This window comes from Trichomycterus rosablanca, chromosome 18 (assembly GCF_030014385.1).
Source record: "Trichomycterus rosablanca isolate fTriRos1 chromosome 18, fTriRos1.hap1, whole genome shotgun sequence".
NCBI classification, from domain to species: Eukaryota; Metazoa; Chordata; class Actinopteri; order Siluriformes; family Trichomycteridae; genus Trichomycterus; species Trichomycterus rosablanca.
In genome coordinates, this window is record NC_086005.1 from 4,481,675 (window position 1) to 4,549,144 (window position 67,470).

Below are 67,470 nucleotides of genomic sequence, written 5' to 3' on the forward strand. Positions count from 1 at the left end.
GCCATGGGTCACCATGACAGTAAATAAAACCTCAGACAGCACAACTCTCTGCTTTTCTGACACACACAATCTCTCTCACACCCTAAGAGCAATACAGAGGATCCAATCACCCTGATAGGTTTTAATACCTGGAAAAAAAACCCACATGAAAACCCCACATGTGGAAAACATGTTGAATTCCACACAGTAAGTAACCTAGGCAAGGTTTAAGTCTAGGTCCCTAAGAGCCCTGGGCTCTGCAGCAACCTGTACTATTTACTGCACTTTTCTTACTGTCCTGAACTAAAGTAGCATGCTATATGTATACCAAAGGAATGAGTTTTAGTACTATTACTGGTTCTAAAGGTCAAATACTAATCTGAAAAAATACTCTGCTAAAAGGCAAAGTATGTTTTTTTTTTGTTTTAAACATATCGAACATTTTTTAAACATTATTCAGATTAACTCAGATTTTTTTTAACTTTATTTGGCTAATAGAAAAATGGTGTGAAGAAGCAATTTCCTCCTTTCAATTATTTCTGTTCTGATTCCTGATTAGCCTACCTCCTTTCATAATTCTAATAAGAATGCTGGACCAATTTTCTGAAGCTGTCAGATACTGAAAAAATACAAATAAAACAAAAACCTTATTTAATTCTAGAGTAACAGGTCTGTTTTGAATATAAATAATTCAATGTAGTGTTATGTTTTAAACGGCGGCTCGGTGGGTAGCACTGTCGCCTCACAGCAAGAAGTTCCTGGGTTCAATCCCTAGGCGGGGCGTTCTGGGTCCTTTTTGTGCAGAGTTTGCATGTTCTCCCTGTGTCTGCATGGGTTTCCTCCGGGAGCTCCGGTTTCCTCCCACAGTCCAAAAACATGCAGTCAGATTAATTGGAGACACTGAATTGCCCTGTAGAAGAATGGGTGTGTGTATGTGTGTGTGTGTGCGTGTGTCTGCCCTGGACTGGCGCTCCATCCAGGGTGTTACTGTGTGCCTTGCGCCCATTGAAAAGCTGGAATAGGCTCCAACACCCCCCTCACCCACCCCGCGACCATAATTGGATAAGACGTTAAGTGAGTGAGTAAGTGAGTTTTATGTTTTAAACAGTATACAACTTTGAAAATCATACTTAAGTACAATCAGATGCCGTCCTTAATGCGCAACATCAGTGACTATCCAACATAAAGCTTCTGTGGCTAAATGGAAGTGAATTTCTGAAGGCTTATTCCAAAATCTAATTGAAAGTTTGAAATGTTTAACAAACAATGCGACTTGAGGGAGTGTTTTTGAAGCTGTAATTTAAAAGTTTATTTGCTGAGAAATGTTGTGTTTCAGGCCTGTAAACATGAAGGGAGGCTCCGCCACTGAGTTAGCTAATAGTTATGCAACCCTGTATACAGTGTATCAAGCCAACAAACACTTCAAATCAAATATAACTGGATCGGACCACAGTGGGTGGGGAACTCCTGGAGTTCAGCCATGAGGACTACAGTATATCGAGCTGAAGCCCATACGGAAGCATCATATAGCGTCATGCAGGTGCCTTTCGGCTGGTGTGGGTGTTATTTCAGCGTTTAATAACAGCGTCTTTGGAAGAATTATTTCTGAGTGAGCGCTGAAGAGGCTCAGCTCAACACGTTGTCCACCCACTGCCTGTGTCAGAAACACTTACCAAACCAAACCCTCGGTGGTGTTTACATGATTCATTGTTTATATAACCAAACTCCCACTTTTACATGGACAGATATAGTGACCACACCTACGGCTTCTGAAAAAAACACTGTTTTGTGGGAGTGTAATAATGCTGATGAGGATGTTGACCTCTCCTGATGAAAGATGTACAGCCCTGGAAACATTTCTAGCTGGTCAGAGCTGGTTAGCTCTGGTCTGATGCTGTATAGTGCTGTATCAAGATCAACAGCAAAATTAAAACAAGTTAAATATACTGTGTTACACAACAAAACCAATTTTCATGTGACCACTACCACTAAGATGTTGATATGACATTGTAATATTAATATTATGATTTACATTTTAATCATATCAGTGATTTGCTGGTTATACAGCTCAGTGCAGACAAACCACCTTCTGCATGTTTTGAAAGGTTGATGTAAACAGAGGCATCCATCCCTTGCTGCCAAGCCAGTGGCATCACTAAGACTCAAACTCAAAGGTCAGGTCTTGACAAACCCGTCTTGCAACATTATATTTTGCTTCTTCAGCATGTCATAATAACAATGTTAATGCAAGTTATTTGTTTTTTATCATTGCGCTTTTCAGCTATTTGCTAGTCAAGCTAAGAATAGCTCACTGAAAAGAAAAAGTCCCAGTTTAAAAACTCTTAAAAAACTGTAGTATGCTGGAATTTCACTTCAACAGAAGACTTGAGACAGAGGACACAGACTTGACCGAATGGTCCAGTATCACGGTTTTAGAGAAAAGCAGGTTTGGCAGACAGAAAAGATGGTAAATCTAAAATATATAGAAGAACTTCCACATGAAGTAAATTGATGGTTATGAGTTGCAGGTGATTGTCAATCAAGAGAAACTGACACATCAATCATCTGTGCCTCCGTGCTCCCTCTGCAGGCCAAAATAGCAATGCATAAGGACATGACTCTTAACACAGGTTAGCTGTGGAACTACTTCGGAAACAAAGTTAGTAAATATACCAATAAAACCATAATGTTACTACTCACCTCTAATCTTTGCCTAGCATTAAGCTTAGCTAACTTACCTATCTTTAGCTCCAATAAACAATATTGTTATCTGCTAGTCTTCATCCTAACTTTATATAGAAGCATGTTAACTGATATTGTTAGATGTGCATAAAATGCAGTTACATCTGATATTCTATTGACTGGTGAACACAACGTTTTGGAGAAGTGGCTTTCTGAAAAAGCCAACGTTGTCAGAATGTAGTTTGTTTCATTTGTCAGCACTAACCCACAGGATAGATAGGTTCATCAAAGCAATGTGTCAAATGGAATCAAAGCAATGGACATGTTTACATTCTGTCAAGCAGTTTTTGAAATTAGCTTTTCAATGTATTGTACTTGCATGGCTCAGGTATAATGAGAGGTGGTGCTTGAGACTGTAAGGTAAGTCCCCAAAGTATGATGTTAATATTGACATAATCTTTATTTATGCTAAGAATTTAAGACAAGAGTGGTGGCTCTTGAGGTACAACCTAGGGATGGAAATTCTCCGGAACAAGCCCCCCACCATTGCAAAGTTTCTTTACTGTTGGGCACTTATGCAAGTCTCTTGTCTATAAATTGCTTGGATTGTATCATGTCATGATTGTAAGTCGCTTTGGCATATACAAAATTCCGGTCTTTAAAAGTGTAGGAAGTGTTTATTACATTGTAATAAGGAGAAATTATGTGTAAAACAATTGGAGTGCTAATGGGCTATTTTGTTTTGTATTAGGATTTTAACGTCACGTTTTACACACTTTGGTTACATTCATGACAGAAACGGTAGTTACTCGTTACACAATATTTTGTATCTCCAGTTCCCCTCACTTGCACGTCTTTGGACTGTGGGAGGAAACCGGAGCACCCGGAGGAAACACACGCAGACACGGGGAGAACATGCAAACTGCACACAGAAAGGACCCGGACCTCCCTACCTGGGGATCGAACCCCGGACCTTCTTGCTGTGAGGCGACGGTGCTACCCACTTAGCCACCGTGCTGCCACATTCATGCAATCATTACTTAGCTGTTGTCTTACCTGAACCCAAAAAAGTTAGATTCATTAAATGTCATTATTTTTGCCATTTTGACACATAAAATTAACATGCTTAATGACAGCTTGAATCTCCGATGTTATAGATTGGTGAACATAAAAGTGGCCTTCTGGAAGAGCCAATGTTGTAAGAATGTAGTTTGTTTCATTTGTCCACATTAACCCACAGGATAGATAGGTTCATCAAAGCAATGGACATGTTTACATTCTGTCATGCAGTTTTTACAATTTGCACAAGTCATGAACAATTACGTATCTACAGTTCACCTCACTTGCACTTGTCTTTGGACTGTGGGAGGAAACCGGAGCACTCGGAGGAAACCCACGCAGACACGGGGAGAACATGCAAACTGCACACAGAAAGGACCCGGACCTCCCTACCTGGGGATCGAACCCCGGACCTTCTTGCTGTGAGGCGACGGTGCTACCCACTGAGCAACCGTACTGCCCCCTGGGCTGTTTTGTAAACTGGACATGGAAACTGGACAAATGAACTGGACAAAATGTCTTATGAAAATGGACACTTGTGCCAAAAACAGCACCCATCTTCTTCTTCAAACTCCCACTTTAGTGTTTTGAACGATGATGGACGTCGAGTTGACCAATGAAATAGCGCCGAATGTGTTTACCGCTTTCTGATTGGTCAGCTCCGGCACCATGGGCGGGGCGTGGTTTCCCGGTCTGCTCTTAATGCTTCCCGCAGTTGCTCCTGTGGTCTGAAACTGAATACTTTCAGCTCCGAGTCTGAACAATGGGACTTACCGAACACCGCGTTTAAGTTTCAAAACGTATATAAAACACATCATTCAGCTGTTTTCTTTCTGTTAATCTAAGTGGGGATTTAAAACAAAGTGAAGAGTTCTTGTGCTTTTATTGGAGCTGCTGGGATTTTGTCTTTTATTCAGTTTAAAAGCTTCAATTGAGGATTTTCAGCCACTGCTGAATCAGTGTGGTGGTGAGTTTCTGTCTTTAAACTTCTATAATTACTGTTTAAAGGATGTTATATAATTCAGCATTACTTATTATGATGTGAACTGAGTTATAAAGTAGTTGTAGGAGTATTAATGTGTTTTACAGTGTGTTTATTGTGATGCATAATGTTCAGTAAAGGTGGACCATTAGGTTGCTTAGAGATTAACCCATGTGATACCAGAGGTCATACTAGGGAGTGTGATGTGCAGTTTAATTCCATTAAAAATCTCAAAAGTATTCAACTACAAACAGTTTCTAAAGTTAAATCATAAGTTGCTTTTTATTGTCTTTTTATTTTAATAGGGTATTTATTGCAATTGGTCACATGATCAGTGCCAATGACTTGGAAGCATGCACCTGAGAAGTTACCAGAAGCTGCATCTCAGCTTTATAAAATGAATTAAAACAGGTTAAAGTGCAAATACAACCACAATATCTGGCACATACATTAATTACAATATCCTACATTATTATGTAATATTTCTGGTAGTATTATATTTATAACATATCATTACATGAGGTGTAAACAGTAAACAGTCAAGTTGTGACCAATGGGACCAATCTCTTTACACATTAAATATTAGGTGTGTGCTTCGGAACACGATATACAATTAAATACACCCTGTTATAATGCAGATATAACCACCACATGCAGCACATATAATATTTAAAGGATCCTTGCAGGTAAACACGTACACTGCAGTATTTGCATACATTAACATGTTTAAAGCATGCACCCTATGTATGATGTGTGCTTTATATAAATCTGAAACACATAATATATCACATGTACATGTACACCAGACACATTTGGCATTTATTATCCTAAATGGGTCTTTTTAGCATCCTCAGAGGTAATCAGGACACTCAGTTGTAACTACTATAATAACAATATAATAATACTGTAAAGCATGCATCCAAACACAAGATGTATGCATGTAGACATCCTAGAAAATTAAACACGCTATTATACAAATAAAAAGCTTTATTAATGATATTTGATATATACTCAATTTATCAACAGGTATTTCATCCTCATTAAGGAAGTAAACAAGTAAACAGTCTCAGCTGGGATCATTTATAACACTGAATATGAATTCAGATGTTTTTACTTCCAGTATGTGATGTATGTACAGACATCCTATCAAATTAAAATAAGGATGTTATAATATGGATACAGCATACATATATGACATCAAATGACACTACAAAAGCTGTCTGTTTTATGCAGATATAGATTATATAAATGCTACAAATTAAAGAATAGTTTTCTCAAAGTCTACCCATATAACTGGGAATAAAAAGAGTTTGAGCCTTTGTTGGACTATGTACCAAAATTTACATTTACGTTTATCAGACACCTTTATCCAAAACTTACATTACAGTTACAGTATACAGTCTGAGCAATTGAGGGTTAAGGGCCTTGCTCAAGGGCCCAACAGCATCAATCTGGCAGTGGTGGGGCTTGAACCAGCGACCTTCTGGTTACTAGTCCAGTACAAGTACCACTAGGCTACAGCTTGCCCCTACAAATCTAATGTTATCACATTAAAAGGCATTTTTATAACCTACATAATGATTCATAATGAGTGCTAAGGTTTGGCGACCAAAGACCACACGTAGGGGAACACGTAGCCGTGAAGTCGTGAACTCTTTGTATCAGTAGTTTGTTTTGATAAGAGTTCAGCCATGTTGTTTTGAACTTGTTTTTGCTCATAAACCTGTTCTGCTGGTTTTGATTTCCAGCCACACCGGATAAATTAGTCAGTCAGTCATTACAGGAGGAGTGTTTCGCCTGCCTGCCTGCCACCTGTCCTTGTTGTTATCACTTCTTTTCCTTCTTGCTTTACTTGCAGCTTGTTAGTGTGTTTTATTACTGTCATATTACAGAGCTAATCACTGATAGAAAAGCAGAATTTTGGTAGATTAATGATGTTTGCACTGTTGATGTTGTAAGTCTTGCTTAACTCAACTGGAAATACAGATTAATGAATGTGGGCTCAGCAGGTATTTGGTTGTGAAATGGTTTTACTACACCAAGCACTGTGTTAAGGCGACTGTCGGGTTAATGATTAAGAGAAAAGTATTAGGAAGGGTGTGGGTCAGGTTTTAAGGAAATTGGCAACATGTTTAAGTGTAGCCTGTTCATACAGGGAGCCAAATGTGTATTAAAATTTGGTTTCTTTTTTAGTCTCAATTCCCTCAGCCTAATCTCTGTTTACAGCATAAGAAGCGTACACTCACTGGCCACTTTATTAGAAACACTTGCTTGTTAATTATCCAGTTAGATAATAATTAAAAGCATCCAGTAAACAGTGGCTTATTTAAACTAACAGGAAGGCTATGGTTACTGAAATTACCACTTCTTACAACCGTGCTGAGCAGAACCACATTTCAGAATTAACAGCAGGTCGAACATTAAGCTTCGAGGATTCCACCGCACAGCTGAAGATTGGAAAAAAAACTGAACCCAGCCTAGCTTGTGTCAACAACTTAGGATAGTGGTTGGCACACATTGGACTCCCGATACCAATCAAGCATTGTTTAAGTGCTTATCTGAGAAATGTTGCTGACCATGTGCATCCCTTTATGGTCGATATTTACCATCCTATAATGATTAGTGCTACATGTCACAGATCTAAATATAATACTGCATTCATATTCAAAGAATGTTTTGAACAGATTGTAGAATCTATACCACAGCAAATGCAAAGCTTTTTCTGTATTTAATTGAAACAGATAGATAGATAGATAGATAGATAGATAGATAGATAGATAGATAGATAGATAGATAGATAGATAGATAGATAGATAGATACTTTATCCCGAGGGAAATTATTGGCCTCTACTAGTTGAACAAGATAAAAAAAAAAGAACTAATACCAATACAAGTGAAGTAAGTAGGCTGTGACGAATGTACAACGTGTATATGTACAATATGCAGTATTCAAACAAGTGTGTGCAAATTGTGCATCTGGCATAATAATAATTATAGGAGCAGTAGTGTATATATTCTAATAAACAATATATACAGATATAGAAGTCTAAATAGAGAGATCAAGACAATAGGAGCAATAATATACATGTTATATACACCGATCAGGCATAACATTATGACCACTTCCTTGTTTCTACCCTTACTGTCCATATTATCAGCTCCACTTACCATATAGAAGCACTTTGTAGTTCTACAATTACTGACTGTACTCCATCTGTTTCTCTGCATGCTTTTTTAGCCTGTGTTGTGCTATTGTGGTATGAGTGGATCAGACACAGCAGCGCTGCAACACACACTAACACACCACCACCGTGTCAGTGTCACTGCAGTGCTGAGAATCATCCACCACCCAAATAATACCTGCTCTGTAGTGGTCCTGTGGGGGTCCTGACCATTGAAGAACAGGGTGAAAGCTGGCTAAAAGGGTATGTAGAGAAACAGATGGACTACATTAAGTAATTGTAGAACTACAAAGTGCTCCTATATGGTAAGTGGAGCTGATAAAATGGACAGTGAGTGTAGAAACAAGTAGGTGGTCATAATGTTATGCCAGATCGCTTTGCAACAGCAGCTAGAACATTACTGTAAAAAGTGAAGGTGTCTCGATCTGATACTGAGGCTCAGTGTTTGAACCAATAACAGCCTAAATGTTGGAATGTTATCAAGTCTGGATCAAATTTGAGATCTCTCTCTGTGTAATTCACCAACATACTTTACAGACATTACAGATTATCTGCATACCTATAGGTTACAAGTTATCACATCACCATCATATCTTTGACATTTTGCATAACTTTGTTTAAGTCAGTAAATAAAAACACACAAAGGTATTCCCTTAAATCCAAGCAGCCAGAAGCCTTCAGTTCCACAACAGTGTTAAAAGCATGTACAGGAAGCTCGGGCCATTAAGGGAACGGTGAAACTTAAAAGTGCCAGACAGCCCACGGTGCGTATTGACAGATGTAAATTTCTCCCCAGGACACAGAATGCCCCAGACGACGCCGTTCGCAGCCAAGTTTCCTCAAAACCCCTACGGTGGAGGTCACACCCGGTGCAAACCAGTAGAGGAGAGCTATGGAGGCCTGCATTATCACGACAATAACCTTGTGTCCGGATCACTCGAGGCTCTAATACAGCACCTTGTTCCCACTGTGGACTATTATCCTGATGTAAGCACTTATTTATTAGTTTCACACAGTAGTCGGTGTGTAATTCGTGGCTACTTAACACCTCCCACATTAACACTAGATGTCTTAACACGTCTTAACGACTCGATTTGTTTTGCTTTATTTCAGAGGTCATACATATTTACCTTCCTGCTAAGCTCACGTCTCCTCCTGCATCCGTACGAGCTCATGTCCAGAGTGTGTTACTTGTGTGTGGAGCACCACAGGGTGGGCGACCCACAGATCGATAAGGTATGTGGTAACATGTACCAGACTCGCATACACAAGCACGTCTGCTGCATAAATGTGATGTAAATATAATAACACTTACATAAATACAGTCTAGTCCACTAAATTAAATAAAAGCCCAGGATTTTTTGTTAATTTTTTACTCATTTCTAATTTCAAGTAAAATGACCTTTCTATGTCAGTATGTATGTATCATGTAGTATGTAGTATCAGCCATAACATTAAAACCACCTCCTTGTTTCTACACTCACTGTCCATTTTATCAGCTCCACTAACCATATAGAAGCACTTTGTAATTCTACAATTACTGACTGTAGTCCATCTGTTTCTCTCATACCCTTTTACCTTCTTTTCACCCTGTTCTTCAATGGTCAGGACCACCACAGAGTAGGTATTATTTGGGTTGTGGTTGTTCTCAGCACTGTTGGCTGGATATATTTTTGGTTGGTGGACTATTCTCAGTCTGTGTTTAAAAACTCCATCAGCGCTGCTGTGTCTGATCCACTCATACCAGCACAACACACACTAACACACCACCACAATGTCAGTGTCACTGCAGTGCTGAGAATGATCCACCACCTAAATAATACCTGCTCTGTGGTGGTCCTGTGGGGGTCCTGACTATTGAAGAACAGCATGAAAGGGGGCTAACAAAGTATGTAGAGAAACAGATGGATCTTTAAGTAATCTTGTTTGGGTCGTATCTACTGCTTGGTTGACATCAAGAATATTGGTGGATGGTTTTAAGAAAACAGCCTTTCTAACCTAGATGTCAACTTAAAGCTGGAGCTGAAACATCATCCATGGTAGTTGCATAATTATTGTTCTCTCAACAGTTTGGTAGAGGCTCACTGTGTGCACTAGAAACAAATATTCAATATTTGTTGTTGGTATAGTCTTATTATATTATATTTCTTGGTGAGACCATTAAAGGGTTAAGATAAAAACACTCATACTCGGAGCATAGAGGAAGATGTACAGATTCTTCACCGCCCCTCGCTGCAATGCTCATACCCTGACACACAATTCTATATCAAATCAATCTTGTGAGCTGTGAGTGCTTCTGTTGAGTATGTTCCTAGTCTTAGTCTGCACTATAGTTATAATTTAGTAAGGCCTTATGTGATATTCATTTAATTCCTTTCCCATTTACCAGGCCTACAAAACTATATTACACACACACACACACACACACGTCTATACACTAAATAAATGGTTTAAAGTGTGTCTGACCACTCTACTTAATTGAGATTATCAACGTTTCTTTTTTGAATAAAAATGTGGAACACTTTAAAACTCTCTCCTTCCCATCCGACAGAAGCGGATTCGTGACATCGCCCCGAAGATTGTGCAGCTCCTCACAGAATGGACGGAGACGTTTCCATACGACTTCAGAGACGAGCGGATGATGCGCAGCCTTAAGGAGATGACGCACCGGCTGGCCTTCGGGGATGAGGTCAGCACCAACTCTTTTATCTCTGCATATCTCGGACTGACCGGTAGCTCTGATATCACACTTATACCATCACTGAGCGTCAGCAGAGCTGCAGACATCATCGTCCTTTCATTCCGCTTCTGCGTATTCAAATTCAAGGTCTTTAATTGAACGGTTGCCAAGTAACATACCTACATACGTGCTGTATGTATATGCGTGCGTTCGAGCCTAGCGAGCAAGGTGAGATGTTCATCTTGTTGCGTCAACACTATTGTTAGGAGATTATGTTGGCAGGTTTTGTGAGGGTGTGGGAGAGGTATTCAGTCTTAAGCTGCTCTTGCTGACGAGAGTTGAAGACGCGCAAACTAAGTTACTACAGTGAATTATTGTTTTCATACATAATGAAAGTTCAGCGTTTCAATCCTGCTGTTATATCAGATCTTTAGCAACATCCTTTTCTCACATACAGTGTGTGTTTGCTGAAAACTATTCTTCTTCCTTACCAGTTTTTGTATACAAAACTGTGAATGCAAAGCAATAAGAAGGCAATTTGGCTATGCAAACTATCAAAGGGAGTAATTTTTGCCAGAAAAAAACTTCAGCAGTAAAATACCCTTAATTTCCCTCATGTCTGTCTATCTATCTATCTATCTATCTATCTATCTATCTATCTATCTATCTATCTATCTGTGTGTCTATCTATCTATCTATCTATCTATCTATCTATCTATCTATCTATCTATCTATCTATCTATCTATCTATCTATCTATCTGTTTGACTATCTGTCTATCTATATATCTGTCTGTCTATCTATCTATCTATCTATCTATCTATCTATCTATCTATCTATCTATCTATCTATCTATCTATCTATCTATCTATCTGTTTGACTATCTGTCTGTCTGTCTGTCTGTGTGTCTATCTATCTATCTATCTATCTATCTATCTATCTATCTATCTATCTATCTATCTATCTATCTATCTATCTATCTATCTATCTATCTATCTATCTATCTATCTATCTATGTGTATGTCTGTCTATCTGCTATGTCATTCGGCTATGTCTGAGTGGATGCAGTGGCTGAACAGACTAGCCATTCAAAGGTGCACTTGTCAGTGCGCTCTCATTGCCAGTCCCAAGCCCAGATAAAATAAGAGGGTTCAAATTGGCAAATCAGGTATGTGGACCAGATTGATCCACTGTGGCGACCTTGAATACAGGGGCAGCCGAAAGGCCCTACAGTAACTGTGCTGACTCTACAGCCAGATTATGAAAAGAAAATTGTATGGTGTGTTTTTAAGGATCATTTTTGTCCCAGTTTGTCTTTGATCTCACACTGATCTACTTACAAAATCTCAGTATAGAATCTGTACATCCCTAAAAATGTCTGTTAGATCAATACAAGATGTGTTAATGTGTTACTTAATAGAAACCCAGATTAATAATGAAGGAAACAGATGTAAGTTCACTCTTGCATAAAACTTCTGTATTACCATTTATCTACGTTCATGATGGCGATAGCCAAACAAGTAGTAGTAGGTTACAAGTATGTATAAATAATATGCACTGGTAGGTCTGGGATAAGGTTCATGTGAGTACATAAGGTTTGAACTAACGTCACTCCTGTGCTCTCTGTTCTCTTTTAGCTCTCTCGGAGGGCCATGCAGCGCCTGATCCAGCGGCTCTTACGCAAGCTGACCATTCTGGGACAGTATGAGGAGTTACTGGTGACGTCCAGCCCTGCTGTAACAGCTGTGTCTGACAAACCGAGTGCCCTGAAGCCTAAGCAGCACGTGGTCAGGAGGGAGGAGTGTATACTGAACGTGTGTGATGACCCATTCATCCTTGCTCAGCAGCTCACTCACATCGAAATGGTGAGTGGGTGCACGTAATGCCACGTAATGACTTTTTAAACATTCCTGAAAGCAAAATTGCTGATTTATGCTGTGGTCTATTTTCATGTTTGATTGATTTAGAAAACTTTCTGTACATGGAACACAATCCAGCACAAAAGTTCCATGCCAAATAAATACAACACTAAATATCTTAGGTTGGCACTAGCCCAATATTGCTGAGATCTGAGGATCCAGGGTTCAAATCTCACTGGTGCCATTGGCCAAATGGACATAACTGAATAATGTCAGGGGGTGGGGGATGGCCAAAATATCCCAATATCAGTTCCAAGCCTGGATAGGAATAGGAGATTTGTGCCAGGATAGGCATTCGGCATAAAAACTGTTCCAGATCTGCTGTGGCAGCGAGGAAAAAAATGTAAATATTTTAGTTGTGACCGTAAATTATTTAAATGGATGAGGAAGCAAAACGTTTTCAGGCCAAACAGTGAACGATGAACAGTACTGCAGAATTTATAAAAGTACTGGTTTGTTTGTGAAGTTATTTAAATATTTGTACAACACATAGTAGCATGAAAAAGTAAGTAAGTTTTATTTTGTAATACAACTACTGACCACAGCTGTAATAGCAAAGTTGGAAATGTGTCCCATGACATTAATATTGCAGTACTATACAGTATATACCGATCAGCCATAACATTAAAACCACCTCCTTGTTTCTACACTCTGTCCATGTTATCAGCTCCACTTACCATATAGAAGCACTTTGTAGTTCTACAATTACTGACTGTAGTCCATCTGGTTCTCCGCATGCTTTGTTAGCCCCCTTTCATGCTGTTCTTCAATGGTCAGGACCCCCCACAGGACCACCACAGAGCAGGTATTATTTAGGTGGTGGATCATTCTCAGCACTGCAGTGACACTGACATGGTGGTGGTGTGTTAGTGTGTGTTGTGCTGGTATGAGTGGATCAGACACAGCAGCGCTGATGGAGTTTTTAAACACCTCACTGTCACTGCTGGACTGAGAATAGTCCACCAACCAAAAATATCCAGCCAACAGCGCCCCGTGGGCAGCGTCCTGTGACCACTGATGAAGGTCTAGAAGATGACCGACTCAAACAGCAGCAATAGATGAGCGATCGTCTCTGACTTTACATCTACAAGGTGGACCAACTAGGTAGGAGTGTCTAATAGAGTGGACAGTGAGTGGACACGGTATTTAAAAACTCCAGCAGCGCTGCTGTGTCTGATCCACTCATACCAGCACAACACACACTAACACACCACCACCATGTCAGTGCAGTGCTGAGAATGATCCACCACCTAAATAATACCTGCTCTGTGGTGGTCCTGACCATTGAAGAACAGCATGAAAGGGGCTAACAAAGTATGTAGAGCAACAGATGGACTACAGTCAGTAATTGTAGAACTACAAAGTGCTTCTATATGGTAAGTGGAGCTGATAATATGGACAGTGAGTGTAGAAACAATGAGGTGGTTTTAATGTTATGGCTGATGTTATATATAATATACCCGGTGAGTGGAAGGGGGGGTCGACTCACTCTCCTTCGTTTCCAGGAATTTTCTGTAGTCTTCTGATGGTTGCCATGACAACCTTTTAATCTTTCTGTGGTCACTATTCATTTCCGGAGCTTTTTTTTCTTCTTAGCTCCACCCAGTCGCTCTTATGTTTCTTTATTAAGTCTCCTGCACTTGGATTCATCTAATTATCTTCTCAGCACGGGGCAACATCTAGCGCCTCACTGAGGTCATGTGAAATAAAAAGAGCGTTAATGAGATCGTTACAATGACGTTATTGTATTTAAGCAGGTAATAGTAAATAAATAAGCACTGGTGTTTTATCAGTGCTTAATGTTTTGCTGATTGCTGTGTTTGCAGGAGAAACTCAGCTATATCGGACCTGAAGAGTTTGTCCAGGCGTTTGCTCAGAAAAGACTTTCTGATAACCACAAGGTAGGCCTTTCACCCAGTTACTTTCACCTCTGATGGTGTAAATAAGCGTGTAATGGGTTGTATGTGACTCATTGAATCCTAAAAACTGCTTGAACCCTATGACCCAGCACGATCAGTGGCTAGATAAGCCAAACTAATTGACAAACGCTAATTGGGCTCAGTGGAAGAAAGCAAGAAGGTCCTGGGTTTGATTCCCAGGCGGAGTGGTCCAGGTCCTTTGCATGTTCTTTTGGGAGCTCCGGTTTCCTCCCACAGTCCAAAGACGTGCAAGTGAGGTGAATTGGAGATACAAAATTATCCATGACTGTGTTTGACATTATACTTAAACTGATTAATCTTGTATAACCAGTAATCTGTCCTGTCATGAATGTAACCACAGTGTGTAAAACATGACGTTAAAATCCTAATAACATAACACTAATTGTGTACATGCTTTTGAACTGGTGCGAGCTGTTTGTTCAGCCTAACACTGCGACTTCTTTCTGTATTCAGGGTTTCTTCAACAAAAGGAGAGTGAGTAACCTCGAGGCATACGTCGAGTGGTTCAACCGGCTCAGCTACCTGGTGGCCACAGAAATCTGCCTGGTAGGTGTATTAAGGACTGTTCGGGGAAAACACAACCCTTACGGGATGTCGATAAAGCATTTACTGTTAAACACGGTACTTTTAAAGTCAGTTGGTGGGACTTTAAGCAAAGTGCTTTCCAAAACGAGTTCACACCTGATTTGGGATTACCAGATTTTTTTATAGAAATCCCCTCCTGTTGTTTTTTTCCCTTGTAGTGTAACTAGATTCTCACTGCCCTCTGGTGTTTGTTTCTCTTTCAGCCAATGAAGAAAAAGCACAGAGCCCGTGTGTTGGAGTTCTTCGTGGATGTAGCGCGAGAATGCTTTAACATTGGCAACTTTAACTCTCTCATGGCTATTATCAGTAAGTCCAGGCCTGATGACATAGTTTTAAAATGTTCTAGATGATAATCAAGGTGTCATTAAGCACAATTGTGACATTAAACCCTCTGTTCTTTAATCTATCAGCTGGGATGAACATGTGTCCTGTGTCCAGGCTGAAGAAGACCTGGGGTAAAGTCAACACGGACAAGTTTGAAATCCTGGAGGTAAGACACATCCCAAAGAAACAAATCTTTATCTATAGCAACATTAATAACACTTCCACACAAACAGAGATTTAACAGAAGTTTGTTTATTTTATCATTTTAGCATCAAATGGATCCATCCAATAACTTCTACAGCTACCGCACTGCACTGAGAGGAGCTACTCAGAGATCAGCTACAGCTCACACCACCAGAGAAAAGGTATTTAATCTTAATAAAAATTTAATTTTTATGTTTTACCACCGATTTATCTTGGTCAGACTCAAGGTGGGACAGATTTTCTTGAAATCACTGGCTGCAATGCAGTTACAAGTGCCAGACAGGATGGACGCAAGTCCACTGCTGTACCTTAGACACCCTAACTTCTCAGACACAAACAAATGGCCGACAGCCCCACTGGGGATTTAAATCCTTGGATCCCAGCGGTAATGGGCTAATGTATGCCATGTAGCATTAAATAATATTAAACCCAGTATTTGAGTTAGAACAGAGATAAGGCCTGTCGAAATGGCATAGGGCTCAAAATTAAGAATTGCAGAATGGTCAAGGAACAGTAAATTAGTCTGCATTGTCTGTGAGAAGTGTGGCTCACTCTAGGTGTGAGTGTGGTGCCGTGTGATTCATTGTATCTCAGCCCAGTTTGTATGCCTGTCATCTACTACATTTACATTTACATTTTAGGAGACGCATTTAGCAGACGCTTTTATCCAAAGCGACTTACAGTTATGACTAAACACGTTTCGACTAAACTTGGTGGTGGCAGGGCTTGAACCGGCAACCTTCTGATTACTAGTCTAGTACCTTAACCACTGAGCTATCACTGCCCGGTGATACTAGGGTTTCCAAGTGGCACCAGAGACACCACAGGCCAGATCAGGATGTTAAATAAGGAAAAAACGAACAGACGGGAATTGAGCAGCAACTAACAACTCCTTTTTTGGTTTAGTTTTGTATACAACATTTATTTACAATGAACCAAATCTCAGTATGAAACGAATACAATTCATGATAAGGTTGTTTTATTTATTAAAACTTTAATGTTAATCTTGTTCCTGTATTTTCCTTCTAGATCGTTATTCCGTTCTTCAGCTTGTTCATTAAAGACATCTACTTCCTCAACGAGGGCTGTGCTAATCGACTACAAAATGGACAAATCAACTTTGAGGTACGTTTGACAAAACACACACACACACACAGCTTCTAGGGACGCAACTATCTGATTACAAGTGTCAGTAGCATGACTTGCTGGATAGAAGCTTTTTGTGTTTATATAATAATATGGTGACAGAAAGCAGGCAGTAGTTGCCGTGAGAACATCAGCATTATAATATGCATTTTTAGTAGCTGCAGTATTGCCATTTTGTGACAGAACCTGCTCTCCCCCCCTAATAACGAAACTTTTTGTTCTATTTTGATGATAGAAATTCTGGGAGTTGGCTAAACAAGTGAGCGAGTTTCTGGCCTGGAGACAGGTGACATGCCCATTTGAACGGGACAGAAAATGCCTGCAGTACCTCATCAGTGTCTCTGTCTTTACAGATGATGGTGAGTTTTGTTTTTTGATTGTTCTATTAAAGAAAGCACCACGTCATCATGAGTTCAGATTAAGTTCTCTTTAGCAGATGTATTTATTTATGGCAGTATTTACTTTTGTATAGAATTTCCTAAAAGAGACATGAGTTTAAGATATACTCGTGTAATAACAGTTTTGTGTATTGAGCATGTTCACTTGATGCTGTTTATTAATGCTGCTGATTGTTTTTGTGCTTCAGAGCTGCAGTTGGCCTCATATGAGAGCGAAGGACCAGAGAACAACTTGGAGAGAGATACACGCCGCTCTCTCAGGTAAGAACTTGCACTGGAATCACTGCATTTTCATCGCCTGGTTCCTCCTGGTCAGGGTTGTGGTGGGTGTGGTTTAAGGGGGAAACACTGACAGGTGTCTTTGACCTTTTATAAACATGTCACTAAATTTTACACTTACACAAAGATGGAAAACCAATAGAAATTATAGAATTATGTTCCATGTTCAATAGGTTATAAAGCAGCTATGATGTTTACATGACCAGTTAAATGATCAGGATAACGGCACAAGTCCAGTCATGATTGGATTATTAAGCTACATGTAAACACTGACTTTTTTTTCCAACTCTGAAGCTGCATTTTTGTTCCCCATTGTGAACATTTTATTGCATCGACCTGGACATCCTTACAATAAAAAAGCTAAACATGGTCCAGCAGCAAATTATTTGTTTGTTTTTTTTTGCTTCTTTTTGTTAGTTAGCTAATCATGTCTGTGCTGAGATTCGAACCAGACCTCAGAATCACAGATCTGTGCCACCTGAGCGTAATTAAAACTCTGATAAACAATAGTCTGAACAAAAGATTTGTGGTCTGATTACATGACTGAGAGTGAAATAACGTGGACATGCACTTGAAGCTACAGTATCAAGTTTTATCATTTGTTAGCACCATGTCTTGATTGTTTTATTGGAAATGTAACGTTTTTGGTAATATTGAATCCTTCTGTGTTGCAGATCGTCTCTCAGCAGGATGTGAGCGCTGATTTGAGGATCGGGCAGAAAACTAAATGAAGTAAAACACTGCACACGGATAAAGCTATTGTTTATATGAACTTGTATATATTTGTCTTCTGTTGAATGATATGAGGCTGGATTCTCATCTCAGATTTGTCTTTATGTTAAAGGAAATATTAATCTTGTGTACCTCATGTAAAGTGATTTGAATAAGCTCAGTAAATGTATTATAAGTATGCTTATATGAAGAGTGTGTCGCTGGATGACCTCTCCTGTTACCTTCTATAAGCTTTTCATTTTTGTACCTGCGAGATGTATTTCTACATTGGTGAATTGTGTCATGTAAAGGTTTTTGTATGTATTTGGTGATCTGATGTGTATAGTCATATTTGCTTATAAAAAAGATCTAACATAACCATGCTAGGAGTGTGTTTATTCAGTTTTTTTTTACTTGTGTTACCTTTAACGTGTGTAAAGGCAAAAAAGGGCCGCACAAGAATTCAGACACCTTGACATTTTGTGTACTTTATTATGGTTTCGGTTTCATTTTGAAAAGACATAATTGCCACCCATTGATCTTCATCTAATGACCCATAATGACGAAGTGAAAACATCTTTAAGTTCTAAAAAATGAATTAAAAATCAACAACTGATCTCTTATTCACAAAATAAAAATTAAAATAATTTGTTCAGGACTTTGTAGAATTTACTTTTGGAACAGAAATAACAGTTGCATGTCTTCTACAAGCCTTAGACACTTGGATTCTTAATGGCAAATCCTCTCGCACTCAGTTTGGATGGACGACAGCTGTGCATTTAGGTCAGGGCTCTGGCCACACAGACACAGGGAGAACATGAAAACTCCACACAGAAAAAACAGCCATGAAATCAAACTCATGTCTACTTTACTGTAAGGTCACTAAGCTACCCATTGTGCCATCGTGCTGTCCATGAGAGATTTTATCAAATTACCATATTTACCTACCATGTGTACACAGTAAACTATTCTAAAATCACAGAATAATGGATTATTTAGAAGAGTTTCACAAACATTTACTTGATATAACTTTCATTATTATACTTTTTTGATACTAAAAGGACAATCCAATTATTTTTTATTTATTTATTTTTTTTAAAGAAATGGAAAAGTGTGTTAGTAAGTAAGTACAAGTCAGCTTAAGTGTTTAGTAAAGAGGTGGTGAAGGTTTTATCGTTTTTTAAAGATAGCAAGATGTTTGGACAGACAGAGGAAGTTCGTTCCACCTTGATGCTCGTCTTCCTCTAGTCCTGGGTGGTGGATCAAGTCGAGCAAGATGCTTCCAACTTTGTGTAGTCAATTTTGTGAAAGCCATTTCTCCAGTTGTGTTTGGTGACGCTGTGCACACAGTGAGACAAAGACACAGTTTAAATAGAACTCTAGTGGCCTACACATAGCCACCGTTAGTGCCTTACCTTAGGAATACACTTTTGACAAAATGGGAACAAATTTTCACAAACGCACTTCAAAATCTTGTGTTATAACTATGAGTGACTGTCTATCACAAGTCAATCACAAGGCACCAGACATTCACTTACACATTTACTCCCAGCTAGCAGTCATTTTTAAAAGCCGCTCAGCCACATGAATCCAGAGATCTGGGTTTGGTCCTCGCCCTTGCTCACTACCTTGAGGTTTCTTGGGTACTTTTATGCAAGATCGAGTCTGTGATGCCTTGTGATAGGCTGTTATATTATGGGTGTCTGGGACAGGCCCAGATCCCCTCTGTGATCCTAAAAACTATGGAACGGTAACTAAAGATGAATGGACGAATGAATAGAATAGAATAGAATCTTTATTGTCACTATACACAAGTACAATGAAATTTCGAGTGGCATCTCTCCAATAGAGTAGCAGCAGTAGAAGAAAGAAAGACAGTAGTAGTAATCGCAAGTAATTAAAATTATTTACACAGAAAAATTATTTACCCTCTAAAAGATAAAAAATAAAAATCTTTGCACTCTTGTAAAGTGAATTTACATTTTTGCTTTAAATATTAAATATTAACTGTGTGTGTGTGCAAATGCTGCATAGTCCGTGTGTGACCCGTAGTCCTGTGTTTGTGTGTGTATGCTCAGTCTTTCCAGTTCTGTGGTGTGTGATGGAGGCCACAGCTCTAGAATAAATAAGCACTGGAGCATTTTCCATGTATTCATGCTTATGGATGCTTCTCTAGCACCACCTAGTGTCCAAATGGCTTCATACGGCTATGGAGTTGAACAGGTTAAGACTGCTTTATATTCATTTATTCATTCATTTATTGTCTGTTTTACCATCGCTTTATTATGGTCAGGGTCACGGTTGGTCTTATTCATTAGGCGAAAGGCATGAAACACCCTGGACAGAGTCCCTCACAGGGCACACATACACACACACCCACACTTACATTTTAGTAGCTCTAACTGGCCTGGCTGCATGTCTTTAGACTTTTGGGAGAAAACCGGAGCACCTGGAGGAAACCCACGCGGACACAGGGAGAACATGCAAACTCCACACAGAAATGACCCTGGGCGCCCTACTAGGGGAATCAAACCCAGGCTCTTCTTGCTGTGAGGTGACACCCAGTGCTCCATTGTGCCACCAGACTGCTCTACAGTGATTGGATATTTATGTATGAATATTCCAGTAGTAACAGTTGCTGGTCCATAATAGTTTGTTTGTTTATTAGGATTTAAACGTCATGTTTTACATTTTGGTTACATTCATGACAGGATTGGTAGCCACTCATTACACAAGGTTCATTAGTTCACACAAGGTTATATAGAACACAGTCATAGACAATTTAGTATCTCCAGTTTACCGCACTTGCATGTTTTTGGACTGTGGGAGGAAACTCCACACCGCCCCACCTGGGGATCGAACCCAGGACCTTCTTGCTGTGAGGCGACAGTGCTACCCACTGAGCCACCGTGCTGCCCTGATCCATAATAGTGTCATTAATTTAATAGTCACTTTCAAGCTGTGAGGTCATCATATTTATTCAAGTTTTCACTTTTTATTCATGACGTGTGCTTTTGAAACTGCTCTGTAAGATCCCACACTATGCGAGAGAACTCGCCTGTTTTGCTTTGCTGAAATCCTGTGATTGTTTGACATGCACTGCAGCAGATCCGAGGTCATGTGGAAGGAGATGCAATAATAGTTGTGGGCATGCAGAAGAGACCTTTCATTTTTATCTGGGTCTGGAGGGTTTTTAGATGTTTGGAGCAGAGCCCTGATACAGACACAAGAGGTTCTTGTTTGGGCAAAGCTCTGTTCTGAAATCTTTAGAGTCTAGTTGCTAGGGTGGAAGGGCTGGAAAATGTAGTACTCATAATGGGGTGATCGCTGTGAGATGATACTAAAGGCAGGCAGTACAATGGGGCCCAATCAGGAATCCCTGAAGCCAAATTAGTAAAACTGTGTGGAAGTTGGGTGCTCTCTGTTCTTTTTAGAAATACATTCAATATTTTTTTCAACAGCAGCCACCTTTTTAAATGCATTCTTATAGTTCAATCTGTCTAAATGAAACTGCTGCTGTAAATTTCCCCTTGTTTCACCCTGCCAGGAGCAGTTCTCCAATGTAGCCCTGGTATGTGAGGAGTTTGGTATGTTCTTTTAGTGTTTACTTGATTTCCACAGTTTTTTATTCACATTCTGAAAATGTACAGAATGCAGTTTGGCTACTGGACAAATGGATGAGGGCGGCACAGTGGCTCGGTGGGTAGCACTGTCGCCTCACAGTCAATCCCCAGGCGGGGCGGTCCGGGTCCTTTCTGTGTGGAGTTTGCATGTTCTCCCCGTGTCTGCGTGGGTTTCCTCCAGGAGCTCCGGTTTCCTCCCACGGTCCAAAAACATGCAGTCAGGTCAATTGAAGACACTGAATTGCCCTATGGGTGAATGGGTGTGTGTATGTGAGTGTGTCATGCAATGGACTGGCACCCCGTCCAGGGTGTTGCTGTGTGCCTTGCGCCCATTGAGAAGCTGGGATAGGCTCCAGCACCCCCCATGACCCTAATTGGATAAGTGGTTAAGACAGTGAGAGAGTGAGTAAATGGATGAGTATGTGGTGCCCTTTAATCCATTGGTGTCCTGTCCTAATGTGTATTTCTGCCTTGCACTTATTGTTTTAGCCTGGCACCTGATTCACCACGACCTTGATCAGGAAATAAATATGTGATATTCTTGGGTTTTGTAGGGTACCTTTGCTTGATTTTTTATTTTTAGGATACGTTTTTGAATTTTATAATTACTATTCAGGTAGCACAGTGGTGCAGCTGGTAGTGTAAGTGCTGCACAGCACCAGGGTTCTGGAGGCTGGTTTGATCCTTACCTCCCACCATCTGTGAGAGTGTTGGCATACTTTTTACATGGCTGTCTTCTGGGTCTTCTGTGGATACTGTAGCTTCCTCTCTTATAACCATATTGCAGTAGGTAGATTGTTTACTCTAATAAATAGGGAGGTAAATGGTGCCCTCTAATGGACTGATTCTCCAAGCAAAGCGTTTTCCTGCTTTGTGCCCTGCTTTTCTGAAGAGATGAACTCACTGTGACCCTGATGAGGAAAAGCAACTTTACTAAAGATACATGAACTATAACCAAAATCTTAATCATAATTATATGACCTACAGTTGGCACTCAGGTGGCACAGCAACTTATTACGCTAACCCACCACAGCTGAGGTTCAAATATCAGTGGTGCTATCAGTCAGCCGGACATGACGTGGTTGGCTATGTGTGTGTGTGTGTGGGGGGGTGCCTGAAAACCTACAGTGGGTTGGAGCTCTGTTCAGGATATTCCTGTCCTGTGCCCACTGTTTCCTGGGGGAACCAGACCTGCTGCGACCCTGACCAGGATAAAGTGTTTGATAAAAATGATGATGTGAACATATTGTGTATACAGTTATATTATAATTGTAGTTGATTAAACAGCAGTGAATAAACCTTTAAACTGTTTTATGCAATTAGGCAGTAGGACTGTGGCTGTCATGGCAGTGTGTTGACTAGTGCCAAAAATGTGCCAGCTCATTGATCATGCTGGTGCTGTGCAAGTTCAGTCTTTTCACTGATGTGGAAGTGTGTGAGTAGCATGTACACCGCAAATGAAACCCCATTTTCACGTCCACCTGTTACAAACTAAAGAAATCTTCTTTTCTGCAGTACTGCCACTCTTTTTAGACTCTGTGTTCTGTATTACTCTGGCTGAATTTAAAAAGTCTCTGGAGGGCTGGTTTGGTATCTGGAAGTATGTATCTACTCCCAGTTCTCAAAGATCTTTCAGTGCTTACATATCTTTTATGTTCCAGCAGGGTGGAGTTTGAACTTAGATTTCTGTCTAAGCTGGTAAAGCAAATATGGACATCAAAATGATGTTACACATACATTGGACACCTACTAACATTTCAACACTGGACATGGTTAACATTTACCTTCTTTTTTGCACAGTAAAGGTTTAGGTGGCATTTGTGCATGAACCTCCATTGTAGTGCCTGACAAAGGTTTGACGGTTGTTGACACATTTCTGTATGAGGGATCAGAGATCACAGGTGTTGAGCTTAAGCTTGCACCCTTGCCCTTTACTCACTGAAATTCCTCCAGATTCCTTAAATTGTTTACCAATATTATGCACTGTAGAGGGAAAATATGCAAATCCCTTTCAAGCATTTGTGCCCCGTCCAGGGTGTTACTGTGTGCCTTGCGCCCATTGAAAAAAGCTGGGATAGGCTCCAGCAAACCCCCCCGCCCCCGCGACCCTAATTGGATAAGCGGTTAAGAAAGTGAGTGAGTGAGTGTAAGTAAATATTATGTAGTATTAGTATTATTTGTAGTAGTTACATGAATAATATAATCTTTTACTTTATTTAAGTTGTTTTTAAATTATTCTTGTTTTGTTGTCATTATTATTTTTACTATTGTTATTTTTTCTAAACTATTGTTGTTTTGTTGTAATTATTATTATTATTATTATTATGGTTCTGTATTTAAAAGCGCCTACAGACCACGCATGCGCAGTGAAGAGCCTCGTTCTCCGTTGTGAAGCGCCTGCCTGCTCTTGAGTTTATACACAAGCGCACACGCACGCGCACTTGGGCGGGAGCGCGGAGAGAAATGAGAGAAATGGATTAAATTCTTTTATAAACTGATGGCGAGTATGAATGTAAATATTTTCTACTTAACAATAAACATACTACTCTACTGAACAGTATATACATAGTGCCTAAGGTTAGCTGCTGTGGCGTTCTTGTTTAGCACACTGTTTTGTACGGTAGTATACATTTAGTTCATTATGGTGGTATACATTTAGTTCATTATGGTGGTATACATTTAGTTCATTATGGTGGTATACATTTAGTTCATTATGGTCGTATACATTTAGTTCATTATGGTGATATGGTGATATGCATTTAGTTCATTATGGTGATATGGTGATATGCATTTAGTTTATTATGGTTATATGCATTTAGTTTATTATGGTTATATGCATTTAGTTTATAATGGTTATATTCATTTAGTTTATAATGATTATATTAATTTAGTTTATGGTTATATTCATTTAGTTTATGGTTATATGCATTTAGTTTATTATGGTTATATGCATTTAGTTTATTATGGTTATATGCATTTAGTTTATTATGGTGATATGCATTTAGTTTATAATGGTTATATGCATTTAGTTTATTATGGTGATATGCATTTAGTTTATTATGGTGATATGCATTTAGTTTATAATGGTTATATGCATTTAGTTTATTATGGTGATATGCATTTAGTTTATTATGGTTATATGCATTTAGTTTATTATGGTTATATGCATTTAGTTTATTATGGTTATATTCATTTAGTTTATAATGATTATATTCATTTAGTTTATGGTTATATTCATTTAGTTTATGGTTATATACATTTAGTTTATTATGGTGATATGCATTTAGTTTATAATAGTAATATGCATTTAGTTTATAATGGTTATATGCGCAGAGTTTATTACAGCAGTATGTATTTAGTTTTATCTTAAAGTATTCATTAATATTAGTGTACTTTTAGAGTAAGTAATTTTAATGTGATAGAACACATTTTGTTTATTATTATAGTATGCATTCTGATTATTATGATAGCACAGTATATATTTGTGCTGGTTAGTATGTTAGTATTATTCAGTATAATTTGCTCAGACTGTTTAGTATGCTGTTCAGTATATAGTATTTATTGATTTATTTGGTGCATGTGGTATCCCGTGTCTGACAGTGGCAGTAATGCACCGAGCCCGGGATCATTCCTCTCCTGTCCAGCTCCTCCACATCTTTATCCTCTCACTGGGTGTGTTGGTGTGTCATGGAGATGATGGATCCTGTCATGGAGCGTTTGATCTTTATTTTGTATTGGACAGGTGAGTTACAGCTTCACAGCAATAATAATAATAATAATAATAATAATAATAATAATAATCATTTTTAGGAAACATGCTGTAAGTGAACAACACTCATCTCATTCTTTTTACTTTTACCTATTTCTTCCTTTTTGCTTTGGTCATGGTCAATGTAAATGTAATATAAATGTAAATGGTTGCGGTGGATCCTACGCCACTTTAAACACTGGACAAACCTTACTCAGTCACTCTGTGCAATATGGCTGCACCTCTGCTACTAGCGCTGGTGCCTCAACCAGACAGCTGTGGTAATCATTTACAGTATTTAGCAGATGCTTTTATCCAAAGCAACTTGCAGTATTGCAGTAAGCAATTGAGGGTTAAGGGCCTTGCTCAAAGGCCTAACAGTGGTGGGGCTTGAACCAGCAACCCTCTGCTTACTAGTCCACTACCTTAACTACTAGGCTAGACTGCACAGGGGAACCACTATCCAACCTTACCTTCCTTTTGTGCCTGTTGAGTGCCCAAACATGAGAACTATAACTTATACCCATACCATTATGGTTTCCCCAGAATTCTAAAGGTGTAAATGGTATTGCTCCAAGGGCCTAAATTTTGTGATTCTTACATCAAGTTATGCATCTTCTCACATTCACCTTAAACAAACGCTGTGGTGTCACAGGTAATTTTAATTAAATCAGGTAATTAAAATAAAAGGAATTTATATGCGTGCAACTTACATGTTCCAGCACGACTGTCGTCCTGTGCATGATGCACAGTGTATAAAGACATGAAGAAAAGCTTGGTTTAAAGGACAGAGCCCTGACATCAGCCCCACTGAACAGCTTTGGAAAGAACTGGAACATCAATTGAGACTTTCTGACCCACTCCATTGCCCATCCATACAAATGCACTTTTGACTGAATGGGCACAAATTCCCACAGACATACTTCAAAGTCTTTTCAGAAGAGTGGCTGTTGCTTTAGCTAAAAAGATAATCACACAGAGATCTGTCGAACAAGCATGTGGTTTACAAGCTGTCCAAATGTTTTTGGCCATATAGTGTATGTCTACCATGAATTAAAAGTGCCTCAAACACAGTCAAGCAAGCTCTACAGCTCCGAAGGCTGCTGTGCAAGAGAAAAAGCCCCAGTCAATATTATGCAGAAATGCAGCTCATACAGTGTATTTTGTTCCCAGAGGTATGTGTTACAGTCATTAGGTCACAGACAAAGGAACAGATGCAGAAATAATCAACGTTCCCAGAGTGCTATAACATACATGTCCCTAAAATCTGCTTGGTATTCTACATTTGTTTTTAAAAGCCCCACCCAGTGTCTTCATGTAGTACTTTGGAGCCCTCCATATATGGGCCTATTTATTTTCCCATCAAAACAATCTGCTTTATTTCAGGTCCGGGAGTGTCGCGCTCAACTGGCAGGAGATTTACGAATTTGTGGAGCAGCTAACTAATCGTTTTGTAAGGTCAGCAGACTGATTCATACTTACTTTCTATAATATAATGAATCTAAATACTTCAGTGCTACCAGGCATTCATAAGGAAAGGTCTGAACAGCAATTGTTAACATGTGTGACACTAAATATAAGCCTAATAGATGATTACTATATTTAACCTTAGATGTTTCATGGTTGGTGTTAAGTCTAGAGCAGATTGCAGCTGCACAGATTTCATCTGTGTGAGGGCCTGAGAGCAAAAGCCTCAAACCCAATGCGACCACAGCAGTTATTTCAGTCTGCACACTAGTATATGGTTTTAAATGTGACTAAAGGAACTACAGTGGATTTAGACAGTATTTAGTCCCATTTACCTTATTTGATTTTAAATGGATGTAATTACCTTTTCACACACCAATCTCAGTCATTTAATCATTTAACCACCCAATGATAGTCAAGACATGCTTTTGGTTTAATTAAAAATCAAAAATGGAAATCACAAAAAGTACATTCAAAACCTTTGCTCTAGCACTTCAAATTGTTGTCAAGTGCTCTTTGCTTTTATTATCCTGGAGATATGTCTTGAACTCAATCCTGTTGCAAATTGAATCCATTGGACGTAGTTTGGAAAGGCACATACCTGAGTCTATAAAGTCCCACAATTTACAGTCTAAGGAAAAGGAACTGTCTGTGGATCTCTCAAAATAAATATGGGCAAGGCAGAGTCTAGGGTGAGGATATAAAACAAGATCTAATGCTTTGTGTGTTCCCAGGACCACAGTGGTCTGAACAGTTTTGAAAAGGAGAAATATTGGCACTACTATGAACCCTTGTAGAGTTGACCTTTCTGACAAGAATGGCTTGATTATGAAGGTGTGAAAGAACCCAGTGGTCACTGTGCATTGAAGTGGGAGAAATGTTGGACAACCATCTCTACAGCATTCCATAAATCAGGCTTTTATGGCAGAGTTGCTACACAGACTTGACAATATGAGGAAAAAGATTCTCTGATTATTGAGCTTGAAGAAGAACAGCCAGCACTGTGTCAGGCAAAAACAGGCACTGTTCATCATTAGGTTAATACCATCCGTATCGTGAAACATGGTGGTGGAGGCATCACGCTATAGAGGTAATTCTCCGCAGCAGGTATGGGGGGACTAGTAAGAGGTGAGAGGTGGATAAATGCAGTCTAATACAAGAACATCCTGGAAGAAAAAAACACCTCCAGTGCACATAATTGACAGTTCAATATGCAAATGTATCAATGCATGCAGCCAAAACAACAATGGAATGACTTTGGGCAAGTCTTTAAATGTCCTTGATTGGCCCAGACTTAGACTTCATCAAACATCTGGGGAGAGAATTTGGTAGTTCACAGATGCTTGCCATCCAATACAGCAAGATTGAGAGGATCTCCAGTGAAGAATGGGATAAACTGCCCAAATTAATTTGTAACCACTGCAGTAATTACAGTGTATCACAAAAGTGAGTACACCCCTCACATTTCTGCAAATATTTCATTATATCTTTTCATGGGACGACACTATAGAAATGAATCTTGGATATAACTTAGAGTAGTCAGTGTACAGCTTGTATAGCAGTGTAGATTTACTGTCTTCTGAAAATAACTCAACACACAGCCATTAATGTCTAAATAGCTGGCAACATAAGTTAGTACACCCCACAGTGAACATGTCCAAATTGTGCCCAAATGTGTCGTTGTCCCTCCCTGGTGTCATGTGTCAAGGTCCCAGGTGTAAATGGGGAGCAGGGCTGTTAAATTTGGTGTTTTGGGTACAATTCTCTCATACTGGCCACTGGATATTCAACATGGCACCTCATGGCAAAGAACTCTCTGAGGATGTGAGAAATAGAATTGTTGCTCTCCACAAAGATGGCCTGGGCTATAAGAAGATTGCTAACACCCTGAAACTGAGCTACAGCATGGTGGCCAAGGTCATACAGCGGTTTTCCAGGACAGGTTCCACTCGGAACAGGTTTCGCCAGGGTCGACCAAAGAAGTTGAGTCCACGTATTCGGCGTCATATCCAGAGGTTGGCTTTAAAAAATAGACACATGAGTGCTGCCAGCATTGCTGCAGAGGTTGAAGACGTGGGAGGTCAGCCTGTCAGTGCTCAGACCATACGCCGCACACTGCATCAACTCGGTCTGCATGGTCGTCATCCCAGAAGGAAGCTGACGCACAAGAAAGCCAGCAAACAGCTTGCTGAAGACAAGCAGTCCAAGAACATGGATTACTGGAATGCCCTGTGGTCTGACGAGACCAAGATAAACTTGTTTGGCTCAGATGGTGTCCAGCATGTGTGGCGGTGCCCTGGTGAGAAGTACCAAGACAACTGTATCTTGCCTACAGTCAAGCATGGTGGTGGTAGCATCATGGTCTTGGGCTGCATGAGTGTTGCTGGCACTGGGGAGCTGCAGTTCATTAAGGGAAACATGAATTCCAACATGTACTGTGACATTCTGAAACAGAGCATGATCCCCTCCCTTCGAAAACTGGGCCTCATGGCAGTTTTCCAACAGGATAACGACCCCAAACACAACCTCCAAGATGACAACTGCCTTGCTGAGGAAGCTGAAGGTAAAGGTGATGGACTAAACCCAATTGAGCACCTGTGGCGCATCCTCAAGTGGAAGGTGGAGGAGTTCAAGGTGTCTAACATCCACCAGCTCCGTGATGTCATCATGGAGGAGTGGAAGAGGATTCCAGTAGCAACCTGTGCAGCTCTGGTGAATTCCATGCCCAGGAGGGTTAAGGCAGTGCTGGATAATAATGGTGGTCACACAAAATATTGACACTTTGGGCACAATTTGGACATGTTCACTGTGGGGTGTACTCACTTATGTTGCCAGCCATTTAGACATTAATGGCTGTGTGTTGAGTTATTTTCAGAAGACAGTAAATCTACACTGCTATACAAGCTGTACACTGACTACTCTAAGTTATATCCAAGTTTTATTTCTATAGTGTTGTCCCATGAAAAGATATAATGAAATATTTGCAGAAATGTGAGGGGTGTACTCACTTTTGTGATACACTGTATATCCATTTAACAAAGATTAAAAAAGTAAAGGGGTCAGAATACGGTCTGAATCAACTGTAGATGTACTCAGTTTGAATGTTCTTACACATAGCAAGGTTTAGTACTGGGGTTTAGAATAAGCTTTGTTTATCCACTGAACAGTTGGCAACATTCGCATGATTTTGTTTTGCAGTCCAAAGATGAGAGTTTCGTTCATAGTGTTTTCCTCTAGTGCAGATGTGATTCTACCGCTCACTGAAGACAGGTATGTGCTCACCCATGTTCAACATTGTTTACACAGCACACACAATTGATTTTTTAGTGTCCCAAACCACATCTTATGTTCTGTACTGTGTAATGTGAACATGCACCATTGACAGCGAACTTATTAGACGTACAAATTATGGTTATTATTATGGTTTAGTATGACTTGGAAAGGATTTGGATAAATTAAACCCCTATTTCTAATCAAACTTAATGCCTGTTCCAAATTGTTTAGCTTTTTTTGCTCTTACTTGGAACTGCTTTTATGTAGAACAGCACTTTTCAAACTTGGCCCTGCAGTACCCCTGTTTTGCACATTTTAGTGTTCTCATTATTTCTGTTTCACCTGATTTAACTGAAGTGAGCTAAACTATGTGTAGGAGGAGAGAAAAGACTAAATGAATTGGTAGCTTAGTGGTTAAGGTACTGGACTAGTAATCACCTCTGCCAAGTTGTCACTGTTGGCCTCACTTTGCATAGTATCTGCCACAACTTTAAAATGATTTGGATAAAAGAATATGCTAAATGCTGTAAATGTAAAAGTCTAAAAAAGAAAGTAATATAGACACTGTATGTTACTTAACAGTTAGTACCAACACAAGAAACTTCATGCATCTTTTGTATTTGTAGGGCTGCAATAGACGAGGGTTTGGAGAGCTTAAGCAAGATCAGACCTGCTGGTGACACCTACATGCATGAGGGGTTTATTCAGGTAACAAACTATAAATACTGATATTGTGCTTACAGTCAGCTCCAGACATTTTACACACATTTTAAAGATGGGTAAAAAATTCTATTGAAAATGTTTTTGTGGTTAGTTAGCTTAATTTCACGGGGGCGGCACGGTGGCTTAGTGGGTAGCACTGTCGCCTCACAGCAAGAAGGTCCTGAGTTCGAACCCCAGGTGGGCCGGGTCCTTTCTGTGTGGAGTTTGCATGTTCTCCCCGTGTCTGCGTGGGTTTACTCCGGGTGCTCCGGTTTCCTACCACAGTCCAAAGACATGCAAGTCAGGTGAATTGAAGATACTAAATTGTCCAAGACTGTGTTTGATATAAACTTGTGAACTGATAAACCTTGTGTAATGAACTACTGTTCCTGTCATGAATGTAACCAAAGTGTAAAAACATGACGTTAAAATCCTAATAAACAAACAAACAAACAAGCTTAATTTCACACAAAATGAAAAATATTTAATGTAAAGATATTTATCAAAGTAACTGTATTTTAATGAAAAAATAAAATAGCAGTGGGGGCTAAAATGTGACCTAAATGCCTTTATTTTGCATTTTGTTTAATAAAGTTCTGCATTTTTACTTACTCTCCCAATCTAGTCACATCCAATTACCTGGTTGTATCTTTCCTCTACTGCTACAGACCGTGCCTGAGAAGGGCTGTACCTAACGTATGTCCCTTCTGACACGTATGCAGTAGCCAACCGCTTCTTTTCACCTGCACAGGGGAGGTTCATACAACGATCAGTATTACGTACTGAGAGTCACACACTGATCCCCATTATTCCCCGTCTCTGTGCATTTGCCTTGGACCAGCACATAGAGGATGTAGCAGTAATTAGGAATCCCTTTGGTCCACCCTCAGACACAGCCAATCATGTCTGTTTAGGTGTCTGATTGATAGCAGAGCTGAGATTCAAGATCTCCAGTGCCACACAAACTGAGCAAAAACAGCTTCAAGCCTAACAATGGCCATATTCACTGTTAGGTTAATAATTAACAAGGTGATACAACCGGAACTGTAACAAAGCTGAAAGAAAATGCAATAGATACATTTACAATTAAGCCCCACCTCTGTTCTATCAAACTACTGTGTTCTATGATTCTATGATACTGTCGTGTTTGTTATTCAGGCTCTGGAGCAAATGAAGGCTCAAGTCAAAAAAGCACCAAGCATCATAATTGCACTGACAGATGGGAAATTAGACCTGTACATACATACATTAACAGTGATGCAGGTAAAATCGAATGTATTTATTCTAATTATACTGTGTGCCAATTATTGAATTACTGAATTTAGTTTGTTTAATTTTGCCAACATGCCACGCTAAACTGTTTTAACTGTTCCTGTGTGTGTGCAGGCTGGTCTTGCGAGACAGTTTGGTGCCCGTGTGTACTGTGTAGGCGTGACTGACTTTGATGTCGAGCAAGTACGTAAAACATAATATTTGTATGTTTTGGTTGTAAATGTATTGTAATATATAATATATTTAATAATGTGAGTGGGCAGAAGCAGCTATAAGCAACCCTAAATATGCTTAGCTAAAAATGTATCATAATTGGCTTATTATTTGAAGTATCTGTACAAAACAACTGACAATTATTTAGTTGCATTAAATCCCTTGTAAAACTCTGTATAAGTGTAATATTCTTGACAGTTAATTTCACTCAAGACCATATTCAGAGCTGCCAAGCCACAATAAAGATCTTAGTCAAATGTTGGGCAACCACAAGCCTTCAGAACAGTTTTAATCTATGATCCATCCATCTTTATCGACACCTGACCATGAGCTTGTTAAACATCCTATATCAAAAACGAATGATGTTAAAATAGAGTGACCCCTATGTGATCTTTTCAGCTATAACAAAAGCCACTATTCTGAGAAGGCTTCTCACAAGACTCACAAGTATGTCTGTGGGAATTTGTGCCCATTCAGCACTGATGTTGATCAAGAAAGCCTTTAAACACATGACTCTATCTATCTATCCAGCCAACAATCCATTCTATGTGTGTATAACTTCTAAACTGAATTCTAACAGTTAAAACTAAAACTTATGCAATTGGATACATTATACATTTTACTCTATGGTCATTAACCTGTTCATCATAGTACAGGTCAATAAAACAGAACTCTCTAAATATCAAAGGTTTACAGTTAATGCATGTTTATAAAAATAATATAGAAATGCAGAGCAAGTAAATACAGAATAACATTCAATGTTTACATTCAATGACTTAAGTATTTGTGGATTATATCTGAAATCTTCTGTATATTGGGTAAAAATTTCAGCGTGAGCTTGATCGAGGTTGTTCCCGCCCATGGAGGAAATTGGATCTAGTGTAGTAATTAGATTGGAGCAGCTCTGCATTTCCTTGCTGATGTGCATTAGTGGAGAACAGAGCTGAAGCTTTTAGGTCGTAACAGATACATTAAATCAATCCTTTCAGTGTTCAGACTCTGTCCTGTGACAGCAGCAACATGAGGAGAACCTGTATAAAATATTTAACCATGTTAGTCAAATATGTGATTTTTTAAAGGATTACTTTTTCTATTCGGCTTATTCAGATGTTTACTGAATACATGGTTAAGAGTATATGGACACTCAAGCATCAATTCATGTGTGCTTGATGAACATCTCATTATCGTGCATCTTGCATATATCACAATATAGAGCTGACCTCTTCTGAGAAGCTTTCCAAATGGACTTTGGAACATGACTGAAACATGTCTTGCTTCAATTTGTAAATAAAAGCATGCATGAGTAAAGCTGGACTGATGGTGATGTTAGACAGCAGTCACAGGAGCATTTGCAGCATCCAGCATTGTATTTCAAATATTTATGACACTTGTGGCAGTGTTCTAATTCATCATGTTGTTTGAACTGATTAATATGGAGATTGGGACACAGCCAAAGATGCATGAGAGCTAACATGCTGTTTTTATTTGTTAAAGGATATAGAGTTATACTCAAACATAAACTGCAAAAAACTGTTTTTACTGTAGCCTGAAATATTCGTTTCATTTCACATTGTGGTCTGTAGTCTCACAGCCAGTCAGTTAATGGTAAGTTAATGGTAAGGCCAAAATGGAAGAAGAAGATGCAAACTTCTTATACCTGCACACTGTTGTAGACAGACGATTGGTTTCCACTGGCTAAATGACAGATTTTGTTGATTTTTGCTGCCAACAATTTTAAAAACTGACCTTTTTCCTATAAATTGCTATGCCTCTGTAATCTATATTTTTTAGACTAATATGACAGAAACAGTTACAAAATTATCGGCGATTGGTGACCCTACAAAGTTAGTGCTGTCCAGAGTGTGTTACTACATTCGTCGTGCAGCACGGTGGCTAAGTGGGTAGCACTGTCGCCTCACAGCAAAAAGGTCCTGGGTTCGATCCCCAGGTGAGGCGGTCCGGGTCCTTTCTGTGTGGAGTTTGCATGTTCTTCCCGTGTCTGCGTGGGTTTCCTCCCACAGTCCAAACATGCAGTCAGGTTAATTGGAGACACTAAATTGTCCATGACTGTGTTTGATATAACTTTGTGAACTGATGAATCTTGTGTGATGAGTAACTACCGTTCCTGTCATGAATGTAACCAAAGTGTAAAAAATCCTAATAAACAAACAAACTACATTCGTCCCAGTGATTATGGTAGAACTGGACCCACCATAATCCTAACCAGTAAAAACAATTTCATATCCAGTGGAATTTTTTACATTGTGTCTAAATCCATCATGTTAACTAGTGTTATTTATTTTTTGTCTTTTCTTTTTCAGCTTGTTGATATTGCAGACAGCAGAGATCAGGTGTTTCCTGTGGTGGAAGGATTTCAGGCGCTCAAGTCAATAGTCAATTCTGTGAGACAAAAATGTTTACAGTACTACCCATTAAGCTATGACGTGATTGTCTGTGCATGTGTCCATATAAATAATTATAATGAATGTTATTTACAGATTTTAAAGAAGTCCTGCATTGAAATTTTTAACATCGAGCCGTCCACTGTGTGTGTGAATGGTACGTTCTCAAGAAAAGAAAATCCATGTCTGAAGTTTAAAATTGCTTTCCCTTTGTTCAGTAAATTAAAACGTTCTCACATCTTCTATTACAGAATCATTTAATGTTGTGCTCAGAGGGCGTGGCTTCGGTCAGGGACAGAGCGTGGATTATGTTGTCTGCACATTCTCTGTCAATCAACAGGAAACATACAGTAAGCAAGGCTGCACTTCCTGTTAAAGATCCCAGCCATTGTGGACAGGAACATGACAGATTCAAATGTCTCGTTTAAGATCTAAACAGGAGGTCACGATTTTTCTTAAAATAGATTCTTCTATAATTTATCTTACTTTACTATCATTAATAAGATCACTGTTGTGTCATTACACCCCAGCAAACAGGATCTGTGTAGTCACAAATAGAGTTGATCAATGACTATATCTGTGAATCTGTGGCTCCAGAAGTATCTCTTTATGAATATTTCTGAAAACTCAATTTCTGGAAATGTTAGAACATTTTGTAAAGTGCAATTAAAACAAGAATCTGAACATTCATTTATCTGACAAAAGTACAAGAAATAATTCCCACTGCCTGCATCACACCTAGAAAAGAAAGGGACGAAAGTTTATACACTGTTACAAGCTTTGTTTTAAAGCATTTCACAATAAGCAGGTGAATTGGTAACAGGTAAGGTTATCATTTTGGTTAACAAAGGAGGATCTACCAGGCTCAATCTTTGTTAGCAACGATGGGTCATGGCTTACCACTTTGTGCCAAACTTTGTGAGAGAATTATCAAACAGCTGATCCGCATATGAACCCGCCTCATGCAGGTCAAAAGATGCAGTCGGTTACTGCACACGTGTCGGAGGGGGCGTGTGTCAGTCATTGCTCTCCTCGGGAGTGGAGGGGAAACGTAATGCATTTGGGTAATTAGATATGACTAGATTGGGAGGAAATTGGGGGAAAATACTTCATCTTCTGTACATAATATTATCATTTTTAACAGATTTAGGAAATCTGGAATCAGTGTGGAATGTGTGTGTTTGTTTGTTTATTAGGATTTTAACGTCATGTTTTACACTTTTGGTTACATTCATGACAGGAACGGTAGTTACTCACTACACAAGGTTCATCAGTTCACAAGGTTATATCGAACACAGTCTTGGACAATTTAGTGTCTCCAATTCACCTCACTTGCATGTCTTTGGACTGTGGGAGGAAACCGGAGCACCCGGAGTAAACCCACGCAGACACAGGGAGAACATGCAAACTCCACACAGAAAGGACCCGGACTGCCCACCTGGGGATCAAACCCAGGACCTTCTTGCTGTGAGGTGACAGTGCGTGGAATGTGTGTGAACTTCAAACCATCAGATAGCATAGCTTTAGAAAGCATCATGCTACTGTGATAAATATAGCCACATGGATTTGGGAGGACTACGAAGAAACGTTATCACTCAACACAGCTCCCCACTGCATCTCAAAATGCAACCTGAAACTTTTTATACAAACAAAAAGCCATACATCAGTTTCATGCCAAATACCTTTACTATATTTTGGGTAAGGGAAAATAACTGGAGTACTTGGAGGACATGCATGCATTCATTGGGAAAACATGCAAAACTTGTGATGCTTTGAAACACCCACTCTAGCAGCTGCACCACAGTGGCCGTCTGAATTTCAGTACTGTATACAAAGAGATGTAACAGTTGCCTGGAGGGATGTACTACTACTGCAGATTAGATTCTCGATGGCATTCTAAAAAACTCTACCATGTTTAGCCATGCCCAGAAACTGCTGTATGAATTACCGTATTGTTACCAGAGTTAATGCTATCACATTATTAAATATAGACACAGTGTCGCACTGTTTAACTGCAGTGATCTCACGCTGATGTCTCTTCCTCTTAGATGAGAGAGCGAGTGTGGTGAAGGACGATTATGTGCTGTGTCCTGGTCCACTGTTGACTGAAGTTGGACAGTGAGTAGCATTCTTCCAGTTCCAGTTTTAGCTCACAGCCCTCCAGAGCTCCAGCTGTTAGTAGCTGGCATGACAGAGGAATTAGAGATAAGTTCCTCCTGATTTCTGTTTGGGTTTCTGTTAAGGAACTGTGAGACTGCTGATAAGGATAGATTGCACTGAAGGGCAAAGTACAGTAAAAAAGTGTGTTTGAGTGTGTTACGTCACTGCATTTTTTCCTGCCATAACACACTGCCTGACATTTAAAAGCTCTGTGTGAACCTAGTAAGAGATTACAGCCAGTAAGCTGTCCTGTTTTAAGGGAACTAACAGCCTAGGTGAACGCAAACACCACTAAGACACAAAGCAGTGTCCTGTTTTTTCTATGTTATTTTCTTATAACAGTTTAGAGAGTGTTATCTCTCCTTATACGGCAACGGAAAATCTTTGTTTTTGATTAGCTGACCGGTGTCTAATAATACATTATTATTTATATAACAAAACAGCTCTAAAATAGACCTGGTCAAATGTTTAATGATGTTCTAATGGTTCAAAAGCACCAGATGGAACATCACACTTTTTAGTGTAACCATTATCATATACATAATTTATATTAGACCTGGAAGTCATTTGTTTTATGCCACAATTCTGCTTGGAAAATAAAAAATAAAGAAAGCCCTAATATTAAAGAAGAGAAAACACTTATTTATGTATTTATTCAATTAATTATTTAACTATTATTGCTAACCTAATGTCAATGTTTTGAAATTAAGCTTTTCTATGTTTTGTAGATTGTTTATATTTTTAATGATTTAATCCTTGTTGTTGCTGTTCAGTTTCTTAATGGAACTCTCCAGCCTTTTATTCCTTCCATGTGCTGTGCTTTCCAAACTACAGTTAAAATTTTTTATTCAATTCAGTTTAACAGGCAAAAATAAAATATAAACATGGATCTAATATCACTATTGTTTATGCTTGTTTTAATAATTAAACTCCTGCATGGGCATATACAGTGTGTATACAGTATGTGGTTTAGTATTTCCAGGATAGATGCGATGCAAAATCATAATGCTTGATTAAATGTTACGACATTATTTTGATAAACATTTATTATTAAATCTGTACCAATATCACCCAGCCAATTTCATGTGGCTTTTGTGGCAACAGAGCTCTGTGCTTTTGTTTTGTTTTTGTTTTTAAGCTCCTGTTTTGTTGTTCTGTTGTTGATTCCTTTCCCTATAATCACCAGTGTTTCATTTGCCCTCATTATTTTGTTTATTTTAACTCATGTGTTTGTCATTTTTAGTCCTGCCAGTGTTACTCAAATTTTTTTAATCAGTTGCGGCTTAGTTGTTGACCTTTTCACTTTACTAGTAGCCAGTTTGCTCATTAATTTTGCTGAGTTTATTTTGTATAATCACTTTTTAAATTCATGCCCAAGTATGGGAGCAGTCATATATCTGTCTACACGGCAGCCATATATCTGTCTAAATCCAGTCGTTCTGTCTCCACAGCTCTATTGAAGTGTTGATTAGTTTTAATAATGGCCATTCCTACATTTCAAGTCCCATCACGATACAAGCTACCACATGTGTGAGTATGCCTTTTTTACCTAATTCTCATCTGTTTTTATTTTATTCAGTTCATTATGTTTATAGCATATGATAAACATCACAGATCTGGTTCATTTCAGATTATTAACAGGACCTGTTTGCAGAATGCAGAAAGTATAAAAATGTACCATGAAGTTAGCAGCAGGAACTCTAAGCAATGATTGCTGGATGTGTGAGAAGTCTGTGTGTTTGTGCTTGATATTGCAGTCTAATGGGCTGGTGGTGCTTCTGGTTGTTCTGGTTCTGCTGCTGCTTGTGGCTCTGGCTCTGTTCTGGTGGTTCTGGCCGCTCTGCTGTACTGTGGTAAGCAGCATGTAGAATAAACACCCAAACCCTCAGTGACAGGACCAGATGAATGCTAGATAAGTATGAATCACAATGTTTTGGCTCTACAGGTCATTAAGGATCCTCCACCCTCTCGACCTCCTCCTCCTCGTCCAGTTCCTGTAAGTACTCTGAGATTAGGAGCAGGGTAATAATAGAAATTAATATAGCATGTTGTTTTTTGTTCTGCCTTGTGCCCAGCGTTTGTCACAGGCCCCAAGCCCACTGCGACTCTGATCAAGTGGTTAATGAAATAAATAAATAAACTGGTCCTCTATCACCATCTAGCGTCCAAAACCACGCTAGTGCTATAATGACCAGGAGTAACCAAGAACTAAACAAATTAAGATAAGATAAGATAAGATAAGATAAGATAGCCTTTTATTATCCCACAGGGGGAAATTTGTAGTGTTACAGCAGCTTTCAAGAATACAAAAAATAGAAAACTACAAAATGTTTACATGTATGTACACATATACTAAATAGTAAATAGTAATTAATTAATAGTTCCATTAGTTATAAGGATATATTGTTAAAATATTATTGAAATACATTATTTTTTGGTTTTTTATTCCTTCACCTCTTTGCTTTTGTGTTGATCTTTTTGTTTGCTTTGCGTTTGACAGGAACCAGAGGAGGATCCACTTCAGAAGAAAAAGTGGCCAACTGTGGATGCATCCTACTACGGAGGCAGAGGGGTTGGTGGCATAAAACGGATGGAGGTAATTCAGGAAAACACAGCTAATATTTAATCAGAATGTAGGGGAAATCACTGATAATAAAATGAGTGTCAGGTGAAGTTATAAGCTGCTCAGGTGGCGCAGTGGTAAAAACACCCACTGGAACCAGAGCTAGGATCTCGAATACATCGTATTGAATCTCAGCTCTGCCAGCCGATTGGCCTGTTGTTCAGAAATGGGTGGGATTAAGCCAGATAGGGTCTCTCTCTCATAACTAATGCAATTATGACCTCTGCTGGCTGCATAGAGATGAGAAAAGAGTGCTGTCAGGGTGTGTCTCTCTGTACACAGTGCTGAGCTGCACTGCACTCGTCAAAGTGTAGGTGATAAGATGCATACGGCATGCTGCCCACGTGTCGGAGAGGGCATGGGTTAGCTTCGTTCTCCTCAATCAAAGCAGGGATCGGCATTGGTGGAGAGAAAGCCAATCAGGCAATTGGACGCGCTAAAAAGGAAGAAAAAGGGGAGAAAATGCATTTAAAAAATGGACAGTTATTGATGATAAAAGTTTACGTTGTCAGTCTTGTTTAGATCTATTATTAGTAATAAAGTGCAATGTTTAGTCTGAACTTATTTGTTCAAGGGTATCATCAGTGCATTTTATTTCAAACTGCATCTCCAATGCACAACTCTGTTGTCATGTCTAATATGAAAAAGAATTAACTTTATTGAAAAGAATTAAAAGGGTGATTTTAGCAGCTTTTCACAAAACACTTTGTGGCAATAATTCATTTATTTTGGGTTGTAACATTGCAATAGGATTGTAAAAATGTGTGATTGTGGCTTCTGAGTGGAGGAACAGAAAACACTAACATTACTGTAAGCGATCTGTGGCCAGAAAATGGGAGCTAATTGGCAATAATTTCAGGATGAAAAGGATTTTTTACTCCCCTGTCAATTATGGTAAACCAATTATTTAGAAGAATTTAATTGTCATGCAGATAAGGGTGGTTAATGCCTCTTCCAAGTACAATGATTTACACACTCACATGGAACATAGTAAATTAATGTAGTAAGTAAAATAGTTCCTTTTTTTTTCTTTTTTATACTTACACTGTGGAAAACCTGGGACCCATTCGTCTACTTTAGTCTTTTTTCTACAATGGTTCAACATCCAACAGGTTTGCAAAGGAAAAAAAACTGCTTTCATATTAAGTGTTTACTCTTTTAATTTTGACCTATTGAATGGGGTTGTTTATTGAACAATGTAAGTTTAATCAGCTGTGTTGTGGTAGGAAAATGGGCATGTGGATTTTAAGTCAAGGACTGTTTAAGAAAAGTTAAATGAACTCTTTTTGATAGGTTCGTTGGGGTGACAAAGGTTCCACAGATGAAGGATCTCGACTGGAAAAAGCCAAAAACGCTGTGGTTACAATGCCAGAGGAAGTAGACGAGCCGATAATAAAAGTTCCTCGTAGACCACCACCTCCCCATCCTCCTCCTCCTCCAAACAAATGGTACACCCCGATTAAGGTGAGTCTTCCAGTGTATCTAAAATGCTATGATAACCTGACTTCAAATTACGGCATATTTGTCTAATAGTGATTATCTTGTACTGTAATAATCTGTTAACCTTTATGTCCAGGGCCGCTTTGATGCTTTAGTGGCTTTACTACGCCGCCAGTATGATCGTGTTGCTGTTATGCGACCCACAGCAAATGACAAGGTATGTTACTGTTATGTCTTCATGAGGCCCCAATAAAAGGGTACTTTGGTAACCGTGTTACATTAACTAAAGATACTAGGACTATCTTCAAGATATTGTCTACATATCTGTCATATAATTAGCCAATTTAATTTGTTTAATTTTCTAATAGACTCCTGGCAACTAACTTACTTTGTTTAAAATAAAGATTCTGAATGCTGGACTGCTGTAATCATGGAACAATCATGTTTACGTAACTGTTATAAGCCTGTTGGTTAACAGTTAAACATACACAGCTTTCCATCCCTAAACAGCTTTTAATGTTATGTTGTGTTGCAGGGGCGCTGCATCAAATTCACCAGGATTCAGAGCCAGTAGTGAAACCACTACTCTTTTTAAATGCATGTTTTTAAATTGGTACACGTTTGTATAAATTATGTTCTGTCATTAGAGAAAGTTTAAATTAGTTTATTTTATATTTTGTGTACATTTTAAAATTTTGTAATTTTTTAAACAATGCCAGTTTTTTATTTTGATTTGTTTGTGTGCAAGAGAAAGCTATAGCAATGCATACTCACACCATTACTAAGAAAAACAATAAGTATGCTTTTTTAGATGTGCAGAAGTTCCCTGTATACAACATGTAAACAAGAAAATCAACAAAGCATTCAAATGTTCAGGGATATTCAAACTCTTGCATTAGACTGTACATGTGGTAATAATTTGCTAAACATGCAGGACCACTGTGCTACTAGATTTTCTGTATGCAAAAGCTGGGCGGCACGGTGGCTCGGTGGGTAGCACTGTCGCCTCACAGCAAGGGTTTGATCCCCAGGTGGGGCGGACCAGGTCCTTTCTGTGTGGAGTTTGCATGTTCTCCCTGTGTCTGCGTGGGTTTCCTCCGGGAGCTCCGGTTTCCTCCCGCAGTCCTAAAACATGCAAGTGAGGTGAATTGAAGATACAAAATTGCCCATGACTGTGTTTGACGTTAAAACTTGTGAACTGATGAATATTGTGTAACGAGTAACTACCGTTCCTGTCATGAATGTAAAACATGGCATTAAAATCCTAATAAATAAATAAATGTAAAACATAGAAATGTTCAGGGATATTCAAACTCTTGCATTAGACTGTATATGTGGTAATAATTTATTAAACATGCAGGACCACTGTGTTACTAGATTTCTCTATGCAAAATTGAAAATGGAAAATGGACAAAACACAAATGTATTACAGTAGAATAGTGTTATAATTCTAATCTGATGTCACACTACAAAACAATTGCTAAATTTCTCTACTACTGTTAAATAAAGGATTTTCTGTGTGTATCTGTGGGTCTGGATCACTGATTATGCTTTTTTAAATGAAACGTATGCAAAATAAAAACTCTGATGATATGTTGAAATCTAACATGTTTTTATAAATACAAAGATGCTGTTGTTACCAAAATGATTAAAAATAGTGACATAATAATAATGTGGATGCTTTGCAGTGGTTTGTTGTTTACACAATATCTTTTCAAGTACTTTGATGTACAGTATAGCTATTAAATTACGATATTACTGTTTTTTTTATGTAAAATTAGTGTTTAAATGTTTGACATTAAAGTATTTAATTAATTTATAAAACTGCTAAGCTATGTCCAATGTATGATGTTACTACATGGACGTCGCAGGAATGTTGCGTCATATAAAACAGTCGATACGATGTAGACAGTAATGGGATAACTCGCTTGTGGACGCATGTATTCTCATATCAAAATGTAATTCTTTTACCTCAAGGTAAGTTATTTTGCATTTGTTTTACTGTTTATTAAAATAAATCTTTAGTTGCAAGGTACATAATTAACTTGGAACTAAAACTGTAACAGTATGCTGTTAGCTTTGAGGCTAACGCTAGCTGATAGTGTTTCCATAGCAGCCGTTTATACTTTTCAGTGGTACAGCACAGACTATATCAATAAATATTAATAGTTATTTTAAAAATGACAATTTATGCATTACATGCATTGTTACTATTTAATAGAAGTGCCCTTACACTCTTATATATCCAAAAATCTATCCATCTATCCATCCATCTAGATAGCTAGATAGATATTGATATATAGATATAGATAGATATTTAAGCACCTGCACATATCATTCTTAACTAATAATGCAGTTTATAAAGATAAATAAATGAATGAATGAATGAATGAATGATTGCTGCTTGTGTTTTCCCCCACAGTGCTTCTATATGCACGGTGCCACCAGATAAACCAAGATGCCTCCGAAAACAATGAAAAGTTCCCATTACATTGAGCTTGGCAGCTACCAGTACTGGCCAGTTCTAATACCCAGAGGGATCCGGCTGTACACTTATGAACAGATCCCTGTGTTTCTGAAGGAGAACCCCTACATTACAGATGGATACAGAGCTCACTTGCCTGCTAAGTTATGTCTAAAAAGGTAGGTCTTTTCTTACAGTACTATATCTTAGATCTAAAAAAAATACACCTTGGTAGAGATTCTGCTTATTGCAATTTTACTGATAAAATAAACCACCATTTTGAGCATTACATTTTAAGTTTTCAGCATTTAGCAGACGCTTACAGTACTCTGATTGTATAATGTCTTAACAACTGAGGGTTAAGGGCCTTGTTAGTTGATTGCTAGTCCAGTACCTTAACCACTAGGCCACAACTGATGAAAAAGCATTTATGCCATGTACTGATCCTTTATACTATGTGGATAACAGCCTGGAAAAGACCACCCCCTGATCACACTGATCAGTCAAAAAGAACTTACAATTCCCTAAGACCATAATTACACCTGATCTGCTTAGAAATACAGAATGCTTGTCCTTCTGACACACACACACACGTTTATTTAATAATATTTTATTAGGTTAGTTTTCATTTTCATCAACTGCTTTATCCTGGTCAGGATTGCAGCAGGTCCGGTTTAACCAGGAAACAATGGGCCCAAGGCTGGACACTGGACAGGGCATCAATCGCATGGCTTCAGACAGACCCCTTATTAGACATAGCCAATCATGTCTGTGTAGACACACAGCCAGATTAGAACCAGGGACTCAGCGGTGGGAAGGCTTGTTTAATAGACCACTGCACCACCCAAGCATCTTAGATTAGATTGTATTAGTAGTATTATTTTATAGCAGGTTTTTCTTTAATTTGTTATGACCCCATATATATATATATATACTGTAGCTGTATAGAGAATTTTAAAGCCATTAATGTGTGTGTGTTCTTTCTTGTTTATAGTATATTTATCTTGTCAAATGAGACGGTAAATATCTGGAGCCATCTGCTGGGCTTCGTGCTGTTCTTCTTGCTGGGGGTGAATGACATGTCTACAGTGCTGCCAGCCGCTGGTGCTTTGAGAGAGGACTATGTCATCTACTCCATAGGACTGTTTTGCTTTCAGGTTAATACACACACCCCCACACACAAGCTTTTTATGTAACAACTCTTACTATGATTTATTTAGCTCTCATTCATTCACTCAGCTAGACGCAATTTAGAGTAGCCAATCTACCTTTAGCATATTTTTGAGAAAAAAACCTGAGGAAAGCCACACTGACTAAAGACTTCTTGTCAATAACCTGTAGACTAACATGTCATTTTGGTTTTTAAAATGTAATGACTAATTGCATCCTGGGCAGCACAGTGGCTTGGTGGGTAGCACTGTTGCCTCACAGCAAGAAGGTCCTGGGTTCCATTCTTAGGTAGAGCAGTCCAGGTCCTTTCTGTGAGGAGTTTGCATGTTCTCTCCGTGTCTGTGTGGGTTTCCTCCCACAGTCCAGTTAAAATCCTAATAAATAATTTGCATTCTATTGTACACATTTTAAGTTTAGTATATCACTACATTGTGGTATCTTGTTTTAGGTGTGTATGTTGTGCTCTGTGGGATATCATCTTTTCTGCTGCCATCGCTCAGAGAAGACCAGCCGCCGCTGGTTGGCTCTGGACTACGCCGGGATCTCTGTGGGCATTCTTGGCTGCTACGTCCCCGGTGTCTTCTATGCCTTTTACTGTGACAGTGTAAGACCAGCATTAATCCTACTCAGTAGTAATGCTTTGTTGATTTATAGTTTATTAAAAAATAAATGGACAGCGTATAGCTACTACTTTAGCATGTTTAAAGTCAAAAGTAACTGGCAAAGTTAAATAATGTGTTCCCTTCTCATTAGCTTTATTAGCACTGTAACTCCAAACATTTTACCAGTTAACTAGGTTGGCTAAAATTGCTTGGGTACTATTCAATTCTTTGCTCTGACCGTCATTTCCCCTTTGGTTTTTGTCGTAGTTTTGGCGGCAGGTGTACCTGATTACAATTCTGGCTCTGATCCTGGCTGTGTTTTCAGCTCAGATTCACCCACTTTACCACTCACAGGAATGGAAGGTTCTGCGCTCTGCTATCTTTTGCTCAGTGGCGGCTTACGGCATCATTCCTGCTTGCCACTGGGTCTGGCTCAATGGTGGCTTCTATGCTGAGATTGTGCAGGTAAGAGTTTTTATTCTTGTGAAATAATATATGCACTGGTGAACTGAATTCACTGATTGTAACCTGTGTTAAAAAAGATGAAGATTCATTTTTGAGGATGTTTAAGGATGTTTAACTGTGGAGATGTGATGCAGGGTTAAAAAATCATGTTGAAATCTTTTTACAGGTGTTTTTTCCTCGAGTCATGGTCATGTACCTGATTGCTGCCTCAGCCTTCCTGTTCTACATTAGTAAAGTCCCTGAGCGCTACTTTCCAGGTAAACAATAAGCCTTAAGTTGAATAATATTATTATGTGACTGTCCTGTATATTTTAAATGTCAGGGTGATGGTAGTTCCTCTTAGTCTAATCTTTATGATTAGCATAAAGACTTAAGTGATTTTAATTAAACCAAATCGTTATGGGCAGATGATTTGAATGAGTTGAAGCATCTTCGAAGCAATGAGAGTTGCTCACAGGCAGCTGTGGTAAGTACCTACTGACGGTGGTCAAAAGAGGTACAAGCCACAGGCCACTGATAGGTCATTGGATGGTCTTGTGGCGACCAACAAAAAAGCTACTGTGGCTCAAGTTTTTAATACTGATGATGAAGTGAATGTGTGACAACACATAGTGCAACGAACCCCTCTGTGTATTGGGCCTCTCAAAATTCTCATTCCAACCAACTTCTGTCTATGGAAGGAACCTATAATGGGCCTATAATCAGATCTGGACATCAGAGCAATAGAAGAAGGTCCAGTACTCCAAAGAACCCTGTTATCTCTAAGATCAAGCACTTTTGTTCATTGCCACAAAACAAACCAGAATGTGCGGCAGGATGATCCACCTTGTAACGTACAGAAGTCGAAGGACGTGCTGGCAATAATCCTTGTACCAGATACCACAGAAGTCCTTCAGCTGCCTTGTGGAGTTTATTGTCTTGGTGAATGCCTTTTGACTGCTTCCTACTCACCACAAAAGTCAAATTTGTATAGCGCTTTTTACAATGAACATTGTCTCAAAGCAATTTTACAGAATCCAGAACCAACAGACCAAAAATCCCAGTTGAGCAAGCCGAAGGCGACAGTGGCAAGGAAAAGCACATCCAACTCCTGCACCCATTATTTGGTCTGTTTGGAACTGTTATGTGCCTCATTCCACTTATTTCAAAGTGATAATTGTGAGGAACTTTTATAGCTGCTACATGTTATTAATTATCAATCAACCTAATAGGACTCGCTGATCAGTGTTTGTATTTTCTTTAAATTCAAAATATAGCGTTTGGGGTTGATTGTTCACTCCAAATGCAATGCTTTGTAAAGCTATTTCTTTATATATGATATTATTTAATAGACAGACACAATAACTAATGACGTATGATTGCTGCAGGACAGCTAAACTACCTTGGAGCCAGTCACCAGCTGTGGCATGTGTTGGTGGTTCTCATGTTCTACTGGTGGCACCAGACTGCAGTCTTCATCACACACTACAGACACAGCCAGCCATGCCCGGGGTACAACAGCATCGGCTAGCTCTACTCTGCATTATTCCACAGTGTTTGGTGTTCTTTTAGTAGTTTCTTTTCTCAACACAGAGCAAGCTCTTCATATGGTGTGTTTGAACAGCGATGATAAACTTTGCATCACAGACTGGCTCTGGGTTTAGGATGCAAAACAGTGTTCCTGGCACCCGCCTCATGCAGGTGAAAAGAAGCAGTTGGCTACTTCACTCGTGTGGGAGGGGCGCTTGTTAGGTACAGCCCTCCTTGGTCGGAGGAGAGATATAACCTGGGTAACTGGATATGACTAGATTTGGAGAAAAAGGGGAAATGTATAAATACAAATTTTCCCAGGGCCGGTATGATTTTGATCAAAAGCACTTGAACATGTCTCGTATGTACAGCTGAATCAAGAACACACACTCTATGGTAAAGTTTTGGACATTGTTTATGCACAACAAATCATTTTGTGATCATTTAAAATGAACAAGCTCTTTCATGCAATCACATCATGCTATAAATACCTCATATTTGCCTAAAAACACAAAAACGTACCATACTGTGCATTAAATATTTCATGTAGGTCAGGATGCCAGAACAAAAATTTATACTCCAGCATTTTTAACCTTGTCTTTGTTGATTGTTCCTATAGAAAATGTGCAATTACTGCTTTAAATCATTTTAATGTGGCCAATTGGAGCTACTATAAATTGTGTGTGTGTGCCCTGTGATGGACTGGTGACCTGTCTGGGGTCCCCAATGAATCAGACCCCCAGCTACCCTAGTTTTGCACTATGGAGAAACCTGTTACGCCACCTGTCGATGGTATTAATACATGTTACAGATGTGTTATCAGTTTGGATAGAGGGAAAAAAAAACATCCAAGTATTTCTTTAGTTTTATTATTATGTGCTGTAATATTTGTGACGAACTTTTTTTCTACTGAGCCCCATAAAAAGCACTGGGGGACTGAATCTGGGAACTGTACATGCTGTTTATATTGTAGAATTGATTCATTTTTATGAATTATTGTACTGTAACTGCTGTGTTGGTATATTGTAGCTGGACATTTGGTTGGAAAATCTTTCATTTTGGAATGTTACACTGATATTTTGCATGATTCTGGGCATTTTGGGATTAAAACCACGTGTCTCCATACCGAGCTAATGAACAATGTGCACGTTTGATCAGACAAATCCAAACCTGTATTAATGTGGCTGCCTCTTTACTGCACTGCTGCCTTTTTTGTTTCACTTTACTTTTTAATGTTTTAAATTATGGACTTGACCTGTTTATATCAGAGTGCTGGTACAAATAAAGTAAATACTTTGTAAACACACAGTGAATCGTACGTTTTCTTGGTCTCTTAGCTTTACTGTTTATTTCACACAGAGGATTTTTTAGCTTAAGATAGCAAAAAAAGGATGTTGGGAATTTTCTCAGGACAATTTCAATATGTAGACACCATCAGCCATGCAGAATGAATGTAGATTTTTTTTTTCATACTTTACATTAGACAATTTCCTGTCTGTGGGCAGTTTGTTCATAAATGTATCAAGAGTTTATCATATTAACTTTTTCTGCATTTAGCAGACATTTTTATCCAAAGCGACTTACAGTTCTGTGATGGCACATATTGTCTAAGCAGTTGACGATTAAGGGCCTTGCTCAAGGGCCCAACAGCGGCAACCTGGCAGGGACGGGGCTTGAACCAGCAACCTTTCGTTTACTAGTCCAGTGTATTAACCACTAGGCTACAATTGCCCTACATAACACATTCTGTCTGATAACTAGAAAACAATGAACGTCACAACCTTACAGATCACCACGATGAGAAGATTAACCATTTCTTGACAGGACTATAAATGATGAAGTTCGGTAGAATGGGACAGACAGTTTCCTTTCAATTTTTGTCCCACCCACCCCAACTGTAAAACTACATAATAATGTAATGATCAGAGATCAGAGTGCTATCTCACGATCGCTGAGATCTGGACTCAAAACTCAGTGGTACTACTGGCCAACCAGGTGTCTACACAGACATGATTGTGTGAGGGATGGGATGGTGCCCTGTCCAGGGCATTCATGCCTTACACCCAGTGTTTCCCGGTGGAACTGGACCCACCACAACCCTGACCAGGATAGAGTGGTTAATGAGTTTTCTTTTTGAAAATAACAAGGCATCATGGAAATGAGGTTTTAGACTGATTTTTAATTACACTGGAGTCATAACATAACAACAGAGTGTAGATTGATGATTGATGATTGATGATTGTAGTTGTAGGGCAGTTATAGCCTAGTGGTTAAGGTACTGGACTAGTAAGAAGAAGGTTGCTGGTTCAAACCCCACCGCTGCCAGGTTGCCACTGTTGAACCCTTGAGCAAGGCCCTTAACCTTCAGTTGCTTAGACTGTGAACTGTATGTCACTTTGGATAAAAGTGTCTGCTAAATAATGTTAATGATTGTGTGTTTTATTTCAGGTAAGCACATTGAAAAACATTTAAATAGATTTGATAAACATATTTCAGTTTAAATCTATTAAAATTAAAGCTGTTTTGTATACGAGTTTCTATGAAGGTTATTTGGCTATACAGCAAATGCAAAATAAATTAATGCACAACATTTCCACCATAATTTGGGTTTAAACAAACTTAAATAGCTTTTAAACTAGCAAAACTTGCTACAAAATGAATAAGAACTATGGTGCCCGTCTGTATAAGAAAGAAGATACATTCTGAAGAAAAGATTTGTTGGTTGACAATTTTATTTCATAAATGATTTCAGTGTAATAAACTGGAACATGAAAATTATCACAGTCTGTTATACTGGTACAATATTAACCTACACTGGATACATACTGTATCTACTTCATATATATAAAATCATTTGTGTTGTTTTATGAAATTCACCAGCACCAGCTTTGGTACATGGGTAAAATATATGTCAGATATATCACATATTAAGGATCTGGTGCTTCTATTGCATTAATTGTACTGAAGCTCTTCAGACGAGGGTCTCATGTAGCTCAGTCTGGGCCGCAGAGCTTCAGCAGTGTCTGCCGATAGTCTCCTGCTGTCTCAGACTGAAGAAAAGATCACGGTTCAATACACGTTTAAGCACACAGTCATATGCACCTTTAATACTGTCATTTAATGCAAAAAAGATATTTGTTTCTAAAACATCAGGGACCAAGCAATGGTTTATACTGATGACATTATCAGCATTATTTAACTTCTGCACACTGTGAACTAAGCCACAGAATCTCTTCTCTCAGTCCGTACCAGATGCCTAAGCTTTCTTTTTATTTAGGCATCAGTGAGTCTTGGCTGCCCAAAAACCAGACAACCTTTCCTCAAACCACCGTTTGCTCATATTCACCACGACTGCCTTTGAGCACTTATTACTGTTTCAAACCCAGTTGTCTGGCCAAAATGTTATATGAAACTCTCCTAGGTCTTCATCCAGATAATATCTGCTGCATTCAACAGAAGAACAATGAAGAACTACCACTGACCCAACACTGCATTGCCATGCTCATTTAGGGTGGAGGCTCTAATGTTTGGCTCATCAGTATATATGTATGTGCGCCTGAATAGGCATACATTTTCAAAGCAGAGGCCAAAACACACCCTAGCCATGCAAACATGAAAAGATTGTCACTAATATAGTTTATTTCCTGTTGCTCGTATTGATTAATCCCAAAAGCCAAATTGAGCAATTTGCTTACAGCTCGGGTGATTCATGCTGGTTCATTTCCAATGCAAACTGAGCTATTGTGAATCACTACAGGGCTGTGGTCCAAGCGCTCAGAGTCACAGGCTGGTGTGGGTATCAGTTTTCAACTTCCAAACAGTTTTTAAATTGTGTTAATGTTAAATCACATTCGGTTAAATCCCCCCCAGGGATCCAGTGGATCCATCGTTCCTGATTATTTTCTCTCCTCTCTGACTTAAGACTCACAATGGTAACATAATTTATAACAGTATAGATCAGAATTTACCTCAATTGCTGTATATAAGGAGCTGCCAAACATCTTTTTGTACTCAGTTTTGATGTCCATCATATCGATTTCTGAGCGGGATACCATGATCCGAGTCAGAATGGATTCAGTGGTTCCTGCACCCTGTAAAAATCAACAAGACAAAACAATTTACACTGCAAAAGTGTAAAAATCTCCCACAAAAGCACCACTTTATCAAACATACTATGTAATACCATGTGTTCTTTATTTTACAGTCATTTCTGACCTTAACTATAGCTAGCTATTTTATTATCAGTGAAGAGACAAGGTGGGATAACGCACAGTACTTTAACTAGAGTAGGGAAATGTTTACTGTGGAAGCTCTTCTGTAAGTTGCTCTGGATAAGAGCATTTGCTAAATGCTGAAAATGTAAACATAAAATTAAGTCAGTATAAATATTACTGGTTCAGACATAGACATGTATGATCCTGTCCCGTTCTCTGTGCTGGATTTTATACAATCATAGTAGCAACAGCCAAATTGAGAATTTGGTCAAACAGGTTTAACACTGACAGATCTGTCACTGAATGTATCCAGGTAAAAATTGTTTGAACAAGTGAAGTGGTCACATTCGTTGTAAACTTACATATTTACAGCAAAATCTGAATGAAAACTGTGTAACAGTGAACTCCTTTGTCCAAATTAACAAAGAAATTAATGATGTCTTGCTCAGTCAGTTACAGTAGCGAGGAAGCTAATCCTGTTTAACCATCCCTTCTTTAGCCATGGCTAACTGGTATAGAGCGCCCGACCAGGCCAGAAACACCACTTTGCTTTGCATACCTTCATACTGTTGTAAAGCAGCTCTGCCATGTAAGCTGGTACACTCTTCACACATTTCACTGCAAAAACATAAAAAAAAAAAAAGAGTTGGCCAAAATTCTATTAGTGTACAATAATAATAAAAATAATAGTTGCTCAGTCTTGCTCTGATTTTTAATTGTGTTGTGCTACACTCTACAATAAAAACTGTATTAGATTTAAGAAAGAAATGCAAAATAAGCTCATTTTTACCAGTGGTCTCAGTGGATTTTTAGTCCACACTGTAAGGGGCTTATGAACAGGATCAGTCAAAAGTTTTTTGTTTCAAATGCACAATTTACAAGCTGCATTTGAAGGCTACTGACATACGATGACCAAAATAGTGGTGGCACTGTGATACTGAAGTACTGACTGAGCAATTAAAATACTGAACTGCTGACCAAAATAGCCAGTTGTACTTACTTCAATTTATTTACTTAATGTTATTTAAACATGCAAGTCATTTTTGAGAGCTTGAGGAAGCTGATATGTTGTCGACATGCGCCTAAGAATACCAAACTCCATTATTATTCTTACTGTTTACAAATAAAAACATGACAGACTCTTACTAAAACGTTATCATCTGATTATAAAGTTCGGGGGGAACACAACTCACTGCTGTTTACTTAACCATGAGAGTCACGCTGCACATGCATACAGGTACAAATGTATCTTACCTACGGCTACTAAAATGTCCTCTAATTTTCCTGACATCTCACTCTCAATGCTCTGCTGCAGAGTCTTCCCACTCAGATTCTTGTACTCCACCAGTGCTTTAAAACACAGACAAATTAACCGTAATAAGGCAGCAGGAATACACCACAATACAGCTCAACGTAAGTAGTGCAGAATACAGTGAGCTTAATGTTCTTAGAGTAGCTCTTACTTTGTCTGAGTTGAGGAACGCTTCTGTGGCAAAGGAGGTCAATGAACTTGCTCTCATCTGTGCCCCACTTCTTCTCTCCAGCCTCATACAGGATCTGTTGTACATTACATGATGCAGTGCATGAAGTTAAGGACCACATACATTGGTTACGGTGTAAATTGTTAACATGGTTCCTGCACTTGTGGTTTAGATGGACAGAATACAAAACGATATTGGTAATGAGCCGAGATGGATGCAAAAATTGGTGTCTTTTCAAGTGTTGAGAAGGTTAGAGCAAAGTTAAACAGTTGTTAGCATTTTCAGGAGTCACTGACCTACTTAATAAAATTAAGTTCAATTAAAACCTAAAAGATGGAAATGTATGATTATAAAGAATTGTAAAGGTCTTTATTTATTTCTTTATGGAGGTAAAACAGTTCCAGGACTCATGAAATTATGCTCAAATCTTAGTATTTGATTACTGTCTGTGTTGAGTTTGACATTTTCACCCTGCATGGTTTTTCCACCTCTGAAAGAATGTCAGTCAGTGTCAGAGTAAATAATTGGGTTTATTCCTGTCTTGCAGCTTTACAAAACAGACTAAAGATTTACTGGCCCACTGATCAGAATTTAAAAAATCATTAATTAAATCAAACATAAATGAAGAGGAGAACGATAATTGACATTATATAAAACTAGGGGTGTCCCAAACATAAGTACCAGGTTTAATATAATACATTCAGACATGTTTCAATATAAAATCCTGAAGTATAATGTAATTTAATTCAGTATTTATTTTAATAAACATCTTATAAGTAACTTTTAGAAGTTGGAGGCTGTGTCTTATTCGTAATAATAAATATATAGCTAAACTAAAAAACAGCAAGTACACTTACTTTGGCATCAGCTTTAGCTTTAGCAGCATCCATGTTTTTGCTCTCGTCTCTCTTACCCTGTGGTTTAGGCAAAATGTCAATCTCATGTTTACACAAACCTAACAAAACAGATGCAAAATACACTGACAAAACCAACCTCGGCTAGGATGAGCAGAGCGTTCCCATAATCCCCTGATACATCAGACTTCAGGTCAGAAATCAATGCTCTTCCAGTGTCTGCAACAGATCGTTACCATTAACTATGAATCAGCATTTCCCCATTTAATACCAATGACTGAAACACAAATAGCAAAATCACAAACCTTGTAAGTATGCATCAGACAAAGCTTTGATTTGGCTGTTTGATCGGGATGCAAAGATCTCTATCAGAGTTCTGTCTGTCGTTCCAGTTCCCTGAAATAAAATAAACTTTGTTACTATTGGGATTTAGTACACAGAATGCAAAATACAAAACATAAAGAGGCAAACCCTGAAGTGTAATAACTACAAGACACACAAAATACACAGCATTTTTAATGTAGCCAATCCACCTTTTGCTCATTTTGGAAGAAATGATTATATCTGCACAGAAAACATAACAAACACCTCAAAACATTTTATTTATTTATTAGTTTAGGAAGATTTTAGTGACTTTCACATCATTCAAAAGTGTTCACAAACTTTTATTCATGCAACTGTAATCTAGAACTCTTACTTTAATTGCTCGTTTAACTTCCTGAGCATCAAAACGAGCTAATGGGGTGACAAGGGCCACAAGGATGTCCTCAAAATCACCATGAGTGTCTCCCTCCAAGGCATCTGCAAGGTCCTGCAATCAAGATTCACAGGAAGAGAATCAGGAGTTTGCATGTTCATGTGGAAAAGCACCATCTGCAAACTTATGCTGGAGTTAGGTGATCCTGGGCTGACATTTACAAGGATGCTTTCTAAAATTAGGTGAAATCTTTGGGTAATTGTAGGTTTTTTATATTTTGTTTATATTTTGTATTCATTTTAAAGAGATACTTTATAGGTAATGGCCAAAGTCTTCTGTGTACCTATAAGTTTCTGTCTTTATCCTCAGCTATGGTCATAAAATGTGAGGATAGAAGGTCAGGGATACAAACAGCAGAATTTCAGGTTGCAAATTATTGTTGTTTTTTATTTGTTTCTTTACGGTGGCAAAACAGTTTCAGGGTTCATGAAATCTTGATCAACTCTTAGTTTGGCATGTTTTATTTTCTAGTGGACAGTGATTGAGCCACAGACACAGAACCTGCTGGAGGCACTTTCCAGGATTGAATTGCTGTAAAACAGTGTAGAAGTGGTGCTGGAGTAGTTTTACCTTTCCTGTTGCATCCTTGTATGCTTTACAGATGAGCTGACGCTGAGCGTTTGTTCTCTGAGTCAGAATGTCGATCAGAGTCTTTTCAGTGGTGCCTTAACACACATACACAGACACACACAAAGATAAACACACTCTCTTTAAGAGTACACCACATTTACTCACTGGTGTAAAGTAAATTTACTCAGGGAGGAACAACTATAGTAAATGAGGTGTGTTCTACAGCGACTCACCAATTCCTTCTATGGCCTTCCTAAGTGCCGCCGCATCTTCACCTGGATTGAAACCTGGTTTCTCTTTAATGCTTCCTCTAGACTGAGATACATAAACAAAATAATCAGAAGCACATCATACCCATCCAGTTCTGCTTGCTTCTAAGCAAGAAAGAATAAGAGCACAGGGATGACTTACGGGTAACGATAGTGAGTCTGGCGTATCCAGAAGGAGGCTCAAATCATCCTAAAACGGCAAAGATAAAATGTCTCTTTCCATTACATAATCAAAGTGCTGGGTTAAATACAGATGGCCATGTTTAATGTTAACACTTTTCTTTATACAATATATAGTGAGGACTCAATCTGCCAGAAATGCAAAACATATATAAAACAAATTGCCAACCTGCCAAGCTTATTCTTTCTATTTTATCTTTTGGAATAATGCTGTGTAATATCAAAGGCTATTGTGTGAAAATCGCAACCCTTAAATACTCTGACACTGAACTGGTTTATTACAAGAAGTAACACAGTGTCGTTAGTTTTGGTTAAATGCTGCAGAAAATTTTAAGAAAACACTCACCCCAGGGTAAAAAGCAGCTTTATGTCAGTAACTGTGTACAGATTTGTCGATAAGGTATCTAAGCTGCTATTTCCTCAGTTTTCTTAACTCATTTTGGGTGGACAAGCTGACTTGTGTGCATGTGGGAGAGTGCTAGTGTATATAGAAAATGCTGTTATACTGGCTCAACTGGAAAAAATAAATCAAAAGATCAGCCACATACATTGGTTAAAATTGCCCAAGTTTTTTTCTATTTGGTGCTCACGGTGGTGCCCCCTTATATTCCTTAAATATACGGAAGGTAAACTAGAAGCCAGCAGCCACTTAAAATAGTTACATGACGTACCAAACCAGCTGGTACAATAAGTAATAAACTGTAATGTCAATATAAACTGGGGCATATTGGAAAAGAACTTTTATTGCAACAGTAAAAGGGGGACAATTATTTTTTACAGCACTGTGAATATACCTATCACAAATAATAATCAACACATTGTGCAGCTCAGTGTGTCCTGCATAAAGTGTTAGTTTAACTAGAATCCCACCACACCTCTTGAATAAACCCACCAACACCCTAGACAAATGTATAAACTCGACTCACCCACGCAGAACTCATTCCAGATGTCGGGGTGGGCTGTGACCCTGCAATCCCACATCAAAACGTGTTATGAATGAATGCTTAACATTTTTGTTTTCAGTGCACAGTAAAACTGTAGATTCTACTACAGCTGTGGCCAAAATAACACCTACACTTGTAGCGGTGAACTGTATTCTCATGTTTCAACAACAAAAAAAAGTTTAATTATAAAGTAAAACAAAACTTTTTTGCATGGCATGATGAAATTATGAGACAATATCACAAAGCTACATTACATTATAGATTTGTCTACAAAAGACGTATGATTGTCTTAAAATACACTGTAAAATCGTACATAAACTGCATCTCCCACAATGCATGCCGATTTTGTGACTACATGCCATTAGATGTCAGTGTTTCCGACATCAGCGTTTAACTGAGGCAGTTTTCCAACAAGTGATGTTGAGAAATATTTACAAATAATCCCAAAATGTACAAGCAGAGAAAATTAAAGCAGAAGGAGGCAATTTAATGAAAGATGGGAAAGTAAAGACAAGTTTGTGCTTTAAGAAAAAAAAACGGTACGTCTCTTGTGTTATGAGGCCGTGTCTGTGGTAAAGGAGTACAATCTAAATGTAGATATACATTATAAATATACAGTATAAATTTGCCATTTTGACACCAAACACAGAATTTAGCCTCCAAAAAAAACAACAAATTGTCCAAGACTTAAAAGGCAGACTGCAATCACAGTAGGATACGTTACAATCGGCCCTTTGAGGGCCGCCATAATGCAGATGTGGCCCTCGGTGAAAATGACTTTGACACCCCTGGTCTACACTAACAAATTAGGATACTGTATCATCCAAGTTGATGTATGAATATTTTTGACCCAGTAGATTTTGTCATAACTCTGATATTTAAAGTATGTTTTCAAGCAGAGAATTACAGTATGTAACAATAATTAAGTCACAGAGTTGCAGAGATCATTAAAATCACAAGACTAGGATGGAACACGTGTTTGTGAAGTACAGGTGTATGTAAACAATTAGCTTTGGCTGTATTTCAGATCCTGTACAGCTCTCTATTCAAACAAACAATGCTGCACATTCCTCGGGTATGAGGTATCATTTAACTGTTAGTAGTAACAATGATGAACAGTAACATGGAATTTCATTAGAATTTTCTCTCTAAATACTAAATACAAGGTAAGAAACACACATTCAGTCTGTATGCAGTGATTCAGATACAGAATCACTGCAAACTACAACCTACTGATAAGGAAATAAACAGATAAGGAGCAGGCACGTTTTTCTAAGAACACAACAGGGAAACAACTCGTTCTTGTAAACATTCGTTCAACTACATGTAATACTATTCTTTCCTAATCTGGTGATAGATTTAGGTCCACATTACCTTAGCTTGACAGTAAAAGTCTTTGCAGTTCGTGGTAGAACCAGGGAAACGCCCGAGAGAGTGCAGGAACAGATTCCCTATCCTGAATGAACAAAACACGCCACCTTTTTCATCACTGATGGGCGTTACGAGTCAGTTCACGAATCAAATTCTTTCGAGTGATTCTTTTCATTTTAGACAGAGATCCGGAATTTGATTCGTTTTAGGCATACATTTTATTTATTTATTAGAATTTTAGCGTCATGTTTTACACACTTTGGTTACATTCACGAGAGGACAGGTAGTTACTGGTTACACAAGATTCATCAGTTTAATGTCAAACACAGTCATGTCTTTGGACTGTGGTAGGAAACCGGAGCTCCCGGAGGAAACCCACGCAGACACGGGGAGGACATGCAAACTCCACACAGAAAGGTCCCGGACCGCCCCACCTGGAGATCGAACCCAGGACCTTCTTGCTGTGCAACCAGCTGAGCCACCTTGCCTTGTTTGTTTGTTTATTAGGATTTTAACGTCATGTTTCACACTTTGGTTACATTCATGACAGAAACGGTAGTTACTCATTACACAAGATTCATCAGTTCACAAGTTTAATGTCAAACACAGTCATGGACATATTTTGAAAATTCTAAATAAAAAAAAACACAGTCATGGACCATTTTGTATCTCCAATTCACCTCACTTGCAGTTCTTTGGACTGTGGGAGGAAAACGGAGCTCCCGGAGGAAACCCACGCAGACACGGGGAGAACATGCAAACTCCACACAGAAAGGACCCAGACCGCCCGACCTGGGGATCGAACCCAGGACCTTCTCGCTGTGAGGTGACAGTGCTACCCACTGAGCCATCGTGCCACCTGTTTTAGGCATACATCTGGAATTTAGTTTAGTATTGGTTTAGTTGGTTAGTGTTGTAGTATTGTAGATTCTATATCTGAGGGCAAGATGTAGCCTAGTGGTTAAGGTACAGCACTAGTAATCAGAAGGTTGCTGGTTTAAGCCCCACTGCTGCTGTTGGGCCCTTGAGTAAGGCCCTTAATGCTCAATTGCTCAGACCGTATACTGTAATGTAAGTCGTTTTGGATAAGGCCGTCTGCTAAATGCCAAAAAATGTAAATGTAGTATTGGTTTTCAATAGAAATTTAGTTTGGTTTAATTACGTTAGTCTGGTTCTGTTACACAGTTGGAGAGCAGGAGCCACAGTGTAGCTGCCACTCAGTAACAGTAGTCCTTAGGTAATGGTTTGTGTTGAGTTTGGCATGTTCTTTCCCTGTCTCTGTGTTTTTTTCCCCCCAGGTATTTCTGTTTTTCTTCCACATCCCAAAAACAGACTGTTAGTAGGTGTGTTTACTTCTCCAAATTGTTCATAAGTGAGTGAATGGGTTAGGTAAGTGTGATGCCCTGTGACAGATTGGTGCACTGTCCAGGGTGTGTTACAGGGTAACGGTATTGACCTGACAAAATGTTAAATCCACTCTATTTGTTCAATTAAACTTGAACATTTCAACGTCTAGCATTTGGATAGGGTTTCCCATAAGTCACTTCTTCCACTGTCCGTTTAGTTGTAGTGTCCAACCCCTAAAGTCCTTATTTTATTGCCAAGCTTTTAATTTAGTAGTAAACTTGTTGTAAAATAAAAGATTGAAAAATCAACCAAAGTCAATCGGTTTGAACGCTTAGCTTGAGGGGGACGAGTATTGAGATTGTGCTCACCGCGTTAATCCAGAAATGAGGAATGCCAGACGAGTCACTTAAGAGTCGTTTGATACAAACAGATTCTGAATCAGGAGTTGAATAGCCGATCGGTTCGTGAAGATCTAATGAACGTTTTTTGTTTTTAAAGGTTTTATTAGTAAAACCTGAGTCCAGGTGTTGTGAATTTGACTAACGACCGCGATGGTGACTGGTCTATGTAGTTCTATTAAAACGTTGCCCCAAGCTTCCTGTTACCTGATGAAGCAGTAAGTGGTTCATTCAGCTTAAGAACGAAGAAAAAGAAGTAAAAAAGCAACTTTTATTGCTTTTTAAATAATAATGTGAATAACAACAAGATACTGCAGATTCAGAAAGTATTCAGACCTCTTGACTTTTGCACACTTTATAGTGTTATAGATGTAATTGTGCATAGATGTTAGTGCCATTTGCCACTGATTCCCATAAATCTGCACTAAAATCACCCATAATAATAAAGTGGAAATGTTTTTAGGGTTTTCGAATATTCATAAACTGCCCGAATCCATGTGTGCAAACCTTGAAAAGATGTAGGCCTATTCAAGCAGACCTGCCGCTTTAATTGCTGCCAAAGAAGCTTCTTCAAAGTATTTAATAAAGGGTGTTAATGACTTTATGAATAAGAGATTTACAAGAGGTTTATAAGAGATAGAATTCCACTGGACAGCACAGAGTCCTGACCTCAACCCCCTTAAACACATTTAGGATAAACTCTGGAAAGCACATGTATGTTGTTATACAGTGCAGTTCATACAGATCTAATCATTTAATAATACTTCAATGACAGCAGTTTGGGTGGCAAGTAATTTTACCATGAATAAGTCATAAATATCTTCACATGAGTAAGGAATCAACTCCATATTCTAAAGGGTGAAAATGATCCCAGACATCATAATGCTTCTAAAAAAAGCTGACATAGCACTTGCACTCAGTTGATAAAACTGCTTTTATTTATTTCCTGTCTGATCAGAAAGCTTTAAAAATATTAAAGATTACTGTTTATGAAATTTCAGACAATAATTCAGTAAATAATTCACTCATGCAAGCAGTGTAAGGGCTTAATTTCCGGTTCAGATAAGAAAACTGATCTATAACTACTAGCAATTAACTGGAAGTTACTGGGGTAGTCATAAAGCTGCACTGCACAGCTGAACAAAATTAATAGGATGGAAAATTAATAAACATTTTGTGTCCAGATCACTTTATGATATATGTAAAATGATTATTATGAGAGGATGGGTACTAAAATTAAAGCCATTGAACCTCAATCATTCATAAAACAGTGAAATCATCTTTGGTCTGATAAATGCTAAATGTACCAACTTATCGAAAACAAAAAATGAAGTATCTTTTATTTAGAATCGGGGTGTTTAGCTTTGCTTAAATGCTGTTTTACTGCAAAGAATAAAATAAAACCTAACAAAACAGCACTGAGCACAAAATGACTAGATTGCATCAGATGTACTGGATTAAAACTAACACTTCTCCATTATGGTTAGACTCAGGCTTCCTCCTTCCAATTTCTTCCAAGTTTAAGTGCATACAAGTAAGTAGATCTATATACAGTGTATCACAAAAGTGAGTACACCCCTCACATTTCTGCAAATATTTCATTATATCTTTTCATGGGACAACACTATAGACATGAAACTTGGATATAACTTAGAGTAGTCAGTGTACAACTTGTATAGCAGTGTAGATTTAGTGTCTTCTGAAAATAACTCAACACACAGCCATTAATGTCTAAATAGCTGGCAACATAAGTGAGTACACCCCACAGTGAACATGTCCAAATTGTGCCCAAATGTGTCGTTGTCCCTCCCTGGTGTCATGTGTCAAGGTCCCAGGTGTAAATGGGGAGCAGGGATGTTAAATTTGGTGTTTTGGGTACAATTATCTCATACTGGCCACTGGATATTCAACATGGCACCTCATGGCAAAGAACTCTCTGAGGATGTGAGAAATAGAATTGTTGCTCTCCACAAAGATGGCCTGGGCTATAAGAAGATTGCTATCACCCTGAAACTGAGCTACAGCATGGTGGCCAAGGTCATACAGCGGTTTTCCAGGACAGGTTCCACTCGGAACAGGCTTCGCCAGGGTCGACCAAAGAAGTTGAGTCCACGTGTTCGGTGTCATATCCAGATGTTGGCTTTAAAAAATAGACACATGAGTGCTGCCAGCATTGCTGCAGAGGTTGAAGACGTGGGAGGTCAGCCTGTCAGTGCTCAGACCATACGCCGCACACTGCATCAACTCGGTCTGCATGGTCGTCATCCCAGAAGGAAGCTGACGCACAAGAAAGCCAGCAAACAGTTTGCTGAAGACAAGCAGTCCAAGAACATGGATTACTGGAATGCCCTGTGGTCTGACGAGACCAAGATAAACTTGTTTGGCTCAGATGGTGTCCAGCATGTGTGGCGGCGCCCTGGTGAGAAGTACCAAGACAACTATCTTGCCTACAGTCAAGCATGGTGGTGGTAGCATCATGGTCTTGGGCTGCATGAGTGTTGCTGGCACTGGGGAGCTGCGGTTCATTGAGGGAAACATGAATTCCAACATGTACTGTGACATTCTGAAACAGAGCATGATCCCCTCCCTTCGAAAACTGGGCCTCATGGCAGTTTTCCAACAGGATAACGACCCCAAACACAACCTCCAAGATGACAACTGCCTTGCTGAGGAAGCTGAAGGTAAAGGTGATGGACTAAACCCAATTGAGCACCTGTGGCGCATCCTCAAGTGGAAGGTGGAGGAGTTCAAGGTGTCTAACATCCACCAGCTCCGTGATGTCATCATGGAGGAGTGGAAGAGGATTCCAGTAGCAACCTGTGCAGCTCTGGTGAATTCCATGCCCAGGAGGGTTAAGGCAGTGCTGGATAATAATGGTGGTCACACAAAATATTGACACTTTGGGCACAATTTGGACATGTTCACTGTGGGGTGTACTCACTTATGTTGCCAGCCATTTAGACATTAATGGCTGTGTGTTGAATTATTTTCAGAAGACAGTACATCTACACTGCTATACAAGCTGTACACTGACTACTCTAAGTTATATCCAAGTTTTATTTCTATAGTGTTGTCCCATGAAAATATATAATAAAATATTTGCAGAAATGTGAGGGGTGTACTCACTTTTGTGATACACTGTAGATGTGGTCGCCTGTCCATGGTGTACTTCTTTTCTGTGTCTGGTGTTTCAAGTGGCACTGGACCCACAACAGCCCTGACCTGGAGGAGGCGGTTAATAAAAACAAATAAATTAATTAACCATTCTGTACTTACTGTCATCCAATAGAAGTCCATCATGTTAAAAAATGTTCTGAAATATTGGATCAAGTCAGTTATAAGACCTCAGCCACTTCAGTTCCAGAACCCCCCATCTCTTCCTCACTTTTCCTTATCCTTTTACACATAGAGAACAGCAGGTAGGTACAGATGACTAGATAAAGAGCCACCATGATCCACACGACCACACTGAATGCCACAAAGCACAACAGGTTTCTATCCATCTCTACTGACCATGAGACGAGTCCATCTTTACCAAACCTGAGCAGAGACACAGAGACAAGAAGCGTTGGTAACAGCATCCACCGTTATTACTACAGTAAACATGGATATGACACTGTACTGATGTTTTTATCATGCAAACATCTCAACATCACTTGGTCCTTCCACTGTAAAACCAAGTAAATATTGTAAATGTTGATGAAGGTCTTCTGTCACTTTGTGTGGCCTTATGACTAAAACCAGGGACAGGAAATTAAAATCTAATGTAAACACATTATTAAATCCTAAAGGCTGTACAAGTGTATGCTGTGTGTACTGTAAATTAGATAGATACTTGATTGCTGGATGGATGTCAGTGTTGGCTTAGAGAAAGGTACTGGATTGATTCAAGCCCCACTACTGCCAAGTCTTAACCACCAGTTGCTTGCATTATGTTTAGTTAAAACTGTAATTCTTTTTGAATAAAAGGATCTGCTAAATGCCAGAATTGTAAATTATGCCTTTTATATTGGACAATTTAATGTAAAATGAAATGTACTTAGTCGATATTTTGGTAGGTAGACCATGTTAAGTGAGAGAACACAATCTGAAGTTTCTTAATGTAAAAAATGAACTCGCTTCTCTAAATTGACTTAAGGTGCTGTGAGTGTATAGGTAAATACGTGATAGTCTGTGATTTACTGGTTACCTTGTCAGGGTGTTTAGTATTTCCAGGTGGCACTGGGAATTTTATTAAGATAAAGTAAAAATAGATGTGGAAGCTGGCACAGACGTTTATTACTCTAGCCCACCTATCTTCAATACCTTCTAACATCTATCTTCAATACCTTCTAACATCTATCTTCAATACCTTCTAACATCTATCTTCCGGCTGGGTGTCTACACAGATATGATTCACTGTATGGATTGGCATCCTTCCAGGCTGTTCCTGCCATTCAGTAATTATTACAGTCACTATTGTAAGTTTTTTAAGAGTTAACGTGTTTTTAAAGGTTTAAAATGTTTCCAAAAATACACTTTATATCCTTCCTCACAAGGTGCCATCAGCCAGAGTTTCTACTGTAGTGCCAATATTTGGCACCAGTATACTGACAGTCAATATTTGTACTGCCAATATACTGATTGTCTCTCTGCACTGAACATTGGGAGTTTTAAAGGCACAAGTTAATCTTTAACCTACATTTCATCTTATTACCCACCCATCTCCTCTACTGCTGTTTTTAGTGGTTGCATGTTTAGTGGTTAGAAACAGTTATGGAAAGATGCACTAATGGTATAATTAATACAAAATTCACTGACAAATTGACAACTGTTCACGGAACACTACGTGCTCAGAGCGTTGTACAGAAGACAGTAACCTTACTCTACTCATTTTAATCTAATCTCATCTAATCTAATCTAATCTAATCTAATCTAATCTAATCTAATCTAATCTAGTTTCTTGTGGGAGACCTGCATATGCTTTTGTGAAATATGATGTTTTGTTTAATCTTTCTGTCAGCAGGCTTAGGTAAGCTATCAAGTTCAACTACATCAAAATCAAAATAAATCAAAATTCACATGTTATTTATATAAGAAATATAAGGAATAAACAAAATCATAAACTGATTTAATTAATGTAAATAAATGAAGAAGTTACAGTACTCAATACAGTATTGTTCTGATGTTATTGTAAACAGTTTAAATGTTGCTATTTATCATTATTTAAAAAAAAAATCAAACCAAAACCAAAAGATTCTGGGTGTAAAATGGGGGCTGGTAAAAAAAAAAAAAAAAACAACATCACATCTGAGAATAGTGTAGTAAACTTGTACATTTGATCTGAAACAGCATATAGTTGTTTGTTTGTTTATTTGGATTTTAACGTTATGTTTTACACACTCATGGTTACATTCATGACAGGAACGGTAGTTACTCGTTACACAAGATTCATCAGTTTACAAGGTTATATCCAACACAGTCATGGAGAATTTTGTATCTCCAATTCATCTCACTTGCACGTCTTTGGACTGTGGGAGGAAACCGGATCATCCGGAGGAAACCCACGCAGACACGGGGAGAACATGCAAACTCCACACAGAAAGGACCCGGACTGTCCCACCTGGGAATCGAACCCAGGACCTTCTTGCTGTGAGGCAACTGTACTACCCACTGAGCCAATTGAGATGTAAAATGCAATTCAATTTTTTAAAGTAAATAAGAATTTGGAAAGAATGTGCAACAATAAACACGCCTCTGTCCCAACTTGACTGTGCTGCAGGTATTCAATTCGAAATGTTTATATTTACAAAATGGCTACAATTAAGTTGATCAGCTCAAAACTTAAAGGTAATTTCATTTGTCATTTAAATAAAGGTTGACAAACAACAGGTTTAGTGAATGAATGCACTTAAAATATTTATAGTTACTTGAATATTATTACATTTGAATTTATATACACATATGTACAAATAAAATGAAAGATGTAGTGTTTACATTTATACATTCACATACATTGTGTATAAACATTATGTATCAACATTTGAGCCAAAAAAAATCTAACAATAAAAGTACAGTACATTCTGTATAACCATTTCTTAGGTTTGTCTCCCTCTGTTGGCTGATATCTAGCATGACATTTTCTAGGACCTGCATATTTAGCGACTACTGAAGTCTTGCGGTCTTTCTAACCTTTCTACTCAGTTTAAGCCAATATTTAGTTGCTATGGTGCCTGAAAAACATTAATTAATAAGATATAACCTAAAGGTTTAGGATTGAGTCACAGTAAGGCATACACCAGATTCAGATATTTTTACATCCAGTCCAAGCCAAGGAAAAGTTAAAATCCTTAAGTGCTGCACTTTTAAGAAAATGATGGTTTTAAGCAGAAAAAGCCTGGCTGCTTTAAGTTGGAACAAGAACTGATGAGCCCAGATAGTTATAAATTTTCAGGGATTCCTTCTGCAGTGTCCGATTTCCCTTACAGAGGTACAAAAGCTCTGAGGCTCCTGCCAGGATTTTAAGCTTTACATCAGGAAGGATCTCAGCACAGATCCTGCAATCAGACTCTCACAGTAAAAGTGAAATACATACATACACAAGTATGTACATTTGGAAACTGGACAAATACACTCTAGTTGCTAGTTTGTATCCACACACACTGGTCATATATTAGGTAAGCATACTACATACCTTCATTTCAGAAATAAAGGACAGTATGTACACTGCTATTAAAACAGAAAGCAGACATTAGTTGCCATTAAGTTGATTTGCCAAAACATTAAAAGTCATTTGGGCGGCATGGTGGCTTAGTGAGTAGCACTTTCGCCTCACAGCAAGAAGATCCTGGGTTCGATCCCCGGGTCCTCTCTGTGTGGAGTTTGCATGTTCTCCCCATGTCTGCATGGGTTTACTCCTGGTGCCCCGGTTTCCTCCCACAGTCCAAAGACATGCAAGTGAGGTGAATTGGAGATTGTAAATTGTCCATGACTGTTAGTAGATTGGAGATACTAAACTGTCCATGACTGTGTTCAATATAACCTTGCGTAATGAGTAACTACACATTCCTCTCATGAATGTAACCAAAAGTGTAAAAACTTGACATTAAAATCCTAATAAACAAACAACATTAAAAGCCGTGTTGTACTATTGTCTGTTAAAGTGCTGTGGTGTCTGTGTGGGTTTCCTTGGAGACACTGAATTGCCCTATAGGTGAATGGGTGTGTGTGTGTGTGTGTCTGCCCTGTGATGGACTGGCCCCCCGTCCAGGGTGTTACTGTATGCCTTGCGCCCACTGAAAAGCTGGGATAGGCTCCAGAACCCCGCACGACCCTGATTGAATAGGTGGTTAAGAAAGTGAGTGTGTGTGAATATGTAAAAATTTTGTCAAGATAATAGCATAAGCTAAATTTACATGATTCATTCTTATTATAAAACCACTCAGAACGAAAAATAGTTTTATCCACAAAAACAGCAACATCAAGTTTGAGAGAAAAATATGTATTCACTCATTACTGCTTGTTTACTACAGGGACCCTTGTTTTATGGACATGCTCAAAGGGGCTGTTCTCAGAAACACATTAGGAAAAAGCATATTACAGACTTTAATTAGTAATTCTATGCAGAAAAGGGTTGCATGTGATGGGTACACATGACAATATGACAACTGTTTTATATTTTATCCTATTAATCCTGTTGCCAGTTCGACGCAGAACCACTTGGTGGAGACTTCTTCACATTTTAAATCATGGAGGGAAGGACCTTTTCACTGTTACCATGGGGAACCACCAAAAGACTGGATGGATTGGTGGAGATGACAGACATGTGCTGCTGATTGTTCAGAGAAACGGGAAAGAGCTTGCTTAAGACTAAGACAACAAATACCAATATAATTTCTTTTGTT

At 38.7% G+C, this 67,470-nt stretch overlaps 4 protein-coding genes across 5 annotated transcripts; 3 read left to right on the forward strand and 1 right to left on the reverse strand.

The window, feature by feature from the left end:
• The first annotated feature begins 4,462 nt into the window (after nt 1-4,462).
• Nucleotides 4,463-18,447, forward strand: rasgef1bb (RasGEF domain family, member 1Bb). Its single transcript, XM_063014072.1, has 14 exons — nt 4,463-4,687; nt 8,681-8,871; nt 8,998-9,120; nt 10,436-10,573; nt 12,201-12,428; nt 14,309-14,383; nt 14,876-14,968; nt 15,211-15,313; nt 15,418-15,497; nt 15,601-15,696; nt 16,565-16,660; nt 16,917-17,040; nt 17,268-17,340; nt 18,033-18,447. The coding sequence occupies exons 2-14, from the start codon at nt 8,689-8,691 to the stop codon at nt 18,052-18,054; spliced, it is 1,434 nt and encodes a 477-aa protein (XP_062870142.1). The 5' UTR covers nt 4,463-4,687; nt 8,681-8,688; the 3' UTR covers nt 18,055-18,447.
• Nucleotides 18,448-24,120: 5,673 nt separating this feature from the next.
• antxr2b (ANTXR cell adhesion molecule 2b) lies at nt 24,121-42,516 on the forward strand. 2 transcript variants are annotated; one of them, XM_063013914.1, is made up of 18 exons: nt 24,121-24,204; nt 25,293-25,434; nt 26,827-26,898; nt 30,106-30,177; nt 30,807-30,888; nt 32,041-32,145; nt 32,269-32,337; nt 34,689-34,769; nt 34,866-34,926; nt 35,021-35,119; nt 36,818-36,887; nt 38,381-38,459; nt 38,687-38,782; nt 38,875-38,925; nt 39,430-39,525; nt 40,846-41,016; nt 41,129-41,209; nt 41,528-42,516. In XM_063013914.1, the coding sequence occupies exons 2-18, from the start codon at nt 25,301-25,303 to the stop codon at nt 41,564-41,566; spliced, it is 1,458 nt and encodes a 485-aa protein (XP_062869984.1). In that variant the 5' UTR covers nt 24,121-24,204; nt 25,293-25,300; the 3' UTR covers nt 41,567-42,516. The 2 variants fall into 2 exon arrangements, with proteins under 2 accessions (XP_062869984.1, XP_062869983.1); XM_063013913.1 differs by having other exon boundaries at nt 34,689-34,926.
• A 368-nt stretch (nt 42,517-42,884) lies between these two features.
• On the forward strand, nt 42,885-48,508 carry paqr3b (progestin and adipoQ receptor family member IIIb). The gene is made up of 7 exons (XM_063014126.1): nt 42,885-42,969; nt 43,415-43,635; nt 44,451-44,613; nt 45,075-45,230; nt 45,496-45,693; nt 45,860-45,950; nt 47,061-48,508. Exons 2-7 carry the CDS (start codon nt 43,451-43,453, stop codon nt 47,201-47,203), a joined length of 936 nt encoding a protein of 311 aa, XP_062870196.1. The 5' UTR covers nt 42,885-42,969; nt 43,415-43,450; the 3' UTR covers nt 47,204-48,508.
• Nucleotides 48,509-49,916: 1,408 nt separating this feature from the next.
• On the reverse strand, nt 49,917-57,939 carry anxa3b (annexin A3b). Its single transcript, XM_063013758.1, has 14 exons — nt 57,846-57,939; nt 56,454-56,494; nt 55,490-55,537; nt 55,312-55,393; nt 55,079-55,173; nt 54,449-54,562; nt 54,057-54,147; nt 53,891-53,970; nt 53,755-53,811; nt 52,880-52,973; nt 52,671-52,766; nt 51,976-52,034; nt 51,171-51,293; nt 49,917-50,252 (listed from the first exon to the last, which is right to left on the reverse strand). Exons 2-14 carry the CDS (start codon nt 56,466-56,468, stop codon nt 50,196-50,198), a joined length of 1,011 nt encoding a protein of 336 aa, XP_062869828.1. The 5' UTR covers nt 56,469-56,494; nt 57,846-57,939; the 3' UTR covers nt 49,917-50,195.
• Nucleotides 57,940-67,470: the final 9,531 nt, after the last annotated feature.

Bases quoted from the DNA above. Each gene is read 5' to 3' on its own strand.
- rasgef1bb (XM_063014072.1), top strand. From the start codon at position 8,689: ATGCCCCAGACGACGCCGTTCGCAGCCAAGTTTCCTCAAAACCCCTAC. The intron at 15,498-15,600 runs GTAAGACACATC...TTATCATTTTAG, and splicing joins ACAAGTTTGAAATCCTGGAG to CATCAAATGGATCCATCCAA. The intron at 17,341-18,032 runs GTAAGAACTTGC...TCTGTGTTGCAG, and splicing joins GATACACGCCGCTCTCTCAG to ATCGTCTCTCAGCAGGATGT.
- antxr2b (XM_063013913.1), top strand. From the start codon at position 25,301: ATGCACCGAGCCCGGGATCATTCCTCTCCTGTCCAGCTCCTCCACATC. The intron at 30,889-32,040 runs GTAACAAACTAT...TTTGTTATTCAG, and splicing joins TGCATGAGGGGTTTATTCAG to GCTCTGGAGCAAATGAAGGC. The intron at 38,926-39,429 runs GTAAGTACTCTG...TGCGTTTGACAG, and splicing joins CTCCTCCTCGTCCAGTTCCT to GAACCAGAGGAGGATCCACT.
- paqr3b (XM_063014126.1), top strand. From the start codon at position 43,451: ATGCCTCCGAAAACAATGAAAAGTTCCCATTACATTGAGCTTGGCAGC. The intron at 44,614-45,074 runs GTTAATACACAC...ATCTTGTTTTAG, and splicing joins TAGGACTGTTTTGCTTTCAG to GTGTGTATGTTGTGCTCTGT. The intron at 45,951-47,060 runs GTAAACAATAAG...TGATTGCTGCAG, and splicing joins CCCTGAGCGCTACTTTCCAG to GACAGCTAAACTACCTTGGA.
- anxa3b (XM_063013758.1), bottom strand. The intron at 55,174-55,311 runs GTGAGTCGCTGT...ATGTGTGTTAAG, and splicing joins GAAGGCCATAGAAGGAATTG to GCACCACTGAAAAGACTCTG. The intron at 52,767-52,879 runs GTAAGAGCTACT...TGTGTTTTAAAG, and splicing joins CGTTCCTCAACTCAGACAAA to CACTGGTGGAGTACAAGAAT.